This window comes from Gobio gobio (assembly GCF_949357685.1).
Source record: "Gobio gobio genome assembly, chromosome: 11".
In the NCBI taxonomy this organism is placed as follows: Eukaryota; Metazoa; Chordata; class Actinopteri; order Cypriniformes; family Gobionidae; genus Gobio; species Gobio gobio.
The window spans coordinates 55,106,028-55,166,975 of record NC_137104.1 but is presented as its reverse complement, the minus strand read 5'-3'; the positions used below and the strand labels follow the sequence as shown (position 1 = coordinate 55,166,975).

Here is a 60,948-nt window from a genome sequence, read left to right as displayed (position 1 = left end):
AGTTAAGGCATGACCATTGGACAGTGAAATGCTCGTTGGGTCAGCAGGGTCAGACAAAAACAGGTGGTGAAGAAAAGACACCTGTTAACTGCAAAAGAATGAAGAATTAAGGTGAAGAATTCAGGGTGAAACCATCAGGAACCCTTTAGTCTCCAGCGCCACCATTTTCCAGAGCTGAACCTACCTGGAGTCTCCAGAAGTGAAGGTGTCAGGATCTCAGAGACTTCAGTTAGGTAAAGAATCCTAAAAAATGACCCCACTAGATAAGAATCACAAGCTGAAGTGTTGTAAAATACATGAAGAAGGTTTTTTTATAGGCTTTATGGACAGATAGGTTGAGAATGACTCTTGAAGGACCAGCACCACATCCTCTAGTACCACTGTTTGAAGAATTCATCTTCCAGAATCTGGCAGGACGTTTTGGGAGTTCATTTTAGTCCATCTCTGCAAAACGGACTTCAGGATCTTTTGCAGTTAACAGGTGTCTTTTCTTCACCACCTGTTTTTGTCTGACCCTGCTGACCCAACGAGCATTTCACTGTCCAGTGGTCATGCCTTAACTGCAATGTCTAGTATTGCATTAGTATTGCATCCTTCTCATGGGCATTTAATACTTTTGGACTTTTCAATCTGAGTTAAATCTCTTTTTTGGCTCAATTTATCTGTAAAAGAAAACATGCCTAATAATTCTGCACACCTGAATATAAGGTGATTTTCATTTCCAGCCTTCATGAACAATTATATATCACTTATACATTATTAAATACTAAATCAATAGTAGTTATTAGGATTACTGTGGTTTGGAATTGGTCAAATGTGCCTGGAAAAAAAATATGATCAGAAAATCAACGTGCCTAATAATTCTGCACTCCCTGTATATATTATGTCTTTATATTTAGAGTACTGAGAGCACTTTTCTGTCCAGCCATATATCTAGCCTGACTTATCTTCTGATAGCATCATCTGTACTTCAGGATTCAGAAACAAAGTTAAATCATTCACTGGCTCACCTGCTGACTCGATGAGGTGCGAGTAATATATTTACCTGATTAAATGCATATCGCCCATTATTCACTGTTTTCCTGAGGCCACTGTGTGGAAGATTAAAGTTTCATTTACATTTAGTTTAATTGTTTAAAATCCCCACTCAGCAAACCTGCTATAGTCCCTGTGTCTCATCACAGCTCTTGTGTTTCCTCATCAGGTCGAATCGTCGTCTTCTTCTTCTTCCTCTTCTTCCTCATCTTCTTCTTCTTCTTCCTCTTCTGCTGCTGCTGTTGGTCAGTTATAACGGTCAGTATCATTTATGTTCATAGAAACAGTTTTTGATTTCCAGTGTCTAGAATTATTCTAGTCGACTGTGTTTCTGTTCTGACATTTCCCATCATATTCCATAAATAACACACACTCACATCACTGGTTTATTCATTTATCAGTTTATTGATGAATAAATGATGTTCAGGAGTTCAACATCTAATACAGATTTATACTACAGTCATCAACATGTCAAACATTAGTGATGTGACACTTCTAATATTGTTGGCTACTTCATTCATATTTAATCCAGTTCACTGACATAACTCTACAGAATATTATGATCACATTGAGTTAAGAAAATAGACAGAAATGCCACATTTATTTTACTGAACATTTACTGAACATTTACTGTCATTTACTGAACATTTACTGTGTGTATTTGCAGGATCCGCCTCTAGATCTGTGTCAGGAAATCTGGAAATTTTTTTTAATAGTCAGTCAGAAAACATTCATATTTGTCGGACTGAAGAGTGTAGGGGTCGAGTGTTTAAAGAAGGATCATGTGACATCATCATCAAGGGTCTGAGACTGAGGGATGCTGGGAAATACTTCTTGCATGTCTATTACCATAATGATCAGACGGAGCTGGAGCGACAAATCCTGGAGTACCAACTTCATATTCAGGGTAAAGTCAGAACGGATCAAAGCATCATCAGTGTGTGTGTTTCTGCATCTCCTTTAGTATTGCATTCAGAGACTCTGATTGGACACTGATATTCAGATTGGATTGGGTTTCTCCAATGGCGGATTTTATCTCAATGATAAATGTTTAAATCTGATCAGCCAATCCTAAATGTGTGTGTTGTGGTCTTGACTGATGGACACATTATAATAATGCTGAGTGTGTGTGTGTGTGGTCTTGACTGATGGACACATTATAATAATGCTGAATGTGTGTGTGTGGTCTTGACTGATGGACACATTATATTAATGCTGAATGTGTGTGTGTGGTCTTGACTGATGGACACATTATAATAATGCTGAGTGTGAGTGTGTGTTTCTCCTCAGATGAGATCTCTGTGAACACAGGTGAGGAGCTGAAGCTGGATGTTCTGTTGATCAATGCTGATAAAGTGGAGACAAACTCCAGTGGAGAGTGGACAGAGGTGTGGACGAGAGGTCACGGGGTCAGCAGTGATCGACTGACCGACAGTGATGGGAATCTGACCATTAATGCGTTCACATCCACTGACACTGGAACATACAGAGTTCTGGATTATAGAGGAGAAATCCTGATCTCAGTCACACTCACAGGTCAGAGAACATCAGAGGAGGAGTGGAAATATTATCTTTAATCAGCACATTAATATTAAACTGCATGACTAACCTTATAATATTCTGTACAGACTCGAAGGGAAATCTGAAGGACACAGATGAAGACAAAACTGATGCCACTGAACATCGGCGTGAGTAAAGCAGGAGCATTGAGAGCTTTACAGAATTCATCAACAGTGAATTTAAAAACTCTCTTCCCTCTTTTCTCTTCCTCCTGTAGGTTATTGGATTCTGACAGTGGGACTGACTGGGGTTCTGGTTCTGGTGGTTCTGGTTCTGACTGCTGTCGAGTTATACAAACGTTTTGCTAGAAGGGGAAACGAGCGACTGAGTTCAGGGGACACAGAAACATTGGAGGTCCATGACAGTGTCTGCCGAGGGCCTGTGGATCATGATTTAACTCTACATCTTTCCCTCTCGGAGCACATAGAGAAGCTACGGTGGCCCACACAGGACAAACATGTCGTCTGAGACAGCAGAGAGTGACTAGCGCTTGTAGTGAAGTTTGTCCCTTTAGGGCTACCGTAGAAACATGATGGCACAAAATGGCGGCTTCACTGTAAGGAACCCGCGGTGTGTGTAGATAGAAACGGCTCATTCTAAGGTAATAAACACATAACGGTTCATTATGTAAGGTCTGAAAACATAGTTATGGATATTATATTGCATTTCTGTCAATAGATCCTCATAAACACTACACACTGCACCTTTAAATGACTGAGGATCACACACTGCAGACAGTCGATCTGAACACACACACACACACACAGAAACATGAGCCAGCAGATCTGCAGAGATCGGTCAACATATTTCTGCAATATAGTTTTAATTTTCAGTGCATTTGATCATTTGGGCTGCAGAACTACCTCAGGATCTGTTTAACTGGATATGAGTTTAGTGTTTATGTAAAGCATATAGTATTTATATAAAATCTGGACTGGCCTTACCAGAGGAATTATTGTTTCTATTTAATCCATCATCTGATGACTGAGAATGTGTGACTGTGTAAGACAATCAGTGTGTGTGTGTGTGTGTACATATGTATATTTTGTACAGTCTTCTATGTTAATGTTTAAATAATGTATGTATATAGTTTTTGTCTATGAAGTGTTCATGGTTTACCAGTAGAGGGCAATAAAGTCCAGTCAGACTCCACCGTTATATCCCAGACTCTCCTGAGGGATGATGATTTCTGTCTTTGTTTTTGCTTCAATCTTGCAAAGTTTAGACACACAGAATGTAAGAGCCATGCAGAACTTGTACAATAAAAGCGTAAATGCTTTAAATATAACGCTTGTGTTTTTGTGTCATTACACCAATAGTTGTGTTTGTTTGTGAAAAGGAAATGAGTCAAATCATTATGATGCTGGTGTTTATTAATGTTATTATTAATTGTTCTGATCACTCACTGTAATGGACTGATTTCTACATTGATTAGAGGATTGTTTGGAGGTTATTGAATGTCTTCATCTTTCTGTTTGTGTGCACTGGACATTCGGTTTGACCGATCATGTCGAGTCCAATGATTACACTGAAATCTATAATAAGACAAATATTCATAATTTGATCTTTCTTATTGGACATTTTTATCATGTAAGATTAGGGCTGGGCGATATGGCTGAAAACTGTATCACGATATAAGTGTTTCATATCGATAATTATTGATATTTTTATGACCTATTTAAAATAAGGACCAGGAGAAAAATATTTTACGTTTAAACATTTTTATTGTAAACATAACCGTCCTCTAATTATAATCCCCTCCATTATAAAGGCAGAAATGTCAACACAAGAGTGAAAACACTCAAATAATTAAAATATAAACACAAGTCTAAAATCACAATGAACACTTCACACTGATCTCTCACATTAAGATGCAGAGCCTCTGTTATTTCTGTCTAACTATTAGCGTTTAGATGCTTAATCATAAGGCACTGATGCAGAGTAACATCACCTCTCCATGTCGTTTCAATCCGAAATTGCCCCCTATACCCTACATAGGGCACTATTTGAGGGCACAGCCATTTGTAGTGGTGTCCGAAACCATAGTGGACGTTATTGAGTGCACTCATTCTATCCCACAATGCACCACAATAACGAGTGAACAGCCGATGAACACACAGCTGCCGTCCGCCTTCACACACTCAGGAGGATTCAGACCCGGGTTCAGCTCCAGAGACACCTGAGGTCACCAGAGGTCACATTAGGATGATCACACACACCCTTTATATCATAACTGTAGAGATGACAGATTCATTTTAGAGTACGTGTTGAATATTGTTGCTGTACATTCATCAGATCTAAACATTTTGTTGACTTGTAGCAAGTATTTTTACTCTATATGCTAATATTTTCTTGCAAAATTGTGTTTATAAATGTACAGTTGTCATAGTTACACAGTTACAATATAATTGTACAACTAAAATCATGACAAATGTAAAATAAATACACATGAAATCCATATACTTCAGCTCTGTGGCCAGTTGCATAAACTAAGCCATTATGTTAAGACAGGGTCTTAAGATCTAGTATGAGCCATTAGCAGTTAGTCAAGAGGCATTCAGTCTTACTTTTTGTATCAAATTAGGCCAGTCTATGTTTTTATGTAACTGATTAAAAAAAATTAAAGAAAAAAGAAAAAAATGTATGTCTAACTTGTAAGACTAGTCTTAACGGTTTATGCAACCGGCCCCAGATCTAGTTAAATAATGTTTACCACTTGTCAATTAAACTTCAAATGAATGATTTTCATAATTATTAATAATTTACATGAATATAGTAAATGTAGAATTATATTCACGTCACACTAAATCACTTGTACAGCTAATCTTGAATCAGATTAATATTATTTCAATTCAAAATGATAAAAACCCATCCTAACAGCAGGTTATGGGTCTTCTGTATGAAATAGCACACATAAATCATAACTCATTTATATAATACACTGGTTCATGTAACTTGAAAAACTATCTAGTTCTGATACAACCTTTCAAAGAGGAACCAGATAACCACCTTTGTAAGAGATGAGCCGAAATATACAGGAATAAATGAATAATTATTAATAAAATGGACACTATATCAGCGATAATAAACATCACGACCAAAGACTGGATTAAAAAACCGAATTATGTATGTGTGTGCAGCTTTTAGAGGATGTTTGCTGCACCGGTGTGAAGTTTGTTTCATTGTTTAGTTTAATCTGAGTGATTTATTCTTACCTTCCGTCGGAATTTATCTCCAAACCCACGCGCAGAAGCAAAGAGCGCAGAACAGATGCGTGACGTCATGACGTAACGTTACTCATCGCCGTGAAGCGGAAGCAGCTCATTCATATTCTGTCGTCAATCTGAGCTCTCAGTTCGCTCTGTAGTGTTAGTTGTAGTTGTAGGACAGTGGCAATAGGTCTTCTGTACTCTATACTAGCGTCGGTTTGCGTTAACACACAACACCAGCAACTTCCCTGAATCAAACCCAGTGAATGAAGCTATAATCGGAGAAGCCGCTGCTAACATCATGCCATCACGCTTTAATCGGTGAGTTTGTTTTAAATACAGCCCAAAGCCCGGTTGTAGGTTAGTCTCTTATGTTGTCAGTAGGTTTTATATCTGTTTAGACATGTCAAACACAAATTAGTTCACCAACAAAACTTTTACGCAAGTCTCGAAAGTTATACTACGCCATGCGCAATGCAGTCTGGGTAATGTAGTTTTATTTTAATGCAAGAGCTTTATTGAACAGTTAACAAAAAAGAATCGGACAGGTACAATATCGACAATTTCTTAGCCAGAACACGGACAAGCATTATAAAACAAGACAAATAAATAAATAATAGGAAATGAAAGAACATCATAAACTAAACAAATAAATAGCCTACCGAAAAAATGGCAGCTAGGGGGTTTTCTCTTCTGCCATTTTAAGTTGTCAAGGCATTTTTCTATTCCATGAATTCATATTTGGGATACACTCAGGAGCACAGACAAACACAAATCACCTGAGGAAGTTTAAGTAACCGAGGTTCATTAAGTAGAAAACTAGAAAGCATAATTTTGTGTATCAGCTTTTTTACACTGTCATAATCTAATAACTGCACATAATGTAATAAGTATTAAATTTTTATTATAATATGTTCATAATGTAATAATTTTCTCAGAATGTAATAATCATTTTTACATTATGAGAAAATTATTACACTAAACTCACCAAAAAGCATGTCATATTTTCGTTATTGTAATAGCTTTTAAAATATGATAAATATTAGTATTCCCTTACATTACATTTAAAAAAAAATCTAAATCCAGTCTTAAACTACCTGTGAAATGCAATATTTAAATATTCATGGTATTATTATAATTATTATATGTTTATTAAAGATAAAGCATTGGTATTCCTTTACAGTACATTTAAAAAATCCAGATAAATAAATAAAATCTTTTGCACCTTTAAACTACTACTACTAGTTAGGGTTAGTAGTATCAATAATCTGGTGGGGTTTGTAGGCAGGTTAAGACTGGATTTAGATTTTGAAAATGTACTGTAAAGGAATACCAATGCTTTGTTTATTATTAATAATAATAATAGCATGAATATTTAAATCTGTTGCATTTCACAGGTAGTTTAAGACTGGATTCAGATTTTTAAAAATTTACTATAATATAATACATTTGTTTGTGATAAAATTAAATGTAAATAAAAATATGTAAAAGTACTATTTTAAAATAAAAAAGCTTTTATTACGTTTTGAGAAATATTACATTATGAACATTTTATTACAAAATAATAATGTAATACTTCTTACATTATCAGCAGTTATTACATTATGAATTGCTCCATGGGGAAAGAAGGACAATACTAAATAAATATGTTTTAATAGCACTTTTTAAGGCAAAACACTGTTTTTTTTAATGCATTGTTTTTTGGTTAATTTTAAGATTTTGGTCTATTTTGCTTCCATAACTTGACATTTTAACATTGTGTTAACATTCTTTCAGAGTAGAAGAAACAAAACATCCAAAATACAAATTTAAGTGCAGCGAGTCGATTCATGATTCGGATCGCGTGTCAAACTGCTGAAATTTGCCGATTCAAACCGCTGAATCGACTCACTGATTCATAACGCTTCGAAGTTCATAACTCTCTCCAAAGGCCAGATCGGCCCATTCCAGAGCTCATGCAGCCGCTGCTTAGCAACTGAGTAAACAGAGGCCCAGCCAAAGGGAGAGGTCCTAAAGTGATGGTTCATGGAGAAGCTCTGTCACTTTAAACAACCCGTTCTTGGTGGATTCCACATTACATTCACTCAAAAGGAGTTTGGGAATATCTGAGTAAACAGAGATTCCCCTAAACACTGGAGTTTCCAGTTGACCAGAGGTGTCAGGGGGAGTTATTACCAGAATAAGCCATAATTCTTGTGGGGCGATCTGGGGGCATCCTCCCTTCTCAGTTTCCATACTAACTGAATTTATGTAGAAAAAGGCAGGAAATGCCATTCATTTTTTAGAGCCAAACACAAGGATTAATTTAATAATAATCTATTTGTCATACAGGATATTTGGCCCCATTACAGGCAATATTATTGCAATTCATGCTATAATGCTTTTAAATAAAAGCTGAGTATGCTCATATAAACTTTTACTGATTGAATTACAACTTTTTTTGTCATTTTATTGTGAATTTTAAAACATCAAATGGCCTGTTTACACAGATATAGCATGGACAGTGACTACTCAATCATTGTAGAATCGTGAATCATAAAATTGCTTGTTGAATAAATGCTAGTTGAATAAATGCTACATGTTTAATTTCTTAAGTGCAAAAAAACTATTTAGCAGAGTGCAAATAGTCAATACTAAGTTGGCATGAACTGGTAATTGCCTACTGCCTTCCCTATTGTGACATTTATCGAAGTGAAACAGCTTCTCAAATCAGATTTTTTTTTGTATATTTCATTCTGTCCATCAGGAATTGGTTGGATCACTGTCATTTGTTAACTGCTGAAACCGTTTCATGTGAATGATTGTTGGAGGGGACTGATTGAAACTTGTCTTGCTATTGGACAATCTTTTTGCCACTCACTAGAAGCGTGTACAACAAAAAAAACCTATTGGTGACCTACTAGGTTTTGCTGGTGCTCGATTACATAAAAAACTATTTAGGAGTTCCAACTTGTGTCTTTCGGGGGAACACAAGAAAACAAGACTTTAACTAACTACATAAATGTCTTCGCTCCAGTTCTCGTGCTCTAAATATTTGCAACACAAGTGCATTTATGAAGAGCAAACATCAATATTTTGAGAATTGCCTTCCTGATAGGGAAGGAAGTTTGACCCTGAGGGAAAGTATAATGGAGGACAGTCACAAGGCTTGTGAACACATACACAAATAATAATTCTAAATTTTAATAACAAGTCTCAACCTAAGTTAAAAGTTCAGGCTATTTTTACAGAGAAGACACACTTCCTCAAATGCATGTGGCTCATCAATGCAATTTGCAGGTTCTGTATTACCAGCAACAGCATGTCCATGCAAACTGTACTAGACATAATTACTACACACAGCTAAAGAGACTATAATAATAAACCATACATCATTAAGTCAGCCATGAACTAATTTTCACCTTTATAAGTGGGTTGTCAAGGGAACACAAGCAGAAGCCAACGCCCTGGGTTGAGTATACAAAAAAAAAACCCTGTTTGCACAGACATGTTGCTTAATATTTCCTGCAACATGACGAAATTAGCATCTGCCCCCCTTAACACACTTCTCCCGATCTCTCACACACTGTTATCATCCAGTTTAAGGGTCTTAGAAATAGAGCCCCCTCTCAAACCTCTCCCGTCTGTTGCCAGCAGTCTTGTGCGGGTTCTATTTTTGACCCATGACCCAGTGTGAGGTGGTTGTAGAATGTTTGGCATGTCAAAGCATGAGGCACAGAAGTAGAAGGCCCGGACCTTCTGTCAAACCCCCGCACCCATTCTGAACTTCGAAGCTTCATGATGCAGTGTTTTGAAATCGTCATCACTATGTAAGTCGTTATTTAGGGGTTTTTTTGCGCACCAAAACTATTCTAGTCACTCCATAAAGTTATTGTAGAGCCGCTGTAGTGAGATGGACTTTGTAACTTTAGTCTTTAGTGTCTTTTAAGGGTCTTGAGAGTGTAAAGTTGAGCCAATGGAGGCCTTTCAGAGCATCAGATTTACGCTAAAATATCTTCATTTGTGTCTGACTTATATAGTGATGACGATTTCAAAACACGGCCTCATGAAGCTTCGAAGCGTTATGAATCAGTGAGTCGAATCATGATTCGGATCGCGTGTCAAACTGCTGAAATTTGGCGATCCAAACCGCTGAATCGACTCACTGATTCATAACGCTCTGAACCGCTGAATCGACTCACTGATTCATAACGCTCTGAACTGCTGAATCGACTCACTGATTCATAACGCTATGAACCGCTGAATCGACTCACTGATTCATAACGCTCCAAACCGCTGAATCGACTCACTGATTCATAACGCTCTGAACCGCTGAATCGACTCACTGATTCATAACGCTCTGAACCGCTGAATCGACTCACTGATTCATAACGCTCTGAACCGCTGAATCGACTCACTGATTCATAACGCTCTGAACCGCTGAATCGACTCACTGATTCATAACTTTTCGAAGCTTCATGAGGCCGTGTTTTGAAATCGTCATCACTATATAAGTCGTTATTTAGGGTTTTTTTTGCGCACAAAAACTATTCTCGTCTTCATAAAGTTATTGTAGAACCACTGTAGTGAGATGGACTTTGTAACTTTAGTCTTTAGTGTCTTTTAAGGGTCTTGAGAGTGTAAAGTTGAGCCAATGGAGGCCTTTCAGAGCATCAGATTTACACTAAAATATCTTCATTTGTGTCTGAAGATGAACGGAGGTCTGACGGGTGTCCAACCACATGAGGCTCAGTCATTAATGACACAATTTTAATTTTTGGGTGAACTAACACTTTAATGTTCATCCTCTCCTCCTGTACTGTAACACATCCTTCCCTCAAAGCCATAAAATTGTTATGATTTTTTTCCTCGCGAAAGCTTGCATATCATTTAATTTTGATAGTTTTTTTTTTTTATTTACCATTTTTATCACTAATTTAATAACAATGTAATTGTTGTAATGTAAAACTTAAATACCAAATGCACTCATGTACATTCACTCTATGACACTCATAATCACCATAAAGGCAGTTTATCTGTTTAAAATGGTCAAAGAAAAGCTGTTATAAAACTTTTTAAAAGGCAGTTTTAATAACAATTATCAGGGCCAAACACAACAGAAGCAAACAAGAAGCAGCATCAGACCAACTGCAAACATGAGTGAAGACATTTGGAGACCATTTTAAGCAAAAACCCATAAATACATTGAGTTATATAGAGCCAATTTCATGTTTTGTTTAATTATATCGCCATCAAGTGGCACAGTCACACTGCTTTTTGTGTTTGTCCTCAGAGTGCGCACATACATAAGTGTGTCAAATTTGGTGAAAATATCTCATTTCGTTTAGGAGTTACAGACATTTGTATTTATGAGCACATGAAAAATGACCCACACCAGACGTTGCATTTTTTTGCCACTTACTATCAAAATTTTGACATTTGGCCTCAAGCATTTAGTCTAACTGCTATGATTCAGATTATCCTACGGTGGTTTCGTCTCGATTGGACTAACGGTTTCAAAGATATTCGCAAAAGTTGTTTAAACGCTAAATCACAACGTTGCACAAACCATAAGGCGAAACCTAGCATGTTTGGTGTTGTTGGACTCAGCAAGGATTCAAGAATTAAAGGAGATGACTCCCATGAAAGTAAGTCAGACAAATCCAAAGTTATAAGCATGTAAACATTTGGTTTTACCAAGACTCCTTCAGGGCATCGTGCTGATGATCCTTACCGAGATTTGTACCGATATGCTAATGCGTTCATAAAATACCGCATTTTACAACAAAATACAAAATGGCTGACACCCAAAATGGCTGATATGGTAAAATTGGATAGTATTTGAGTCGGCATGCCAGTGTCATGAGAACTTGTGTCCTTCTGTGAAATAGTGTCCGCTTAGGACCCGATGTGGTAATGCCTGATCAAAATGGGAGCAATAACATGCTTAACATATTGTAAATTATTTCAATTGATAAACTAAGTAATGATACCAATACAAAATCATAACATAGTGTTTTTTATCCATTATAGGTACATTACTAATATACAGAACAGGTGCAACAAATAAGAACAGGTGCAATACAATTTAAAAATTGTATAAACATTAAAGCGGCTTTTAAAATGTAGGGTAAGTGCAACCGTGGTGTATAAACTAAGCTAATTGTGTAGCTGTATGCTATGCTAGACCGTATGCTAACTAAAAAAACATTAAGAAGGAGATATGCTTGATTTCACAACTTATAGCTTCGGTTATATACTAGTATATGAAACATGCTTTGAAAGACGATAAAGACTATTTTAACACAATTTAAACGACAAAAATCAAAACGTGATTTTATAAGAATTGTTACCCGGCTCGGTAACACTTTATAATAACTACACGCTATGAAGCATTAGTTAAGCATTAGTAAATAGTTAATTCATCATTTATAAAGCATTAATAGACATTAATAGGCAGTTTATAAATACAGCTATAAATGCGTTATACTTGATTTATAAGCATATCTATAATGTGTTTAATAATTGTATTTTCATACTTCATAAATTATCAATTTATAATTTCTAAATGAAGTATTAACAGTAATAAAATATTTTGCAGTGTCAAAACTTTAAAACATTAGAGAACAGCCATGCAGAAGAGAACTGAGCCTTTATATCTCTTTTGTAAAAGCTTTACGAGGCATTGATAGTCCTCACTTTAGATGAGCTCACAGAAATAGTTAACTAACAAATACTAAATGTTTTATAACTACCTGAATTAATCATGAATTACAGTAGGAATACATGTTAATAAAGCATTTATTAACACACTGAGTAACTATTACTATATGTCTAAATAATAAGATGTATAAATGTACATTTTAAATAGTTTATTAATCCTTTACTTTCTAAATTATCTGATGTACCACCGACAACTCCTAAATAACTGGTTTGTAAACAATGTAATACTTAATTTAGAAATGATAAATTGATTATTTATAAAGTATGAAAATACAGTTATTAAACACATTATAGATATGCTTATAAATCAAGAATAACGCATTTATGGCTGTATTTATAAACTGCCTATTAATGTCTATTAATGCTTTATAAATGATGAATTTACTATTTACTAATGCTTGACTAATGCTTCATAGCGTGTAGTTATTATAAAGTGTCACCTGATGTGGAAGTTTGGTCTGGATATGATAAAGCGCTGTGGAGATAGAGCCTCGTTTCCAATTTGATGTGCTCTTCATCAAATTTGTCATTATCAAAATGCTTTTAATAACTTTTTGCCAGCATGGTCTGATAATCAGATTCAGTTTTCATGAAAATCTGACAAACCGTCTAGGAGGAGTTAGAAAAAGTCGTCTTTTTATCAGGAAAATTGGCACTAATGTTTGTCATAACTTTCCCGCAAGCGGTCCAATGGGCTGCCATAGACTCCCATAGTGGAAGAGATTCTGCTTAAAAGAATAATAATAAGAAATCCAACGATTACATTGGTGTATTGGCCCCTAATAAGCTCAAAAACCTCACATTGGGCCCCTCCGACCACTCCGATGATCACTCAATTTAAAAAAATATATATTTTTAATTAATCTCGGGTCAACCTGAGGAGAGGATGAAGGTTTTAAAAAAAAAAAAAGAGTTCACCCAAAACTGATTTTTTTTCTCCGTGTTTTGTTTACTCCTCCTCATTATTGTGTTCTGTTTTGTTTCTCGTGTTAAACATGAAGGTGAATGCATCATTTGAGTGAATTATTCTTTGAGTTATATTAAAGTCATTCTAATAATCCGCTGAACTCTCTCAATGTTTCCACAGACTGTCCTCCAGAGGGCGTCTCAGACTCAGACAGGAGCAGTGAGTAAACATTACACCCCATCACTGATATCTAGGGTTGGGTACCGAAATCCGGTTCCAATATGGCACCGGTACTTATATAACCGGTATGTACCGGACCGAATCAGAACGCAGATTTCGGTTCCTCATTTCGGTGCCAAAATTCAAACGTGCTTTTGCGCTTTGGCTGAGCCAGAGACAGACGCTCAGCGCTCGTCACATCACAACTCATGACAACTATTCAGTGTTTTCAACCACATCTCATGACAACTATTCAGTGTTTTCAACCACATCTCATGACAACTATTCAGTGTTTTCAACCACATCTCATGACAACTATTCAGTGTTTTCAACCACATCTCATGACAACTATTCAGTGTTTTCAACCACATCTCATGACAACTATTCAGTGTTTTCAACCACATCTCATGACAACTATTCAGTGTTTTCAACCACATCTCATGACAACTATTCAGTGTTTTCAACCACATCATGTTTATTCCAGGTTTCAGACATTTAAATGCTCATCAGTAGGCTACTAGCAACAAAACACACACTGATGTCTATGAAAGCGGCAATGACAATCCTTTCAGACGGTTATAATTTGACTAACGTTACGTGTTTTATTCACATCAGATACATGCACATTATATAGTAATTATATAGTTTACTCTATTCTTCTTCCAGTTCACTGGTCACTTACTTTCATGTATTTTGTGAGACGAGAATGAACTCAAGTGTTGTAAATCCGACAGATCCGATTCTGAGGCGCAAACTAACATGGCGTCGCCCATTGCGCTTTATAGATCAACTAACACACATTCACTCACACATTTGAACATTAGATAGTTTGTGACACAGTTAAGAAGTTTGTGAATATTTTGAATAAAAAGAAAGCGAAATAAACCCGATACAGCAGAGCTGTCAGTGCTATTGCGGCCGCTGTTGTCATGTGAGAAACATGACGCGTCGCCATGGAAACATTAAGGCGATGCTTTCTAAAATATTTAGCCAGAGAATATGATCATATTTCAAAATAAAGCTGAAGCTGGAAGCTGGTTTGTAGCAGATCAAGAACACAGACGACTGCTGTTATTACTGTAACTGTTATTTAGAGCTATATTAGGCTTGTTGTAGTTGGGTTAGGTGGCTATTAGGTTTTACTGTGAATTTGTAAATAAGTCAATAATAATTTGTAAATAAGTAAATTGTGTTTTGTATTTATTTATATTCATACATTTAAGTATACATTAAACTTTTAATAAATGGTTCAATTTAAATAAAAAATAAATAAATAAAAAGCCATTTAATGTCATCCACCTTGTTTTGTGGCCTTTTTTAAAAAAATTTTAAGTATCGGTTCAGGCACCGCTTGGGCACCGGAACCGTTTGAAAAGTATCGGTTTGGCACCGGAATCGAAAAAAACTCAAACGATACCCAACCCTACTGATATCATTCAAATACGCTTTCTGAACTCGTAAAACTCAAGTTATTTCTTTATTTGTCGAATGAAAATGACTACATTTACATGCTTCCTCATAATGTGACTGATGAGATTTAAGCAGTGCTGTTATTAAAGTTTACTGTAGTAAAGCGTGGTGTTTGCCGGCTCATGATGACAACGTTACAGATACCAAAGTGAACAAATCAAAGTACACAGTGTACAATAACTGTATGAGTTCATCTTTTGCATTGTGGCTTGTGAATAATGGGGCTAAAAAACTAATCAAATCATGTAAAGAGGTTTGCTCTTGCTTACTCCGAGTATTGGAAATAATCATGTAATGTTAATGTTGAATGTGCAGGAAGTCATGCATTGATGTTTGTTTTCCAGATCCAGACGCTGCTGATACGAGCCGCTCTAACACACTCCTGATCCTGCTGACATTCTGCCTCTGGATCCTCTTCCACCTGAGGGACTGAGATCAGAAAACACACAAACTGTGTTCAGTTCAGGGGCTCAATCCTTCACAGGTCGAGCGAGCGCTGGACAAAAAACTCTTTAAATATGTTCACGTTTGGGCATTTGTGTACATGATAAAGAGCATAAACTATATAAAATCTGCCAGATTTACGAACAGCTGCTCCAGCGCAAACCCTCTCGTGGCATTAAACACTACAGTCAGGATTCACTAAAGACACGCAGTGATAAAATATATATATATAGATCAGCTCTTTCTTATTGCATATTTATTTGTGGGAGTTTCTCTTTCAGACGCAGTATTTATGGGAGGAGATTATTTAAATCAATCACACAAGGTGATTTACTAACGCCAAGTTTACACTGCACGATTTTGACTCAATGACAGAAACTGCGACAAATGCTAGCCTGGTTTCACCAGACTCTCTTCATTTCATTTGTTCATTTGCTCCATTGACAAGCGTTCACTTCCTTGAAGGCGGGAACTCTGTTGAAGTTTAAAACTATTGGATCTGCCATAACCAATCGCTGACGTTTGGTCTTGACTAGGGCTGCCACTAACAACTATTTTTATATTGATTAATCTATCGATTAATTTATCACAATTTGCAACAATTTTACTTAAAAACATTTAAAGTAACTTGCACCGTTGGCCTTCAGTAGTGTACTATAAAAAAGTATAAATGTAAACAAGCCCTTGACAAAATGTAAAACTAAAAGAGTAAAAATTTAAAAAGGTACAAATTTGTAAACCAACATAACAAAAAAAGAGAATATCAGCAAATACTTTTATATAGAATAGTGTTGTCACGACACCAAAATTATGATTTCAAAAAACTGTAAAAGTTATTGAATCATGGGCGTCGGAAGCAAAAAAAAATGTGGGTGGGTCCTCAGAAATGTTTTACTGGAGTAGATGCCAATTACATTAAGTATAAATATACCGCTTTACTTGCTAAACGTATAGTTCGGAAAGACAAAATTACGGAAATCGCCATATCATTGAGAGCGGCAGTAGTGTAGGGGTAAGATGCACCACATCTAGTTTTGACACAAATCGACCTGCGGCGGTTTCACCGAACTCAATCTTCTCAGTTTTCCCATCACATATCAGATCGGAAAGGCATTTATTTTCAATACAAATTAAGAAAATATTAGAAAAGTGGAAATAAAGCGTCTAATATGTGTTTAATAATAAGTGTTTATCGATTAGGGGTAAACAGACATGTGCTGAATGTTAGAGACGATTAAAGCGAGTGGGTCCAATATCATTGATCATAAAAAGTGGGTGGGTCTTGTCCCGCACACACACAATGGTTCCGACGCCCATGCATTGAATAATACGACAGAACTTACTATTCATTGTTGTATCATTGTTTTAGGGTTAAAAAACCCTAAAAACTCACTTGGCATGACATCATCGTCATGGTTCTCAGCCTCTGTTCGCTGATTGGACCGGTTTAAATTTGACCGGAGAAAACCAGAGAATCCCAGACGGAGAACTGAAGGAAAAGGAAGTACGCAGGAGGGCGGAGCCAGGCTAGACAAATGCCCGAAATCATAGGCGAATCAGTGCTTGTTCACGCGAGAGACAATCACACAGTGTGAATGACCAAAGACACGAGCGAATCAGACATATCAGTATTTGAATAGATTTATCTACAATTATATCAAACAGAAACAAAGGCCAAACATCAGCTCGACCAGCCGCAGCAGCAACATTAGGCTTGCGCTGGTCAATTTACTGGTGTTTGCGCCATTATTTACCGCAAGCCTCAACCCAGACACTAACGGCTCATTATGGACATGATGGGGTAGGAAACCAAACACAGGACACATTTCAAGAGAGAAGCCATTGGGCCTTTGAGGTGGCAACTGTCAGATATGATATAATAATAATATTTTCATACATACACAGACACGTGATACCAACTGTAAACAGCGGAGTCGAGTCATCTGAATTGCAGGCTTTACCGGTTGAAGGTACCTCCCATTTTCGTCTACAATCACGGCCACATGGGATGACAACTTTCACATTGGTCATCAAATAACCAATCAGAGGAGAGTCCTCCTAGCAAAAAAGGCGGTCCTTCCCCTATCACCCGGGCGGGGGTACTCAGGTCTCACGGGCTGATTGGTCTACGGGGCTCTAAAGAGCATCCAGTGAATCGTTTGCTGCTTTTCCTCACTAGTGCTGTGTGTCTGAAACCCATGGAAATAAGTGCTATAGCCGACCTGAACACACTGCAGAACTTTTACCATGTAAGTTTTCATATTTGTCAATATAACGCTAGTGTGTGTGTGTTTTGAGTTCTTACTATGCGATTCGATACGATGATGACAGTGATGATGATGATGATGACAGTGATGATGATGATGATGACAGTGATGATGATGATGACATTGATGATGATTATGTTTTTAGTGTGGTTATTAATGTAATTATTGATATGTTGCGGTAACAGGAAAAATAACTTCTAAAACCTGTTGCTTGTGTAATTGGGACTTTGTGTTTGACAGAACATTTTGAACACTGGAATCATTATAAAACCAAATTGTTTCCTAATGTATTGTAAATATTCACTTCATCCATATCTCTTTAAGCGGAGAGATTCTGGCGGAGCCGCCGTGCACATGTACTTTCGGTTTACATGTAACTTACTGCGTTCACACCATAGACCGTAAGGTTCACACCGCCTCCGGCGAGTCAAACTTCGCTCTGGCCGCCCTGCCACCGCCGCACCAGCAGTGATCAACCTCCTCTATTTTGCTTGGGAACTAATGTGGTCGGAACTGTAATGTATCACTATTACTGGCGTTGTTGGAGCTGAACATGCTCAAAACAGTGGAGATGATAGTGGACTTTAGGAGAAACCCCCCTGTACTCCCCCCACTCACCATCATGAACAGCACTGTGGCTGCAGTAGAGTCATTCAGGTTCCTGGGCACCACCATCTCTCAGGATCTGAAGTGGGACGCGCACATTGACTCTATTGTGAAAAAAGCCCAGCAGAGACTTTACTTCCTCCGACAGCTGAGGACGTTCAACCTGCCACAGGAGCTGCTCGTACAGTTCTACTCCGCTGTCATAGAATCCATCCTCTGCACTTCCATCACCGTCTGGTTTGGCTCAGCCTCCAAAACTGACCTCCGAAGACTACAGCGAATAGTCCGGACTGCTGAGCGAATCACTTGCACTACTCTTCCCACACTTCTAGAACTGTACTCATCCAGGGTGAGTAAAAGGGCACGCAAAATCACTCTGGACCCCTCACACCCAGGACACTCTATGTTTGAACTGTTACCGTCTGGTCGGCGCTACAGAGCACCGAGAACAAAAACTTCCAGACATAGAAAAAGCTTCTTTCCTCAGGCCATCTACCTCATGAACAGTTAAATGTTCACCTTGAGCAATAAATGTGTGCAATAAACAACTTCCGTCAGACTCTGCGTATATAGCACCTTAAAAATGTGTAAATTTGTATATTTAAAACACCTGTAGATCTTAGAGCACCCGTATATACATATTATACACCCTACTGTGCAATAAATGTGTGCAATACTTTACCTCAGACATTTCACATATAGCACCTTATAACTTATATATAGTACCTATATTTATAAAACATCTGTACATATTCTATTCCATCCGAAGCGCTTCTGTCACATTGCATTTCCACCATTGTGTGTTTAACTTACATATTTTTTAAAAAAAATTTTATGTTACTTGTCTCTTGTCTTGTCAATTTACATTGTGTACTGGAAGCTTCTGTAACCAAAACAAATTCCTCGTGCGTGTAAGCACACCTGGCAATAAAGCTCATTCTGATTCTGTTTCAAGCAGTTGTCACTAGAGGGAGCTGTGGCCTGAGGAGAAAACTCAGTGTAAAAACATTCAGTAAAAGAAGAGAGTGGAAGGAGGTGGAGAATCAAAAGAGTGGCTGCGTCCTACTTATACTACGTCCTAAAAGTATGTACTCTTTTTGTGAAGAAAAAGTACATACTTTTGAGTGTGTAGCAGAAGAGTATGCAAGCTTTGGGACGCACTACTTCGTCATCTTTAACGGACTCTGTTACGTGCGTCCCGTCACCGTTTAAACTGCCCTGTCAATCATCATCACAGTTCAAATCCTCCACTTTCAATTTAATTTCCTACCTTATCGGAGAGAAATGTAGTCGCTCGATGATCTGCCTTTCGTGGGTCTTTAATGCAGAGACTCCTCTCAAGTGTTAGCAAAGTTAATGGCCAAACGTATCATTACAAAAGTTCTCAATGCTGCTGAAGGAGAAATATAATGTGGATAATATTGAATATCTTTTCGTCAGGTTAAATACTGATAATTGCTCACTCAAACCACGTTATCTAATCCTCTCCACTTAACCGTCGGACTCGCGTAACCGTCATGTTTGTAGTTTTTTAAACACTTTTTATCCGCGTTTGTAGTTCTAATCGAATCCTCGTCCATCTCGCAATGGGTTGTGGGTAATATCAGCCGTTAGAGTGCGCATCGATCTGCACTTCGGATTCTGACCGGAAATAGTAAACCATCCGGGAATCTTTGGAATACTTTTTTCAACATACTAAGATTTGGGCCATACTAATTCTTTTTTCGAATACTATTTAGTACGGATAGTATGCGAATTGGGACGCAGCAAGTGTGTCCGTGTGTTTTATTTGATTAAGACAGAGATGCAACAGGAACCAAAGTTTACAGCACTCTACAATCATCTCAAGCGGAGCACTTCTACATTCCCATTGGTTGCCGCCGAAGCGCGTCGTAGCTCATTACCATAAAGTTGACCTGATCCCAACTCTCCTCGACGCCCAAATCGCCGGAGCTCGCCGCCGGGCTCATTGAGAATGAATGACTTCCGGCCACTTTGACGCTCTCGCCGGCGGCGGTGTGAACGCACAGTCAGTGGCGGAGCCAGAGGGCACAATGCGAATGCGCTTGGTGAAATTAATGATCCCTTTATAGTAGCCAAACAATCCTCTGACTTGCAACGCTCTGCTGGCTGAAATGCAGAAGTGCAACTCTCACCTCATTTGCTAAGCAGTTCGTGTTCATACCCCGGCAGCCAATAATTTCTGCTTTTTAAGATAAGATGACAATCCTGTGTGTTACTAGGAAGAGTCCAGTGTTAAAGGAAAAACTCCCTTTTATTATTTTGTTACAAGTCCGGCATCTCATTTCTTTTAAGATCATTCAGTTTGATAAGACTACCTGTTTGATTTTCTTTTAGATCCATTGCGCATTAAATTGTACATTTTTGGCTGATTTTTGAATTTCGTTTTTGATTAAATTTTCTGTGGTGGTTTGGCTTTTTTGTGACATGCTGGTTCGAAAATATGTGAAAGTATTAAGTAAGACTAACTTTTTTTTCATTGAATTCATTTTAATTAATTTAATTTAAGCCATTAGTCGACTAAGCTTACATTTATATTCATTTAATTACTTCAATATATACTGGAGAGTATTCTAAACCATCGCCTCTGCTATTGTCTGCTTGATTCTTATTTATTAAATTCAGGTAAAAAAAAAAATGGATTAAATTGAAGATTAATATTGTGCTTAGGACTTGTCCTATCTCATGCTGTTCACTCAATCAACATGGCATTAAAAAATAACATTATAATATTTAATCTTAAATATGAAACTAATTCCTTTTTTTAAATGGCTATAGCGTCTAACTGGTGTAACAAGTGAATGATTTTACTTCGTTTTTGCAAGTAAACATCTTCAAATGTATATATTATGTCTTTATATTTAGAGTACTGAGTGCACTTTTCTGTCCAGCCATAGTTAACTAGCCTGACTTATCTTCTGATAGCATCATCCATACTTCAGGATTCAGAAACTAAGTTAAATCATTCACTGGCTCACCTGCTGACTCGATGAGGTGCGAGTAATATATTTACCTGCATTTAAATGCATGTCGCCCATTATTCACTGTTTTCCTGAGGCCACTGTGTGGAAGATTAATGTTTCATTTACATTTAGTTTAACGTTTAAAATCCCCAGTCAGCAAACCTGCTATAGTCCCTGTGTCTCATCACAGCTCTTGTGTTTCCTCATCAGGTCGAATCTTCTTCTTCTTCTTCTTCCTCTTCTTCCTCATCTTCTTCCTCATCTTCTTCTTCTTCTTCCTCTGCTGCTGTTGGTCAGTTATAACGGTCAGTATCATTTATGTTCATAGAAACAGTTTTTGATTTCCAGAGTCTAGAGTTATTCTAGTCGACTGTGTTTCTGTTCTGACATTTCCCATCATATTCCATAAATAACACACACTCACATCACTGGTTTATTCATTTATCAGTTTATTGATGAATAAATGATGTTCAGGAGTTCAACATCTGACACAGATTTATACTACAGTCATCAACATGTCAAACATTAGTGATGTGACACTTCTAATATTGTTGGCTACTTCATTCATATTTAATCCAGTTCACTGACATAACTCTACAGAATATTATGATCACATTGAGTTAAGAAAATAGACAGAAATTCCACATTTATTTTACTGTCATTTACTGAACATTTACTGAACATTTACTGTGTGTATTTGCAGGATCCGCCTCTAGATCTGTGTCAGGAATAAAGGGAGGAAACGTCATCCTGTCATGTGACTTTGAGGCTGGAGAGATTTTGGAAATCAGTTTTAATAGTCGGTCAGAAGTTATTGATATTTGTCGGACTGAAGATTGTAGTGGTCGAGTGTTTAAAGAAGGATCATGTGACATCATCATCAAGGATCTGAGACTGAGGGATGCTGGGAAATACTTCTTGCATGTCTATTACCGTAATGATCAGACGGAGCTGAAGCGACAAATCCTAAAGTACCAGCTTCATATTCAGGGTAAAGTCAGAACAGATCAAAGCATCATCAGTGTGTGTGTTTCTGGATCTCCTTTAGTATTGCATTCAGAGACTCTGATAGACACTGATATTCAGATTGGATTGGGTTTCTCCAATGGCGGATTTTATCTCAATGATAAATGTTTAAATCTGATCAGCCAATCCTAAATGTGTGTGTGTGTGGTCTTGACTGATGGACACATTATAATAATGCTGAGTGTGTGTGTGTGGCTTTGACTGATGGACACATTATAATAATGCTGAGTGTGTGTGTGTTTCTCCTCAGATGAGATCTCTGTGAACACAGGTGAGGAGCTGAAGCTGGATGTTCTGTTGATCAATGCTGATAAAGTGGAGACAAACTCCAGTGGAGAGTGGACAGAGGTGTGGACGAGAGGTCACGGGGTCAGCAGTGATCGACTGACCGACAGTGATGGGAATCTGACCATTAATGCGTTCACATCCACTGACACTGGAACATACAGAGTTCTGGATTATAGAGGAGAAATCCTGATCACACTCACACTCACAGGTCAGAGAACATCAGAGGAGGAGTGGGAATATTATCTTTAATCAGCACATTAATATTAAACTGCATGACTGACCTTATAATATTCTGTACAGACTGGAAGGGAAATCTGAAGGACACAGATAAAGACAAAACTGATGCCACTGAACATCTGCGTGAGTAAAGCAGGAGCATTGAGAGCTTTACAGAATTCATCAACAGTGAATTTAAAAACTCTCTTCCCTCTTTTCTCTTCCTCCTGTAGGTTATTGGATTCTGACTGTGGTTCTGGTTCTGGTTCTGATGGTTCTGGTTCTGGTTCTGACTGCTGTCGTGTTATACAAACGTTTTGCTAGAAGGGGAAAAGGGCGACTGAGTTCAGGGGACACAGAAAAACTGGGGGTCCCTGACAGTGTCTGCCGAGGGCCTGTGGATCATGATTTAACTCTACAGGGCCCACAGCTCACCCCTCCCTTTCGGAGCACATAGAGAAGCTACGGTGGCCCACACAGGACAAAGATGTCGTCTGAGACAGCAGAGAGTGACTAGCGCTTGTAGTGAAGTTTGTCCCTTTAGGGCTACCGTAGTAACATGGCGGCACAAAATGGCGGCTTCACTGTAAGGAACCCGCGGTGTGTGTAGATAGAAACGGCTCATTCTAAGGTAATAAACACATAACGGTTCATTATGTAAGGTCTGAAAACATAGTTATGCATATTATATTGCATTTCTGTCAATAGATCCTCATGAATACTACACACTGCACCTTTAAATGACTGAGGATCACACACTGCAGACAGTCGATCTGAACACACACACACACAGAAACATGAGCCAGCAGATCTGCAGAGATCGGTCAACATATTTCTGCAATATAGTTTTAATTTTCAGTGCATTTGATCATTTGGGCTGCAGAACTACCTCAGGATCTGTTTAACTGGATATGAATTTAGTGTTTATGTAAAGCATATAGTATTTATATACAATCTGGACTGGCCTTACCAGAGGAATTATTGTTTCTATTTAATCCATCATCTGATGACTGAGAGTGTGTGTGTGTGTGTGTGTGTGTGTGTGTGTGTGTGTGTGTGTGTGTGTGTGTGTGTCAAACTGTGTAAGACAATCAGTGTGTGTGTGTGTGTGTGTGTGTGTACACAGGTATATTTTGTACAGTCTTCTATGTTAATGTTTAAATAATGTATGTATATAGTTTTTGTCTATGAAGTGTTCATGGTTTACCAGTAGAGGGCAATAAAGGCCAGTCAGACTCCACCGTTATATCCCAGACTCTCCTGAGGGATGATGATTTCTGTCTTTGTTTTTGCTTCAATCTTGCAAAGTTTAGACACACAGAATGTAAGAGCCATGCAGAACTTGTGCAATAAAAGCGTAAATGCTTTAAATATAACGCTAGTGTGTTTTTGTGTTATTACACCAATAGTTGTGTTTGTTTGTGGAAAAGGAAATGAGTCAAATCATTATGATGCTGGTGTTTATTAATGTTATTATTAATTGTTCTGATCACTCACTGTAATGGACTGATTTCTACATTGATTAGAGGATTGTTTGGAGGTTATTGAATGTCTTCATCTTTCTGTTTGTGTGCACTGGGCATTCGGTTTGACCGATCATGTCGAGTCCAATGATTACACTGAAATCTATCATAAGACAAATATTCATAATTTGATCTTTCTTACTGGACATTTTTATCATGTAAGATCCACTTGTGTTAAATCTTTAAATCAAATTGAAACTGAAGGTTTAGAGTCGGCTGTATTGTGGTCAGATCTGTAATATTTTTCCACTAAACAAATCATAAATGTTATTGTGATGTGTGACTGTATCTGTCAGGAGTTTGCTGTAAACTACATGTCTAATGTCTCTCTCTGCCTTCCCAGAATGCACTCTGACACTTTATATGCTGCTTTCTCATCTCGTGAAACACATACGACATCACATCTGACCTCAGATCAGCTCAACATAAACTAAACAGACTTTCTCAGACCAGAGGAGCTTTATAAAGTGGACTAAACTGTTTAATATTCAATTCCCAATGTTTGATGCCTTTCCTTGATTCTCGATTCAGACAGGTTGCACTTTTTACATGCAGTTTTCTTCTTATTATAATTTTTTTAAACTGTGAAGAATTAATGTGAAATGCTGTATGTCTGAGATATTTATATATTTAAATGTGTCCATTACTAATTTTCTTTACAATAAGCTGTAATTGCACAGCGACAATGCAATTATTTTTACAGTTCAATAGGATTATAATGATATTTCTCTATTGACAATTTTTTTTATAATTTAATGAAATAATTAAAATTGCCGTTAGATCAGATATTTGTTCGGCCTGTTTTTCCCCCTATGAAATACTGCACATAGACATTTATTACTAGAGAATTTTCTCAAGTTGGCAAGACTGTAAAATAAGGATATAAGTTATGACATGTTTTTACATTGCTTTAACTCATCAAAATAAGTTAAGCAATTTGTAACTTAAGTTATACAAGATTCATCTCATTTTTAAGACAGCTTAATGCAATTTAGTTTAATAATGACTTAATTTTAAGACAGCATCTTTTTCTTCTTCTGTTCTTCCAGTGTGTGTGAGCTTTATAGTGAGGAAAGGAAGTGAAACACTTTCTCTCTGCATTGCATTGAAACCTGTTTGATCCGCACAAACGGCCGACAGACACAATGGAGGTTTTTTGTGCAGGATAATTCAGATCACGTCGAGTGGGAAATCAATCTACTCCACGCTTTAACATAGCTGATCATTTTAATCTCAAAGAACAGATGTTTTTATCTTAATAATGTCAAAGGCTTCATGTTTTCCTCCAGATGTTTCAGAAGATGAAGATCTTCAGTCTGAAATGGCTCTGATACTGATGTCTGCAATGATTAGCACTGGAGAGGGAAGATGAGGACTATTGAAACTATTCACCTGAACGTTACTCTGATCACCACGGCCAAATCAAGCAAACCTGGAGGCTGCACTAGGACCGCCACAGTTTCAGGACTGCATTTCTATAGGACCCTAGTTATTTTTGTGACAGCGCCTTAAATATTTCAACAGGGTTAGGGTTACCAACGGGTAGGTTTAGGGCTAGGGGTTGGTAAGGATATATATACATTACATTTAATCAATTAAACAACTAAATAATGGCTAAGTTCCTAGAAATGCAGTCCTGTCCCGGTCGCCCCCAGGTGGATGGATGCAGTAGCTCATAAACCCAACTCTTTGTGAAATGTAATGGGACAAAGTCCGTTTCTCAGTATGTGTTCTTGTCTGTTCTTGTCTGTCCTCGTCATCAATCTCTGCCCAAGTCCTGTTCCAATTCAAAGTTCACATCTACACTCAAAAAAATGATACGTTGGATTTACTTAATTTTTCAGGTGCATATACAGGCCATATAGGTCTCCTGTATTGCTTCTTTATATCCACATATAAGCCCTATACATACAAGATATGTCTCCTATAGCTCATGGCAGGATCTGGTCATTTTGTGGCTCATATCTCACTTTGGCAACTGTCATACATGATGAGCTCATATTATCAATGCAATAACTAAGAACCAACAAATACAAAATTATGCTTTTCAAGTAACTAGTAAAGTAACTGTTAAGTCAAATATCCAAATGTCCGTTTAATATATGATATTTCCTGTCGTTGATTACGTTCCTCTCTAGTCGTCGTAGTTCTCAGTGTAATATAACCTGTAGCCTCAATGGCCTGAATCCACTTTTTTGTCCTTAAACGCTTGTTTTTTGGGTCAACAGCTTATAAAAACGAGAATCAAGAATTCATCTTCCAGAATCTGGCAGTACGTTTTGGGAGTTCATTTTAGTCCATCCTGAAGTCCGTTTTGCAGAGATGGACTAAAATGAACTCCCAAAACGTACTGCCAGATTCTGGAAGATGAATTCTTCAAACAGTGGAACTAGAGGATGTGGTGCTGGTCCTTCAAGAGTCATTCTCAACCTATCTGTCCATAAAGCCTATAAAAAAACCTTCTTCATGTATTTTACAACACTTCAGCTTGTGATTCTTATCTAGTGGGGGTCATTTTTTAGGATTCTTTACCTAACTGAAGTCTCTGAGATCCTGACACCTTCACTTCTGGAGACTCCAGGTAGGTTCAGCTCTGGAAAATGGTGGCGCTGGAGACTAAAGGCTTCCTGATGGTTTCACCCTTAATTCTTCACCTTAATTCTTCATTCTTTTGCAGTTTACAGGTGTCTTTTCTTCACCACCTGTTTTTGTCTGACCCTGCTGACCCAACGAGCATTTCACTGTCCAATGGTCACGCCTTAACTGCAATGTCTAGTATTGCATTAGTATTGCATCCTTCTCATGGGCATTTAATACTTTTTGACTTTTCAGTCTGAGTTAAATCTCTTTTTTGGCTCAATTTATCTGTAAAAGAAAACATGCCTAATAATTCTGCACACCTGAATATAAGGTGATTTTCATTTCCAATCTTCATGAACAATTATATATCACTTATACATTATTAAATGCTAAATCAATAGTAGTTGTTAGGATTACTGTGGTTTGGAATTGGTCAAATGTGCCTGGAAAAAATATATGATCAGAAAATCAACGTGCCTAATAATTCTGCACTCCCTTTACATGGAGAGGTAATGTTACTCTGCATCAGTGCCTTATGATAAAGCATCTAAACGCTAATAGTTAGACAGAAATAACAGAGGCTCTGCATCTTAATGTGAGAGATCAGTGTGAAGTGTTCATTGTGATTTTAGACGTGTTTATATTGTAATTATTTGAGTGTTTTCTATGCTTGTGTTGACATTTCTGCCTTTATAACGGAGGGGATTATAATCAGAGGAAGGTTATGTTTACAATAAAAATGTTTAAATGTAAAATATTTTTCTCCTGGTCCTTATTTTAAATAGGTCATAACAAATATCAATAATTATCGATATGAAACACTTATCGTGATACAGTTTTCAGCCATATCGCCCAGCCCTAATCTTACATGATAAAAATGTCCAATAAGAAAGATCAAATTATGAATATTTGTCTTATTATAGATTTCAGTGTAATCATTGGACTCGACATGATCGGTCAAACCGAATGCCCAGTGCACACAAACAGAAAGATGAAGACATTCAATAACCTCCAAACAATCCTCTAATCAATGTAGAAATCAGTCCATTACAGTGAGTGATCAGAACAATTAATAATAACATTAATAAACACCGTCATCATAATGATCTGACTCATTTCCTTTTCCACAAACAAACACAACTATTGGTGTAATAACACAAAAACACACAAGTGTTATATTTAAAGCATTTACGCTTTTATTGCACAAGTTCTGCATGGCTCTGACATTCTGTGTGTCTAAACTTTGGCAAGATTGAAGCAAAAACAAAGACAGAAAACATCATCCCTCAGGAGAGTCTGGGATATAACGGTGGAGTCTGACTGGACTTTATTGCCCTCTACTGGTCCTTCTAATGCAGATTGAGCTGATGTAGATTCTCAGAGGATTCAGTAATGATGAGAGACACTACACATTGTGCTTCTCCTCTGTTTAGCTCCACATACGGATCCACATGATTTTTAGAGAGATGTAAACTATTTAAACATCCTCTTTACATTTCATTGTATATATTACAAACCCATTATTTTCTGAATATAGCAAAAATAGTAAAATATTTCATTAACACAAAAATACATGCCAACAAAAATCTTTCTTACAAAAGTAGTTTCATTTGTTCAGTTTTTCACAATATCTGCAGATTAACAAAGAACAGTGCAGATGAGCTATTAAACTGACAAACACAATATTAATACATTATTTAAACATTTACATAGAAGACTGTACAAAATATACATATGTACACACACACTCATCAGATGATGGATTAAAAACAATAATTCCTCTGGTAAAGCCAGATTTTATTAGCCTGGATGCCAGCCGAATTTAGCCCCGCCCACAACATTTTTACTCGGGCAGTTCGGTCTGGACTTGATCAGTAGAGAAGTAATTATGCCCGAACAGAAACTGTTCGGACCAATGAAATCATCAGGGCGGGCTTTAGACGATGATGGGCAGATGATAAACAGTAACGTAATCATCCACGTCATCAAAGGCGCTTGGGTTCAGTTTGTTCTAATCCTAAACGGAGAACTTGTTCGTATATGCGTTCACCTTCACTATTTCTCTCAGAAATGATGATGGTGTTGGTAAGTATTCTGTGTATCCTTAAATTCTTTTTTTACAACACCGGCAAATATCGTTTACACTCATCTTTTTCTTCTAACGTTAGGCTAATTATTCCAGCTCGCGTGCAGACAGGGTTGCCAAGTTTTTACAACAAAACCCGCCCAATTGCTAACGTTCCTCAAAACTAGCCAAAAACAAGCCCAATAGCTTTCCAGCGGGGTTCTCCGGGAAAAAAGGCATTTGGGGGGTAAAATATGTGTTATTTTGGCAGGGCTGGCAGCTAAAAATCGCATTCCTGGCTCTGTAGCCTATATCACATAATTGGGGTCGCTTCAACCCGTGGACTTGGCAACACAGGTCAGTTGAGTTCTGTTGATATTTGATAACTAACGTTATGCGTCGCTCTGATTGGTTGTAGGTCTATCCAATTGAGGTCTTTCCTGGTTCGGTTGAAAGACGCCCCATAATCACAGCCCAACGGAGCAGATCGGACTCATATTCTGACTAGAATTGAGTATGACGACGTCAGGCTAAGATTTTATATAAATACTATATGCTTTACATAAACACTAAATTCATATCCAGTTAAACAGATCCTGAGGTAGTTCTGCAGCCCAAATGATCAAATGACAACCTTAGAATGAGCCGTTTCTATCCACACACACCGCGGGTCCCTTACAGTGAAGCCGCCATTTTGTGCCATCATGTTTCTACAGTAGCCCTAAAGGGACAAACTTCTGTACAGAGCGCTAGTCACTCTCTGCTGTCTCAGACGACCACATGTTTGTCCTGTGTGGGCCACCGTAGCTTCTCTATGTGCTCTGAAAGGGAGGAGAGAACAGTGGGCGGATGCAGATGTAGAGTCTGAGGCCCTGTAGAGTTAAATCATGATCCACAGGCCCCAGGCAGACACTGTCATGGACCCCCAATGTTTCTGTGTCCCCTGAACTCAGTCGCCTGTTTCCCCTTCTAGCAAAACGTTTGTATAACACGACAGCAGCCAGAACCAGAACCACCAGAACCAGAACCACCAGAACCAGAACCAAAGTCAGTCCCACTGGCAGAATCCAATAACCTACAGGAGGAAGAGAAAAGAGGGAAGAGAGTTTTTAAATTCACTGTTGATGAATTCTGTAAAGCTCTCAATGCTCCAGCTTTACTCACGCAGATGTTCAGTGGCATCAGTTTTGTCTTCATCTGTGTCGTTCAGATTTCCCTTCCAGTCTGTACAGAATATTATAAGGTCAGTCATGCAGTTTAATATTAGTTTGCTGATTAAAGATAATATTCCCACTCCTCCTCTGATGTTCTCTGACCTGTGAGTGTGAGTGTGATCAGGATTTCTCCTCTATAATCCAGAACTCTGTATGTTCCAGTGTCAGTGGATGTGAACGCATTAATGGTCAGATTCCCATCACTGTCGGTCAGTCGATCACTGCTGACCCCGTGACCTCTCGTCCACACCTCTGTCCACTCTCCACTGGAGTTTGTCTCCACTTTATCAGCATTGGTCCACAGAACATCCAGCTTCAGCTCCTCACCTGTGTTCACAGAGATCTCATCTGAGGAGAAACACACACACACTCAGCATTATTATAATGTGTCCATCAGTCAAGACCACACACACACACTCAGCATTATTATAATGTGTCCATCAGTCAAGACCACACACACACACTCAGCATTATTATAATGTGTCCATCAGTCAAGACCACACACACAGATTTAGGATTGGCTGATCAGATTTAAACATTTATCATTGAGATAAAATCCGCCATTGGAGAAACCCAATCCAATCTGAATATCAGTGTCTATCAGAGTCTCTGAATGCAATACTAAAGGAGATGCAGAAACACACACACTGATGATGCTTTGATCTGTTCTGACTTTACCCTGAATATGAAGTTGGTACTCCAGGATTTGTCGCTTCAGCTCCGTCTGATCATTACGGTAATAGACATGCAAGAAGTATTTCCCAGCATCCCTCAGTCTCAGATCCTTGATGATGATGTCACATGATCCTTCTTTAAACACTCGACCCCTACACTCTTCAGTCCGACAAATATCAATGTTTTCTGACTGACTATTAAAACTAATATCATAAATCTCTCCGGCCTCAAAGTCACATGACAGGATGGCGTTTCCTCCCTTTATTCCTGACACAGATCTAGAGGCGGATCCTGCAAATACACACAGTAAATGTTCAGTAAATGACAGTAAATAAATGTGGAATTTCTGTCTATTTTCTCACCTCAATGTGATCATAATATTCTGTAGAGTTATGTCAGTGAACTGGATTAAATATGAATGAAGTAGCCAACAATATTAGAAGTGTCACATCACTAATGTTTGACATGTTGATGACTGTAGTATAAATCTGTGTCAGATGTTGATCTCCTGAACATCATTTATTAATCAATAAACTGATAAATGAATAAACCAGTGATGTGAGTGTGTGTTATTTATGGAATATGATGGGAAATGTCAGAACAGAAACACAGTCGACAAGAATAACTCTAGACACTGGAAATCAAAAACTGTTTCTATGAACATAAATGATACTGACCGCAATAACTGACCAACAGCAGAAGAAGAGGAAGAAGAGGAAGAGGACGATTCGACCTGATGAGGAAACACAAGAGCTGTGATGAGACACAGGGACTATAGCAGGTTTGCTGAGTGGGGATTTTAAACGTTAAACTAAATGTAAATTAAACATTAATCTTCCACACAGTGGCCTCAGGAAAACAGTGAATAATGGGCGACATGCATTTAATCAGGTAAATATAGGAGAAAAATCACTGAAGTCGCTTCGATGTGCCACTTCCTGTTGCCCACAGCTTTGACTGTAACTATTGTGTAGATGTTCAGGTCAGGTTTCTCCTCGCCGCTGCTCCATCATATGGGGAAATGTGTCCAAATGTGTTCAACAAGCTGACAGAGATCTATCTGTTTCTTTGCTGGAGAAGTGTAAATGTAACTGAAGCACTCAGAATTGTAGAAGGTCACACTCAGCGGACAGACACACACACACACACACACATCACTTTTTTCAACAAATGACAACCAAAATCAAATCCAGAAGCTTGTGAACAGTTTTGAAGTGGCTGTGGGCAAGTTTTGGTAATCATAAGAATAATCTGAGATTACACTCACAAATGTAATGTTAATTATTAAACCAAACAAAATACTGCAAGAAATCACCAATATAAACATGTCAAGTAATCCTTCATGAAGTCTCTTCATTCTCCCAGCGTTCAACTGGTGTAGCAACTCCACCCAGTGTCCAGAGGACATTTACTCGCACCTCATCGAGTCAGCAGGGGAGCCAGTGAATGATTTAACTTTGTTTCTGAATCCTGAAGTACGGATGATGCTATCAGAAGATAAGTCAGGCTAGTTAACTATGGCTGGACAGAAAAGTGCTCTCAGTACTCTAAATATAAAGACATAATATATAGGCTACTTTTAAAAATGTTTACTTACAAAAATGAAGTAAAATCCTTCACTTGTTACACCAGTTTGACGCTGGGAGAATGAAGGGACATGTTTTTAAATTGACCAAATGAAGTGTGTGGATGTTTCTTTCACGCTCTATGGCCGGCAGGCTGGACATATAATCACTTGACATGTTTAATCTGAGTGATTTCTTCAGTTCTTCACGCCTGCCGGCTGTGTACGGACGTTGTTTTGTGCTGCTATTTTGTATGGAAGTCTATGGGAAGTCTAGTTTATTTTCCCCTAAAAAGGGGCTTTGATGAAATTGATAATTAAGTTCCCGGATGTGCTGGTAGTCCTGTGTTCAAAATCGCCCCCTATACCCTTAAATAGGCCGGGCGCTATTTGAGTGAACATCCATTTGTAGTGGTGGCCAAAACAATAGTGGACGTTTTTGAGTGCATTCATTCAATCCCACAATGCACCGCAATAACGAGTGTACAGTAGATGTACCATAGACAGTAAAAGAAATGGACAGAGCGACTCCATAGACTTCAACGGGGAGAATTGAAGTCAGGTAGAAGTGTTACAGAAGCATCACTTCCTGATGGCTGATGAACTGCAGCCTCAGACTGAGCTTGAGGACGTAGATGTGACGTGATCAGCCTGTCCGACAGTTGTAAGTCTTCTAGTAGTTGTGCAACATAAAATCTGAATCACCGAATCTTGCAGAGAGAGAGAGAGGCTGCGTTCGAAACCGCATACTTCCCTACTATATAGTATGTAAAAAGCAGTAGGCGAGCGAATAGTATGTCCGAATCCTCAGTATTCATAAAAGAGTAGGTGAGAATTTCCGGGCGGATGAACTAATTCTCGCGAGATTCGGACACGCGTGTACTTAAATTGCGTCCGAATATGCCTACATACCTAATATATAGTAGGAGAAAACAGTACGTGAATGGAGTAGTATGTCCGAAACCTCAGTATTTATAAAACAGTATAGGCGAGAAATCCCCGGATGGCCTACTGCGTCCGCCCAGATTCTGAAGTGTGCATCCGATGGACACTTTAATATCCCATGAGGCCACGGGGAATCATCATTTTCCAACATGTCGGAGGACGGAGACGCAGCTGTTTTCAAGTGTAAGTACAACAAACTGAACCGCTGTTAATTGTATTTAAATTTCACATATTTAACAACTGACGAGGAAACTGTTGGTTTTAAGACATTAATATATATTAAATATTGATATATTAAAGGTATTAAATAGCTGTAAAACATTTCATTTTCATATAGTTAACGCACCAGTCATGCTTCATTAAGCACACATACTTCTGAAGATTTGTTAATCATCGTTTTCTTGAAAGCATTACTTTAACTGTGTACAAGAACCCGATAAACGTTTGTTTAAAGAAAAGGTGTGAATGCACTCTTAACCATATGCAATATAGACGTTTCCTAAATGTGCGTTTAACATTTGACGGGACATTTTCGATAAGTATTGCAGATGACATCACAGCATGAAATAGACATCTGATCAGAGTGATGTGTGTGTGCTATAATGTAGAGTTCACTGTTGTCAACACTGCTTACTTTACATGAACGTCAGTAATGTTAATAGATCTACATAAAGTAACTAAACATAAGTTATCTTTTTTATTTGTCCATTAGTACTGTTGATGAATTGAGGAACATTAACACATCAGCAACTACCTCAAAATTTAAATGTAGTATTGAGCACATAAACTTTTATGCTTTTATCAAGGTGTTGTTTAAGATCCAGGTAAGATGAATGTTGTCTGATGTTACAGGGGCAGAAGAGCACGTGTGTTTATCTGGTGGAGACTGGAGAGAGGCTGATGAAAGGCTGTCATCAAAGGCTTTGAGTATACTACAGAAACGAATAAAACAGCAATTTAAATCTTAAGTTGTATTTTATTTTAATTTCAAACAGAGTTATTTCAGCACTTTTCTGATTCTTGATGTCTGTGCATTTGCTGCAGAGCTCCTGTGGTTGAGCCTTGCTCAAGGAAACCTTCTGCTTATCAGTTCAGTGTTTAGCCCACTACACCACAAAAGTCATAAAGCTACAATACAAATAGCATGTAATTGTAAAAATATTACATTAAATATGGCAAGAAATGGGATGCTGACAGCATGAATTGTAAAGCGTTTTCAGTAGTCATGCTGATGGAGAGCAGGCACACGGATGTTTGGAGCAGACATCAGCAGTCAGAGATTGTCCCGCACATGTTCTCACTCTTGCTTCAGGGTTGTGGGGTTCAGGAGGGACATGATGGAGGGACATGATGGAGGGACATGATGGACGGCTGGACAGGAGAAGGTGTTCACGGTGGTCCACTGCTTCATCAATATAAAGCCACAGAAGCACAGCTGTGTTGAGATGGCAGCAGATGGAAGCAGGATCTGCAACATCTCTATCTGCGTTTATGCCTCCACGTCCCCATTGCCTTATAGACAGTAAAAGATTGCCAGAGCTTCTCCTCGGGTCTATACGGTAATTTGCTCAACAGACTGTGCTGTGTACTCTCAACCCACTGTGAAAGTCGCGTTCTGAATGAATTACCTTACCGCTGTCCGATTCGCACCATGAACCCCCATTCTCCATCTCCATTACTCCACTACTCCAAAAACGAGCCAACAAGCTTAAAGTTAACCCTATAGCTCTTTACTTGTGTGGCACTGAACTTACTTGGATAATAATGAATAATAAAGTAACTCATAAGCATTTAATTTAAAAAATAAAGACTTAATATTTTATATTATCAAATATATATAGTATAGTATATATTTTATACTATAGTAGGCTACTATTCATACTATTGCATGGGCGTCAGAAGCAAAAAAAATGTGGGTGGTTCCTTTCACAGAAAAATGGAGTAGATGCCAATATATTTGTACTTAATGTAAATTGCTTGTTTACTAAACGTATGGTTGAAGCAGACAAAACTACGGAAAACTTTAAATCTTCCTAGCAAAAATAGTGTAGGGGTAAGACGCATGACAGCAAGATATGAGGCAAATTAACCAGACGTTCGAATCGGCCTTTTACCGAACTCGCTCTGATCCTCCATCACATATCAGATCGGAAAGGCATTTGTTTTCAATGAAAATTAAGAAAATATTAGAAAAGTGAAAATAAAGCTTCTAACGCGTTTAATCAGTGTTTATCAGGGTATGTAAACGAGTGAGTGGGTCCATAAAAAAAAACCCCAAAATAAAAAGTAAAAAAATAAAAATAAAAGAAATACACAGGTTTGCACATACACATTAGGTATTTACAAAATGAGTCTACAAAAGCAGAAATACGCCCTTTTAAATAAAGATCCATGTTTAAAAAAATAAATAAAAATCACGAAACGAAATGAAAATGTTACGTCAAATTAGGAAATATTTAAGAGATCGTTAATTTAGTACATGTGTGCATATATTTTGTTCTCATGTCACAAGTAATATTAAGGTTTACTGAGTTTTACACAATTATTTTGTAGCGTGTTTTTTTGGTGAAGCGTGCTAAAATATCATCACCTGAGAACATTAGCCCACTTCTTCTCGACGCTTTTTCCCGATGGTTTATAAAACAATTACTCCGAGTCGCCTTCTGTCGTTTCAAAGAATAACGTTAGCACAACGGCGAGCGCGTTGTTCGTTTGAGGAGCCAGGTGAAAGCATATCAAACCGAAAGTAAAGTATAACAAGGCGACATTTTAACAGCGAAATTAAAAGGCTGCAGGAAGATGGTACCCGCAGCACAACGCAGAGCTGATTGTAATATTGTAAGGGTAAATAAAGAACTGTTTCTTAAAATAAGAACAGCGTTTTCTGTACTCAAGAAATACTATGTCTATGAAGGGTAATATTTTATGTAGGCTATTTGAGGTCTGATAAATGGGAACGGTGAAGAGCGAGAGGGAAAACCAGAGTGCAATTTACTCTCGCGGTCGACTGGTGCCTTTTTTAATACATTAGGAAACAAAACTTTGGTTTTACAATGATTTCAGTGTTCAAAATGTTCTGTCAAACACAAAATCACAACTACACAAGCAACAGGTTTTAGAAGTTATTTTTCCTGTTACCAACATATCAACAATTATATTAATAACCACACTAAAACATAAGCTAATCATCATCATCATCATCATCATCATCATCATCATCATCATCATCATCATCATCATCATCGTATCCACGGATTAATTCAGCATAAACTCCGACTCTCCTTAACATCACTAGCCGGTTTAGTTTTACACAAACAGACACAACTATTGATAGAAGAACTCAAAACACACAGACTGACGTTATATTTACAAATATGAAAACTTACATGGTAAAAGTTCTACAGTCTAATGTTCAGGTCGGTTAGCTCTTATTTCCACGGATTTAAGAACGGAGACACAGTAGTGAGGGTGATAGAAGCACTTCTAGGATATTTGAACCAACCGAGGCGTCGAGAGATTCTGTCTCGCGTCATTTTTCCCCCAAACACGCCCTTAGCCAAAACCACGCCCCGTAGCATTTACTCCCGTCTATGACTCGATTTCATTGGTCAACTCTGTCACAGCGCTGCTTTTTTTTTTTTTTGTCACAGCGCTGATTGCTCGCGTTTGTGTACTAAAATTAAAGTATCCCTTTTATTTTCTATTTATCCACTTATTTGTGTGAAATGTTTTCAAAATCGTATTTATTTTGGACACTCGTTAACACTAGCAACTGCACAGAAAATGCACTTCTTTATTTGCAATATTTTCATTCATCTTACGCACCTTTTTAATGTTTTTATAGGTTACACAGAATTTACAACTTATAAAAAACATTAAAAAGGTGCGTAAGATGAATGAAAATATTGCACAAAAAAAGAAGTGCCTTTTCTGTGCAGTTGCTAGTGTTAACGAGTGTCCAAAATAAATACGATTTTAGTCAAACCTAAACTACACACACATACACACAAAATGAGCTTAACAGTGAGGAAACTACACATGTACTATGGAACAAACATCTTCAAACAAAAGAAAAAGTTTTTTTTAAAAGAAAGAAAAAAAAACATTCCTTTTCAAATTTTTAATCGATTCTTCATTCTTTAATATAGCTTTAGCTGTTTGGTCACACAAAGCTAAAAAAAATATAGTAAATTAAGTATAGTAATTTTAAAAACAGATGAAATAGAAACATGCCATGGCTACATAAAAGGCAATTACATACTTTTCACAATTTCTATTTAAAAAAACCTTTAACATTAAATGGATGAAAGGAGTTTGTATGTGCAGTTACTGTTAACAAGAATTCTTAGCACAAAATTGATAAATAATACTTTGCATTAACTTATCTACTAATTAACATTTTTAAACACTCACCTCCTATCCCCAAACACATACCCACATCATACAAACTTCAAAAATACCATAAAAAAAAAAAAATTATAAACAGTCAATGGCCATTTAGGCCGCTTTAAGCTATTTAAATCAAGTATCAGCTGCTTAGTATATTTAGTTTGTGATTTAGATGACAGTAAGTGATATTAATATTGAGATGCAATTCTTTGAAAATAAATAGCAACACTGTAAGATGCGAGTATCACTGGCATGATATGCTTATCAGCAATGCTGAAATGTGGTAACTTTCACTGTTACTCACCACCAGCCCTTGACACAATAGCAGCTGCGTATTAAGTGTGCACTGCACACACACACACACACACACATATATTATATATATATATATATATATATATATATATATATATATATATATCAATTTACCACAAAGCTGAGAATTTGAGTTATCTTCGAATTTATCTAAAATCAAACATATGTAGATGTGTTACTTTACTTTTTCCATTAAATTATGTCCTTCACTTCCAAATATGGAATCCCAAAGCTAACAAAATTAAAATTAAATAAATATACAAAGAAATGTAAAAGAGCAAAAATAAATAAATATACATATAAGCAAAAAACAAAACAAAAATAAATAATTATTTATACATGCATTTCCTTATCTATGTATATTGATTCTTCCATATTTATTTATATATTTATTGTTATTTATTAATACATTTATTATTTTCTATTTTTTGTGCACATTTATTCATTTCTACATTTATTTATTTAAACATTTATGTATTTTTACTTTATATATATATTTTTATACATTTCTTTGTCCATAGTGTCACGGTCTTACCGTGTTTTGTTTTCTGATTGTTGTTCATCACTGTCTGTCTGTGATTTGTGAGATTGTGAACACCTGGGCTGGATGGGCTGTGGGTATTTAATATGCCTGTTCACTAACCAGAGGGTTGGGGTGGGGGTTGTTCGTGATTTTGATCTTGTCTTGCATCTCGCAGGTATGGGCTCGTGGCAGGTGCCTTGGGATTCGAACACCTCTACCACAATAAGATCCTCGTTTGTCCCGTCTACCTCGTAGCCATGTTTGGACCAGTCGGCGTTTGAATGTCTTTCTTATTTAATTTCATTACGTTTCCCCTAGAACTATGTAATAAATATATATCTTTGCAACCTTATTTATGTTGTGATCGCCCTTTTTGTTTCAGTTACGAGCCGAACTGTAACAATAGGGTAATGGAAGAGTGTGGTTTACCTCAGACATAGCAGTCAGGCCCAGAGTAGGTGAGGCCCGATTGGCTAGAGGATTTGGGGCCCCCTGAAAAAATATTGATGTGGGCCCCCCACCCAAATCATATACTGTACAATATATGAGAATGGAGGCCCACATGTAACCTAATAGGGGTTTATTACAAAATAACAAAACAGATAAATGTAAATAAAGATTTTTACTTAACACCAGTAAAAGCAAAATACACATTATAAAACAAAGAGAGCAAACACTAAAGCAAATCTCAATCAGCAATAAACATTGCAATAACTATGACAATTAAATGAATCATTATTATATGTATATCAGTTTGGTTAATCTATAACCTTTGATGACCTTACTCATTTCTCCCTGCACTTGCTGAGTTTCGGCTGTCTGTTACTGTGTTCTGACTGGTGCTACTTTCAGCTTCTTCACTTTGACCTTCACTAACTGATGTTGGCCTACTTTCATATATTTGCTGGGTTGAGGAGCCTGGCTCTGTAGACAACAAATACCATGACTCAAATAGTTGTATCAAGAATAAACCAATACTTTCCAATTCAGTTCAGTTAAAACATATGTGACTACTAAATACTAAATACAAAAAAATAAAGTGATTCCTGACAAGTTATATACCCAATGAGGATGTTCCACACTGACCCTCCATGTCATCTTTGGAATGGGGCTGTGAGTCAGAGGATGCCACATCTGTTGCTGCAGAACATTATAATAAGTATAAATAAATCACAGTCTATATGTAACAAAAGAAGGTGGTGGTGTTGTAAACTCTTTATTTTAAAAGGTAAATGTTTATATACATTTTTACAACTAATAAAAACTTAACAAAAACCAAGACATTTTTAAATATTAATACATTCAAAAAGTACACAAATAAATTGTCAAGAATGCAGTCAAATGTAAAGACTTTTGTCTTTTTTATAAGAATTACTTGTCTTATTTATATAAAGACACTATGTAACTGTGTAATATATTATTAAATAAAGCTAATGAATGTATCCATCCAAGAGCAGTGTGTTGAATTCGTGTTTTCTTGTAGCCTAATAAAATAAATCAACAGCCAGTAGGTGCATAATGCTTGTGACATGCGTTGTGATATTTTTTTCTGTGTGTTATATACAAACAAACTCTATTTACAATAGCGTAAAAAGACGGGGATTTTGACCACGTAATCATTTAATCAATTTGACGGCGGTGCGTGCCGCGGTGCCGGTAATGACAGTAGGCGGCAGGCGGTAGTTTTCCTACGAAAGTAAATCTGACAGCGAAATAACAATTCACTAAGTTACTAACCTGTCTTAAAGAACGTCTTGATCGGCTGGGATACAGCAACTCGCCTGGCCTCCCTCTCGTTCTTTTCAAGACGTTTCTGGTACCCTGATTTATATTTTCTTTTCCCTGACATTTTCAGCCTGTCAGTCTGTCTCCTGTTCTTTCAACAAGTTCATCGTTAACTTCAGCTGCCGCCTCAACTCCGATTGGTTCTGTTCACGAGCTGGGGTGGGACTTACAATTTTATTGGGTCAAATTATCAAATGTTCGTCACTGACTGATTTAATTAATAAATACTAAACCGGACTGAACCATTTGTATGGAGAGGAGAGGAGCAGATATTTGAAAAACTTCTTTAACCTATTTGCATGGTTTTGTGGTTTTCATTAAAATCTCAGGCATACATCTAGTAAAAATATTAGAATTATTCACAGAACAGGGGCCTATAGTATAACTTCTGGATTTTGTGGGGCCCCTTGGGCAGTGGGGGCCCCTATAATCGTCACCAGCTTTCACCCCACCAGCGACGGCCCTGGGTGAGGGTGACAACAAGGTGTCACTGTGGCCTCAACAATTTGCCCTCGCCTACTCTGGGCTCGATTGTTATGTTTGAGGTAAACCACGCCCTTCTCATTAACCTATGCACAAAAGAACTGTATAAATAAATAAATGTAGAAATGGATAAATAAATAAATGTCTAAATAAATAAATGTATAAATGTGGAAATAAAAAATAGACATGAATAAATGTATAAATAAATAAAAGAATAAATAAATAAACGTGGGAAAAATAAATATATACATAAATAAGGAAATAAATGTATAAATAATAATTTTTTTTTTTTTTTGCTTTTCTATGTATATGTAATTATATATTTATTTATTTTTGCTTTTTTACATTTCTTTGTATATTTATGTATTTATTTAATTTTCACTTTGGCAGCTTTGGGATTCCATAAAAAGACCTATTGAAGGGATACTCCCTTTCCGGAACGAATCTGTTGAGTGAATGATTCGTGTGATTTTTTTTCTTTTTTCCCTCCAAACCAGTTTGAGCGCAAACCACGCCCCTTACACCAAAACCACGCCCGGCAGCGTTGACTCACTCCCTACCCCCAAACACATACACACATCATACAAACGTCTGCCATTTTAAAGTTAATGTGAATAATTAATTGCCACAGATTCTGACAATGTGTCGTACCCTGAAAACCCTTTTACCCCCTTTCCCCTTTTACTTTAGTCATGCTCTAAACCAGAGCTACTTTTTCTGGGACGTCCAGCTGTCAGACGCCGCCTGGACCCAGTCTTAGTTGATCTTCGGGCCACTGCTGTTGGCTGACAGCCAATAATGGGACCTGATCGTCTAGCAGCTCGCCTTAACGCTGCTGCACGTTTTGACACCAACATCCCTTTACCAAAACAGTAAAATGCAGAGATCAGTTGGGTCGGGTTGTGCTGAATCTTTTCAAGCTGCGTTGACATCATAGTCATGGCATCACTGTAGTTGGAGTTCTCAGCTAGTTCACAGAGTAGTCCAAGCATCCTCCTCACAGGAGATTGAGGTAGAGATTCTGATTAACAAGACAACAATAAAAACAATTAAATTGCAACAACCAATAAAAATGAAATAGCTACAAACACTTGACCAGGAAACAAAACTAATCTGCTTCTATTCAATGCTTCTGCTCTGATCATTTGAGAAATGGGATATAATGTGTTTTCTAATAGCATTATTTTTTATACAGAAATAAATTGTCCCTAATAAACATTTAGACCCTAAGTGTAACCGGATATTTGTCTTACACAAACACATCGCTTTTCTTCAGAAGGCCTTTAATAACCCACTGGAGTCGTTTTGATTACTTTTATGATGGATACATGTGCTTTTTGGAGCTTCATAAACTCAAGCACTTTTCAATGCCATTACAAAGCTGGGAAGAGCCAGGATGTTATTTATAACTCTGATTGTGTTTGGCTGAAAGAAGAACAGCAGATACACCTTGGATGACTTGAGGGTAAATTTGTAAATTATTAAATAAAAAATTCATTTTTGTGTGAACTATAACTTTAAATCTTCTAAGCTTCATGAACTCACCACCCTCTGAGTTACTCTGCATACGGGGTTGGTTGAGGCCTCTGGAGCAGGTGAGCTGGGATAACACCGGTCCAGCTGATGCATGTCCACTGTTCATAACATACACATATACAAAATTAATATACATTTTGCAAGATAATTTCTGTTCATTATGCCATTCTGCCGATTGCCGATCACAGAATGGCAGGGGAATGGCAATCTTTTATCTATAATCTTGCAGAGTTTGCACCAATTGTACAAATGAAACTAACTCTAAATTAACTGAGTCAAGATCTTGAAGAACCACTAAGTGTTTATTTTAGAAAATGAGATAACTTAAGGCTACTGTAGGCCGTCTTTCCCAAATAAATGTATAATAAATGTATATAATTATCTCACCTAAATATTTGATCATGCAGTGCATTTTTGTTTTAAAAAAAAAAAAATTTCAGGTAGGTCTAACATTAGTATTGAGGTGAGAAATACTAAAGACATTTAATAAGAAATCAAATGTAAATTAATATTGGTCTTCCCTGAATAAATTAAATTAGATTAATCCTTACACTTAAGGTTGCAAAAGTTAGTCATTCTAGAGCAGTGAGTGTCATAAAGGTTCATCAAACAACACAAGACAAAGAGAAACTCAGAGACAGCAGCAGTTTATTGGACAGCTGTCACTTTAAGAGCGAACACGGATACGGTTACAGTTACACAAACGCTCACTCGCGAGTCACGACGGGGTTTACGTGCACACTCGTCAAGACAGTAATTTAGTACATACATTTGTTAAAAATATGTTCATTATGTCCTCAGTTGTATATTAATGTAATGCTGAACTGTTCTGTATTATGCATTATGTGTATGCCACAAGGGGGCAATAAAAGTGTAAACTACAGAAGACGCGTTTTGCGTTATTATGTTTGTCCCTTTTGATTTACGGTTCTCTCTTAAAGCTGTCTGACCGTGAGACTGATGTGTCGGCAGCTAGAAAAATAAATATGCCAAGGATGGCTAAAGATGATCCATCTCTATCGTCTATTTTCCTCCGAATGCAACGCTAGCTGCAACAGTAGTGAAGCATAATTCAACAGGTTATGGGCCCAGGAGTTGTCCGGAGGATAAGTTTGTTGTTTTCCACCATTTAGAAAGTCGCGACGGACCGCGTGCTAACATGGCGGAACAACGGAGGACGTACAATTTGCCTCGACTGACGTTCGACGGAGATGAGACTAAGTATGAGCTTTGGGAGACCAAAATGTTGGGACATTTTCATTTATCAGGGCTAAAGGACACGGTGCTTAAAGAACCGCAGTCGGAAGCCGAGGTAGCAGCGGATGCAAAGAAAAATGCTGACGCATATGCAGAGTTGATTTTACTGTTAGATGACAAAAGCCTCTCGTTAGTTATAAGGGATGCGCAACAACGGAAGAAAAGCTCTGGAAATATTGAGAGGGTATTATGCAGGGAGGGGAAAGCCCCGCATAATCAGCTTGTACACCATGTTGACATCGCTTCAAAAGGCAAACGATGAAAGCGTAATGGACTATATCATCAGAGCAGAGACCGTCAATCACAGCGCTGCGTAACGCTGGTGAAACGTTAGGAGACGGACTGCTAGTGGCTATGGTCTTAAAGGGATTGCCTGAGAGTTTTAAGCCATTCGCAATACATGTGGCACATACAGATGATCAAATCACGTTTGCGGAGTTCAAGACTAAACTACGTAGTTTTGAAGAAACAGAAAAGATCAAAGCAGCTGAGTCGAGTGACAGTGTGATGAAGGCTCAAGGGAAAGCCGGACGGCAGACCGCTAAAACGAGCGCACGTGGCTGGATCAAAGACAACACAGAGATAGTGTGCTTCAAGTGTGGTACCAAAGGCCATCGAGCGAGAGTGTGTCGACAGAAAGCATGGTGTAGTATCTACAGAACTGACACACACAAAGACGCAACATGTAGGCGTAAGGACAAGGACACTAAAAACAAAAAGGATGGTGCGAGTAAGGCCTCAGAAGATGTCGATGACTACGTGTTCAAGATGAGAGACTACGTGTTCCAGCGGCAGCCGACATGCAACATCCAAGAGAAGGGTCTGATGGTGGACACGGGGGCTACCTCTCATATCATCACGGACATTACTATGTTCAAGAGTTTTGACAGCGCGTTCAGGCCAGAAACGCACAGTGTTGAGCTGGCAGACGGCACTCGGTGCAACGGGGTCGCTCAGCGGAGGGGAAATGCTGAGGTTTCCCTCATCGACAGCAGAGGACAGCAACACAAGGCGGTGCTGAAAGACGCTTTGTTTGTACCGTCGTACCCCCAGAGCATTTTTTCAGTGAAGGCAGCGACCACAAGTGGGGCTACGGTTGTCTTTAAAGAAGATAAAGACACCCTGATAACCAGAGATGGTACCAGATTTAACATGCACGTATATGGCAAGTTGTATTATTTGCATACCGGATGTTGGAGAGGTTTTGGACTGTAAGGTTCTGATTGGCTAATGGATGTGTAAACCCCCCTGGGTGCCGGTCAGAGCACCAATAATGAGGAGACAGGTGATCAGCTTAACATTTGAGATCAGTAACTAACATCCTGATGTGACATCAGCAGAAATCGCCATGAACGAACAGGAATGAACCTCTTCAACAGCTGACAGTTCACACCGATCACACACACACACAGCAGACAGCGGCAACTCAACTAACGATGCTGTTCACTGGTGGAATATTACTGCAACTTCAGTGTCATAATAAAAGTCCCAACTGAATGAGCCTTTAATACAGCCGCCCCCAAAGATGTGGAGCATCTTTGCTTCTATGAAAGGCGACAGAACTAATCAGGGCTGGGAGCATTAGGTCCATCTTTTGGTAAGGCCGGCAGGATGACCAGGCGGGCTACCGGTCTAGTGTAAACTTGGCCCTTTATCTCCACATCAGCGGACCGGATATGACCATCCAGGCTAAGGTGGGTCTTGATGACTTGTCCCACAGGCCATAAGCTCCGAGGAAGTTGGGGATCTACGATCAGGACAAATGTTTTCTCCTTCAAGTCAGGTGGAGAGGCTTGCCATTTCTGCCGAGTTTGAAGGCTAGGAAGATAGTCCCTTATGAACCTGGCCCAGAATCGGTCCGCTAAGACCTGGGAATGTCTCCAGGGCCGACGACTCAACATCTCTGATTCGGGGTAAATTACTTGAGGCAGAGATCCATCTGGCCGCCCCATGAGGAGACTATTTGGCGTCACCGGGTCAGGGTCTGCCACGTCTGTCGACACATATCCCAAGGGCTTCGAGTTCAAGATTGCCTCTACTTCTAGCAAGACTGTCATTAAGACTTCCTCTGGAACTGACTGTGAACTCAAAACAGTGTACAGGGCTGATTTGACGGATCTCACCTCTCTCTCCCAAACTCCACCGAAGTGGGGGGCCGATGGGGGATTAGATTAGATTAGATTAGATTCAACTTTATTGTCATTACACAAGTACAAGTACAAGGCAACGAAATGCAGTTTAGGTCTAACCAGAAGTGCAATAGCAGCAAGTGCAGGATATACAACGTTTGCATAAGTGCAGGACATGGATATGTACTGAGTATATATAAATATGTCTATAAATAGAGAGATGGTTATTACTATAAACAGAATTTACAGGTGAATATGTACAGTGAATAATATACAGATGGTTAATACTATGAACAGAATTTACAGGTGGATATGTACTATGAATATAATATAATATACAGATGGCTATTACTATAAACAGAATTTTACAGATAGAGGTATACAATGATATGTTAGGCTAAAATGAGGAATATGGCAGTGGATTAAGGTAGTGCAATAAATTATGGACAGAAGCTATCCGAAAAAAAGTGTAAAAGTGCAGTGGAAGTGATTGCATATTACAGTTAGAAGTACGGTGCAAAATACAAATGTAAACAGTAGGTACTGTAAATAACAGTCGGCAGTGCAAATGAACATAATCCAGTTACGGTGTGGTAGTGCAAAATGAATAAGTAAACAGTTGTTACTGTAATAAAGAGTCGGTAGTGCAAATAACAAAGTGAAGGTGGATGTGAGGTAGGAGAGTTATCAGTATATGAGGGGAGTGGATCAGCGGGGGTTTGAGTTCAGTAAGGAGACAGCTCTGGGGAAAAAACTGTTCTTAAGTCTGCTGGTCCTGGTCCGGTGGATCCTGAAACGCCTGCCGGAGGGCAGGAGAGAAAACAGTCTGTGGGCTGGGTGCGAGGAGTCCTTGAGGATGCTGCGAGCTCGATGCAGACAGCGTTTCCTCTGGATGTGTTCGATGGCAGGCAGTGGAGTCCCTGTGATGCGCTGGGCAGTTTTCACCACCCGCTGCAGTGCCTTGCGCTCCGCAACAGAGCAGCTCCCATACCACACTGCCACACAGTTGGTCAGGATGCTTTCTATTGCGCAGCGGTAGAAGTTCACCAGGATAGCCGAGGAGAGCTGATTCTTCCTCAGTGTCCTCAGGAAGAAGAGGCGCTGGTGAGCCTTCTTGACCAGGCTGGAGGTGTTGGTCGTCCACGACATGTCCGCCGAGATGTGGATCCCCAGGAACTTGAAACTGGAGACACGTTCAACAGCCATTCCATTGATGTGGATGGTGTCGTGTGTGCCTCTTGACTCCTTCCTGAAGTCCACGATGAGCTCCTTCGTTTTGGTGGTGTTGAGGAGCAGGTTATTATCAGCGCACCATGTGGCCAGGTGCTGGATCTCCTCCCTATAGGCAGTCTCATCGTTGTTGCTGATGAGACCAATCACCGTTGTGTCGTCCGCAAACTTGACGATAGAATTAGATCCATACACAGGCTTGCAGTCGGCGGTGAAGAGGGAGTAGAGAAACGGACTTAGCACACAGCCCTGTGGTACACCAGTGTTGAGTGTGATGGATGTGGAGCAGGTGGATCCTGAACGAACATTCTGGGGTCTGTCAGTTAGGAAGTCCAAAATCCAGTTGCACATTGAGGTATTGATGCCCAGGTCTCCAAGTTTGGCTATTAACTTGGTTGGGATGACAGTGTTGAATGCTGAGCTGAAGTCAACAAACAGCATGCGTGCGTAAGTGTTCTTATTGTCCAGGTGAGTGAGCACAGAGTACAGTGCCATGGAAACGGCATCCTCTGTGCTCCTATTGCTGCGGTAGGCAAACTGGTGTGAGTCCAATGTGGATGGTAGAGATTAAAGTGGAAGTGGATCCTCTGGCGGGCAAGCTGACGCTGTATGTCAGGAACCAAGGCGGCATAAGCTTCCCGTAACTCCCTTTCACCACCGCGGAAGTTTGTACCTCGATCCGACCATAACTCTGCTGGTGTTCCTCTCCTCGCGACAAAACTTCTAAGAGCCATGAGGAAGGAAGAAGTCTGTACTCATTCTGGGGAGTAAGTCTAAATGGACGGCTCTCGTGGTCAAACATTTAAAGAGGATACCCCAACGCTTCTCTGTGCGCCTTCCAATTTTTACTAGTAGGGGTCCAAAACAGTCCACTCCACAGGAATGGAAGGGAGGTTTGTAGAGTCGAAGGCGAGCAGAGGGTAGATCCGCCATCTTAGGGATTGTTGGCTGGGCCCTCCACCGTTGACATTCTGGGCAGCTATGTTGGAATCGGCGAACAGCTTCTCGGCCACGTAGAACCCAGTAGTATCTCCGTATTTCCGCGAACAGTCGTTCCGATCCAGAATGATGTAACTTATGGTCATAATGGTGAATGATTAAACGGGTGACTGGATGATTAGGATCTAGGACCAGAGGATGTAAAACTGAGTCCTCAATGCCTGCCACTCTCCTCAAACGACGTCCTACCCTGATCAGACCACTGGACAGGTCCATTTCAGGGGCTAGGGTAATCAGTCGACTTCCAGACCTGACTGACTTTCCAGCCATTAACTGTTTGTAATCCTCAGGGAAGGATTCCTGCTGCACCCGTTTGAGGATATGGAGCTCAGCCTGGCGGTAGTCCTCAGCCTGTGGAGAAGCACCTGGAGCAAGGGTAAGTTCTTGGGCCGTCACATCCAATAATTCCTGCCAGGTGTTGTAGTTCCATCCAATAGTGTTGCCAGAAGAGGTAGGTAAGGTATTGACCCCACAGAAGGCAGATTTCCGCAGTTCGACCTTGTCTGCCATGGTTTCACTCTTCGGTATAACAGGCCACTCCTTGGGATCCTGGAGGAGAAAGAGGGTCCTTGAGACCATCGATTCGGGGCCGTAAGGTATTGGAGAGGTTTCCCCTTTGTGAGATCGTCAGCAGGGTTGTCTGCAGAGCTTACATAATGCCAAGAACACTTATCTGTCAGCTCCTGGATCTCGGCGATTCTGTTTCCCACGAAGACTTTGTATCGACAGGACTCCGAATTCAACCACTGAAGGACAGTGGTAGAATCGGTCCACAAGGAAACAGACTTGATACTCAGGGTCAACTCGTTTTCCAGTAACTTAGCCAACTGTGCAGCGACTAGACTTCCGCAGAGTTCCAGTCTAGGAATAGAGTGAACTCGTTTAGGAGTGACACGGGAGCGTGCTATAATGAAGGACAGGTATGTCCGTCCATCCTGGTCAGTAGTCCGGAGGTAAGCAACCGCTCCATATGCCTGCTCAGAGGCATCTGAGAAGATATGTACCTCATGAGTAGTTCCTTCCATCCCCATCACTTCTGGAGGTACATAAGGCCGGGGAAAGGTGATACAAGGAAGGTATCGTAGTTCCTCCTCCCATGCATTCCAAGACTGGAGGAGCTCAGGTGGAAGGTTGGGGTCATCCCACCCTCTCTGTTTGTGCCACAGTTGATTAATGATGACCTTCGCTCGTGTTGTATAAGGTAGAAGCCATCCCAGCGGGTCATATTGGGTAGCTAGGACCTTATAGATGTTCCTCAAAGTAGGAGCGTTATATACCACAGGTCGATGTTTGTATGACAACGTGTCTGACTGCCAGTTCCAGCTCAGACCCAGCGTTGACTCAGGGATGTCTGACTTCTCTTGCATCAACCACAGTTCCACACTCGCAGATCGGGCATTGGTTGGTAGGTGACTCACCACATTAGGATCATTACAGGCCCACTGGCGAATATCAAATCCAGCACCAGAAAGGATATTCCGTTGTCGATCAATCAAGCTTCGTGCTGCGGCAGCAGTGGGCAGGCTCTGCAGGCAGTTATCGACATAAAAACATCTCTCCACTGAAAACCGAATCGCCTCATCTGTCTGGGGGTGTTGTCGTACCTGGCTTTGCAGTGCGTAGGTAGCACAGCATGGACTAGAGGTCGTGCCGAAAGGTAATACCTGCCACTCGAGTGTCTTGGGTGCCTCATCCATCTTCAGGTCCCGCCAAAGGAAACGGAGTAGAGGACGGTCTTCAGGGAGACGACGTACCTGGTGGAACATCGCTCTGATATCCCCACTCACTGCCACAGGATGCTCTCTAAAGTGGATAAGGACGCCCAACAGCGAAGCCCCAAGGGTGGGCCCAGGCAACAGGTACTGATTGAGGCTTTGTCCTTGGTACTGATGAGAACAGTTAAAGACAACACCGGAACTTTCCATTGTGGCTAACAATGTGGTGAGGAATGTACCAGCATTCAGCCGAATCAGGTAAAGGGTCAGACACTTCCCGAACTGCTCCTGTCTCAACGAGTTTCCTCATTTCCTCTTTATAGACCTCAGCCTTTTCAGGGTCTTTCAGTAAGCGCCTCTCAACACTGCGAAGGGTGGGTAGGACTGACTCTTTAGGCGCATTCAACAATGGCATGTCCTTTCGCCGTAGTAGGGGAGTAGCCAGCCGGTGGATTCCCTCCGTTTCTAAGGTGAGAGTCTTAATTTCAAGCATCCGAAGAGCCTCCTGATCCTGCTTGGAGCGAGTTACCTCTTTGCCCTCCCACTGAGGAACCGTATCCAACTGCCACAGTCGTTGAACATTCTGCAAGAGTTCATCCTGGATTGGAGCCATGGAGGTTAACAGACATTGCCGTGCGGCAGGAGGCCGCCCCATGTTAGGTATGGGGCCCTGAAGCGTCCATCCTAGGCGCGTATGAATTGCAGCTGGCGCACCCAGGCCACCCCATCAAACAGGCTCTGTTGGAGTTATGAGATGGGGCTGATCGGAACCGATGAGAAGTAAAGGCTGGACTTCCGCAAGTGTCGGGATAGGGAGACCCCGCAGATGTCTATACTTCTGTTGTAGCTGTTCGAGAGGGTAAGACTGACGTGACAGGTTAAGACGGTCTGAGGTAAAGGCATGTTGGATCTTATAACTGGTTTGTGGTTTACAGAGGGGAGAGATCCAGAAGGATATGGAGGAACCATGAAGGACCTGAGTATCATCTTTTACTGTCCGCAATGGAAGATCTTCAGGGACACCCCGGATGCCCAAAGCCTTAACTGCAGTAGAGAGCAGAATAGTCCTCTCTGAGCCGTCATCAAGAAGAGCGAATGTGTCCAAGGTGCGATCTTCATAATGCAGATTTACAGGAACCACTTTGAGCATAACTCGACCTCCGACAGAGGGTTTATCCAGGAAGAACCGATCTGGAGATGAATTAGTCAGGCAGCTCTTCTCCACATTAGCTGAATCCTCCCTCTGGGATGGACTAACATTCACCTCATGAAGAGGTCGGAGATGGGTACCTTGGCAGAGGTTGCAGGGCTTCTTCAGATCACATTGAGCGGCATGGTGTGCCCTGGCGCAGCGCCAACAACGGTTGTTACTCCGAATCCAGGTCCTGACTTGGTCAGAGGTAAGCTTAGCAAAGGATGCACACTGGCTCAGGTAATGCTCAGTCTGGTCACAGAAAGGACAAAAGCGTTTCCCTTTAGGAGGCTTGGTTTGTGGAACGGCACCTTTCCAAGAGACGGTATTCCCACCCTGGGATTCTCCAACACCATGCAGGATGGTCACAGTTCTCTTCCCAGAGTCTGACTTGATATGCGAGACTTTAGACATTGGTTCAGCATCGTAGCTGTGGCACCAGGTTTCGTAGCGGAGCCAGTTCGAAAGGTCAACCAGATTAGGGGTTGTGCCAGGTTGGTGGAACATATGGCGTCTGAACTCAGCCCGCTGCTCAGGGGGAAGCTTACACAGAAGGCGTGCAACATGGGACCCACAACTCAACTCTAGTTCACCGTCATGTCCCAGGGTTCTCAGTAGGCCCACTAGTGACTGCACCTGGAGAGCGAACCTCTGAAAGGCGGAGATGTCACCTCGCTTGATGTCAGGACTCTCAAGGACCATGGCAATCCTCCTTAAGGCTAGCTGATGCGGTTGGCCAAATTTTTCATGAAGTGCAGCCATTGTATCACTGAATGGGGTAGGAGAGTTCAAATAAGCATCCGCTATCATTCTAGCCTCCTCAAGCTTAAGATGATCAACTAAGATCTGGTACTTGAAAAGTTCAGTCCCGTCTGGAGGAAGCAGGTTCTCCAAAGCTATCCGGAGTCGAGCAAACTCTCCTGGATCAGGCCGGCTGAACTTAGGGATCGTAGGAGCAGGTCCTCTGTACACATATTCAGACCCAGAATAAGGTGCTACAGGTCGTAGATTGGGTTCTGCCTTAGGGGCTAAAGCTGGAGGACTCGGATAATCGGGCACCAAGCTGAATCGTGGAGAGATAGGCACTGTTGTGCGGTTGGCAGGTAAGGGCATGGCCGCAGGTATTAGTAACTCTTGAAGCTCTTTAGGAGTAGGAGGAGGAGGAAGGCCAAAAGCATCAGGAGCATAAGGCTGAGGAGGGCGTGATTGAGTAGTTGCGAAAACAAAAGGATGCTTCCTAGTCCCTGGCATCACAGGTCGGTAAGTCATGACACCCATGTCAGATAGTGCAAGGGCGCCCACCCGTGTCCTCAGGTCAACGTCAGGTTCAGGCCACGGCGGTGGGGGAAGCTCAGCTAAGTTTTCATTTTCAGCTAAAGTTATGGATTCATACTGCCTTATGGGGGGACTGGATAACTGCGAAGCTGACGGCTGGTTTTGTGCTCTAGCTTGACTGAGGTCAGCTCGAAGGGACTGAGCCACTTGAACTAATTCTCTGACTTCTGCACGAACTTCTCTCAACTCCTTTAAGTCCGCCTGGAAAGCCTGATGGGTCTGCATTAGTTGTGCATGCTCACGGCGCAGATACTGTAGCTCACTGTCGTGTGCAGAGGTAGTGAAATCAGCTGCTTGAGGTGAAGAGAACGATGGCTGGGTGAATGCAGCATGCTGTGGAGGCTTATAACTCGAGGACATGAGATGTGAGTCATCAGAACATACCAGGTCACCACCAGGAGGGGTAGTGAAAGGCTGGAAGGATGCAGGAGGAGTCTGGTGGACAGGTACCTCCCAGGTGCGTGGAGCAACATGCTCAGCGACAGGTCTCCTTTGAATATATTGCACCTCATACTGCTGCAGGTAAGCTGGAGGACGAACATGGCGCTTCGGACGAGCTCCTCCAATAAACTCCTCATCAGAGTCCATAATGTCAGAAGGGAATACTCAATCCGGCTCGAAGGACCAATTTGTTGGAGAGGTTTTGGACTGTAAGGTTCTGATTGGCTAATGGATGTGTAAACCCCCCTGGGTGCCGGTCAGAGCACCAATAATGAGGAGACAGGTGATCAGCTTAACATTTGAGATCAGTAACTAACATCCTGATGTGAAATCAGCAGAAATCGCCATGAACGAACAGGAATGAACCTCTTCAACAGCTGACAGCTCACACCGATCACTCACACACACACACAGCAGACAGCGGCAACTCAACTAACGATGCGGTTCACTGGTGGAATATTACTGCAACTTCAGTGTCATAATAAAAGTCCCAACTGAATGAGCCTTTAATACACCGGAGCTGAATCTAATGATAAGTGTAATGCATGTCACGACATACAAACATGGCACGAGATTTTAGGCCACTGTAACTATGAAGATGTTCTTAAGTTGCAGGATGTCGTTGAGGGTATGCAGATTAAGGGTAAAACAGGCAGACCCGAACAAGAGTGTGAGGTGTGTATTCAGGGAAAGTTTGCCCAAACCAGAAATAGGGACCCTGATACCAGAGCAAAGGCACCCTTACAGATGGTACACACAGACCTTGCCGGTCCAGTAGCCACAGAGTCGATAGATGGTTACAAATATGTGCAGTCATTCACTGACGATTACTCGAGCGCAGTATTTGTATATTTCCTAAAGAGGAAAAGTGACACCGTACAGGCTACTGAAAAGTTCCTAGCAGATGTATCCCCTTACGGGAAAGTGAGGTGCATCAGATCCGACAATGGAACCGAGTTTACGTGCAGTGATTTTCAAGCACTGTTGAGAAAAAGTAAAATCAGACATGAAACGTCAGCTCCGTATTCTCCACACCAGAATGGAACCGCAGAGAGGGGTTGGCGTACTCTTTTTGAGATGGGTAGATGCATGATAGTTGAAAGTACACTACCAAAGCAGCTATGGCACTACGCAGTACAAACAGCAGCAATGGTACGCAACAGGTGTTTTAACAGGCGTACAGGGCAAACTCCTTATGAGTCGCTGACAGACAAGAAGCCTAATGTGTCTAAAATGCAAAAGTTTGGATTCTGTATGCTACACGTACAAACAGGACAAGGGAAAATTTGATTCCAGATGTGACCAGGGTCGTTTTGTAGGTTACGACAAGAACAGCCCGGCGTATTTGGTGTATCATCCAGATACAAACAAAGTACAAAAACACAGGCTAGTGAAGTTTGTGAGCAAGGTAGCTGTGGAAAAACACACACAGACAGGTGAACCAGATCCAAGCGATGGCTACAGCAGTGTGAAACCCAGGACTAGTGAGGCTACACAGAGTAGGAGTACAGAAAATGCTCCAGAGCCAAGTGTACAGAGTAGAAGTACACATTGCGATAGTCCAGGTGAAGTAACGAGGTCTAGTGACCATAATCAAACACAACAGCGTGGTGAACCCGAGAATAGGCGGTAACCGACTAGAGAAAGAAAAACACAGAGTTACTTAGATGACTTTGTAACTGAAGACAGTGATAGTGACGGGATTAATATCACGGTAGACTATTGCTGCAGAGCGGTGTGTGGCATTCCACAGACTTTTGAGGGAGCAATGAGGTCAACTAACTCAAAACAATGGGTAAAAGCCATGGATGAGGAAATCCAGTCTCTAAACGAGAACAAAACGTTTACCGCAACGACACTGCCAATAGGCATGAAAACAGTGGGGGGTAGATGGGTTTACTCTATCAAGACTGATGTAGACGGAAAAGATAGATACAAAGCACGGTTTGTGGCCAAGGGTTACAACCAAAGAATGGGAATAGACTATGGGGAGACATTTTCACCCACAGCAGACTTGACGAGTGTAAGGGTGGTGCTACAGAAAGCAGCACAGGAAAATGTACTCCTGCATCAAATGGACGTTAAAACCGCATACTTGCACGCTCCCATAGACTATGAGATCTACATCAATCCACCAGAGGGTTATCAAGAGAAAGAGGGTATAGTTTACAAACTCGAGAAATCCCTTTACGGCTTGAAACAATCCGGGCGAAATTGGAATAAGGTTTTGCACGATTGTCTAACTGATAATGGATTCACACAAAACCCAGCCGACCACTGTGTTTATGCCAAAGAGTCAAAAGAAGGGAAAGTGATCATAATTACATGGGTCGATGACTTTATTATTGCTGCAAGCAATCAAGAGAGACTGAAAGAAGTGAAAGAGATGCTTGCAGAAAAGTTTAAAATGAAAGATCTGGGCGAACTCAAACATTTTCTGGGTATCCATTTCAGTCAGTCAGATGGGTGTGTAAAAATGACACAGGAAAAGTATACTAACAAGATACTACAGCGTTTTAATATGCAGGACTGTAGGACCAGAGAAACACCCTGCGAGCAAAAATTAGAGTATACTGAGAATGCAGTAAAGATGGAAGATGTCAGAATGTACAGAGAAGCTGTGGGAAGTCTTATATACCTGACTGTTTGCACCAGACCAGATTTGAGTTTCGTAGTGAGCAGGTTATCACAGTATTTTGCAGAACCTACAGAGGAACAGTGGGTCACTGTGAAGCATGTACTTAGGTATCTCAAAGGCACAGCAGAGAAAGGGTTAAGTTTTAGGAGAAACAACTGTGACAAACTAGGTATACAAGCCTACAGTGATGCTGACTGGGCAGCTGATACCAGTGACAGACGTAGTACTACGGGATACTGTGTGAGTCTCAGTCAGAACAGCTCTCTAGTCTTGTGGAAGACTAGAAAACATCCAACTGTTGTGCTGTCCACATGCGAAGCGGAATATATGGCACTGGCTTCAACCATACAAGAGTGTTTATACCTAGAGCAGTTACTGGAAGGTATAGATAGCTACAAGTACACACAAACTGTAGTACATGAGGACAATCAGGGAACAATCGCTCTCGCTAAAAACCCTGTAAACAGACGGAGATGTAAACACATAGACATAAAGTATCACTTTATCAGGTCTACTGTGAATGAGGGAAGGGTGACCTTGATGTATTGTTCTACTGATGACATGATTGCTGATGTAATGACCAAACCTGTAAATAAGTTGAAACTGAATAGGTTTGCGGGTGCTCTTTTTGGAGATTGACATGTGTATGACAGGGGTCCACATTCATTCTACCTTCTGTTTTTTTTGTTGTTGTTGTTTGTATAACAACCTGAGTACAAGTGGGGGTGTTAAAAATATGTTCATTATGTCCTCAGTTGTATATTAATGTAATGCTGAACTGTTCTGTATTATGCATTATGTGTATGCCACAAGGGGGCACTAAAAGTGTAAACTACAGAAGACGCGTTTTGCGTTATTATGTTTGTCCCTTTTGATTTACGGTTCTCTCTTAAAGCTGTCTGACCGTGAGACTGATGTGTCGGCAGCTGGAAAAATAAATATGCTAAGGATGGCTAAAGATGATCCATCTCTATCGTCTATTTTCCTCCGAATGCAACGCTAGCTGCAACAGTAGTGAAGCATAATTCAACAACATTTGTGTGTATCTGACCATTTCAGCGCAATTTGTACTCGCAAGCTTTTTGTGAGATGGCCTGTGTGTGTGTGTGTGTCTCTCCAGACCGTGCGCGCGAGTGCTGAGCGGTTTGAACACTGGCAAGACTTAAAAATAAATGCAAATGATAAACTTACAAACCAAGACATGGCTATGTGCCTAAAGTGCTTTCAACACCGTTCAAAGCACAGGTAATCACTCTTTCTGCTCTTCCACCCTCCGAGGATGAGAGACAGTTACACCTGCTCTGCCCTGTTAGGGCGCTCAGAGCATATATTGAGCGGTCCTCCCACTTTAGGCAGTCGGAGCAGCTCTTTGTAAGCTTTGGTGGCCGCACTAAGGGACTGCCGGTCACCAAGCAAAGTCTAGCCAGATGGCTAGTTGACGCAATAGCGCTAGCATACGATACTATGGGCCTTCAATGTCCCATAGGTGTCAAAGCTCACTCCACTAGAGGCATGGCCTCCTCCTGGGCGTGGTCTAGTGGAGTGTCTATTGGTGACATCTGTAGATCGGCAGGCTGGTCCTCACCATCTACTTTTACCAGATTCTACAGCCTAGAAGTCCCTGCACTGCAGGCACAGATCCTTGCTGTATAATAATAAGTATTAACGGGTAACCCGTCCTTATTAGTTAAGCATCTGGGTCTTCATATGCTCAATGCATAACTTAAATTTTCCCCTTAAATTGCTGGCCTCTATGAGCCCAGTATGAAAAGGGAGATATATCTATATATAAATATATATCATGACATGTCAATAACTCTAGTCTTGGGCCCCCTTATAGTGCTCAAACTGAGGGAGTACATACCATTGCGCTTCATAGCACGGCGGGATTAAATAGGCCACCATAGCGTCTTAAAGACGCAGTACGAACTGACCGTTCGAAAGGGAACGTACTCGGTTACTTAACGTAACCTCGGTTCCCTGAGATAAGGGAAGGAGTACTGCGTAGACTGCCGTGCAATGGCGCTAAAACAACGGGTGACCTTCGCTTCAGTCGAATTAACCTGACGTTTTTGGGGCATTACAGCGTATTTTAAGGGCGCCCTTCGCGGGCTTTTACGCTCAGTTCGCGGGCTTCTGTGTTCAGCGTCTCGGGCTTAGCGCCCATAGGCTCGCTCAGATACGCTGTTCTGCCATTGGTTCATGCAGTTGCCACTGGCCAGCCAATAGCGCGCGAGTAGTCTCGACTCCGTTTTGACTGTGCAGTAGCACTGCGTGATTTTATAAATGCTTCAGTATTCGAGAATAGGAGAACCTATCCCCAATGTAATTTTTGTAATGCCCCAAAAACGTCAGGTTAATTCGACTGAAGCGAAGGTCACCCGTTGTTTTAGCGCCATTGCACGGCAGTCTACGCAGTACTCCTTCCCTTATCTCAGGGAACCGAGGTTACGTTAAGTAACCGAGTACGTTCCCTTTCGAACGGTCAGTTCGTACTGCGTCTTTAAGACGCTATGGGGATAGGTTCTCCTATTCTCGAATACTGAAGCATTTATAAAATCACGCAGTGCTACTGCACAGTCAAAACGGAGTCGAGACTACTCGCGCGCTATTGGCTGGCCAGTGGCAACTGCATGAACCAATGGCAGAAACAGCGTATCTGAGCGAGCCTATGGGCGCTAAGCCCGAGACGCTGAACACAGAAGCCCGCGAACTGAGCGTAAAAGCCCGCGAAGGGCGCCCTTAAAATACGCTGACTACGAAGACTATTAAGAAGACTGCGCGTGCTTCCGTTCTGCCTTTTGATCAGCTTAAAAGATGGACAAACCAAGAGAGAGAGAGAGAGACAGACACGCGCGCATTCACTGTCTTTAAAACAACACGAGCGTCTTGCGCTCAAATTGCTCTCTATTTGTTTCCATAGTTAATGTGCACTGTGAAGTAACATATACAAACAATGAACAGCTGTATTTTTATTAACTAAGATTAACAAAGATTAATAAATACAGTAACAAATGTATTGATCATGGTTAGTTCATGTTAGTTATTAGTCTAATACATTAACTAATGTAATGTTAACAAATCAAACCATATTGTAAAGTGTTACAAACAAATAATTTACTCAGAACACCTCTTGAAATGAGAATATAAGTGTGCTTATCCCATTTTTTTTTTTAGTAAGAGTGGTTAGTAAGATTTAATCTTAATGAACTACAGTATTTTCAGGTTATTTATATGGCAATGTGCAGAAATATTACCTACCAACATTGTGATTGACCTTTAGCTTAATCATTTGAAATAATTAAAACAATATGATGTTCAAACTTTTGACTACTTTCTTTAATAACTACATAACACAATACTTGTACTTTTACTTTCAGTACTTGAGTAGTACATTTTAAAATAAACTACTTGCAATACTTAAGTACAAAAAATGTTGAATACTTTAGTACTTCTACTTAAGTGTGGTGCTTAAAGAGCACTTCAACTTCTACTCAAGTCACTTTTTCGATAAGGAACTTATTGTCTCTAGTACTTTATACATCTCTGCCTCTGCTTTCCCGCTAGTGGGCGTGGTTTCAGCGCAGACAGCGTTTAAGAGATTTTTACAAGATTTTGCTTGGCTTTTACATTTTTTTTTTATATATAATTTTAATTTGGCACACATTTAATAACACATTTTTCTGTGGTGTGACAAACTCAGAACAAATATTTAATTTTGACTTTAAATATAAATTAATGTTAAAACAATACATTTTAATTTAATCTTTATTTGAGTAAAGTTTTTTTTTACATTTAAGTACATTACAGTTTTAATTTAACTTTTAAATACAACACGTTTTAATTTAATCATTATTTAATGATTTTATTTACCTGTATACAGGTAATGTATGTAAGCACAGTGCAGTGTTAATGTACAAACTGTATATTTGCAATGTTAAATTGGCCGACAACAGTAAATATTCTTATTAGGAATAAACTGCCTCGTTTTTGAGCTGTAGCTGAATAGTTAGACCTACTACGGCTACGCTACTGTATTTTAAAGTTGGTCATTATGGTGGTACTTGGAGAGCCAAATATTTTCTGAGGAGGTACTTTGGTATAAAAATCTATGGCATCTGTGAGAGGATATGAATTAAACATGTCTTCATCAGTTCAGTATGATAACACCTAAAATATCTGTCAGAAGAGATATGCTATTTACATTTAAGGTTGGTATTTTTGTTTTATTACTATTCTGTTTATTAAACGTGTAACTCAATAAATAACTTTGGTTGCTTTGGAAGTTTTGATCATCTTTCTTTGTAACTGTTCACTTACTCAGTTTCCTGCACTAACCACGCACTTCCTCCTGCAGTTTTCTCAAGGTTTGACATGTAAGCCATGAAGCGTTCTACACCAAACGCTGCAGAGGTAGAGCTACCAAAATCATCAGAGACATAAATCACCCTGCAAACTCTCACTTCACCCTGCTGCCATCCGGTAAGCGCTTCCGTAGCCTGATGGCAAAGACTGAAAGACTCAGGAGGAGTTTCTTCCCCCAGGCCATCAGACTCCTGAACTCAGTCACGTGACTTCACTTCACCCCCGCACACACATAAACATCCAGTTTATACATTAACATTCACATACTGCCATTGCACTGCACTTTACGTTCCTATTGTTACTGTGTAACAACCTGTAATAAACCTGTTTGCACATTATACTCCTGTTTGCACATTATACTCCGATTTGCAATTATACCTATTGCATGCACATCATACTTCTCTATATATAAATATATATATATATTTTATGTTAACCACTTATTTTTAAGTCTACAGTTTATCTCACTTATCATATCCACTTACTTTATATTTTATATTTTTATTTTATTTTTTTATTTTTATCTTATTTCCTATTTTTATCTTACTTGATTTATTTATAACTCTACTTATGTTAATACTTTTTATTCTAATTTTATTCTATTTCTATTTTAATTTCCCTTGTGTTCTTGTAACTGTTATTTGCACTGTCCATGGAGCGGACCTGTTTACATTTCACTGCCAGTTGTATATTGTGTATATAACTGTGTATGTGACAAATAAAACTCTTGAATCTTGAAAATCTTGAATCTTGAATCTTGAAGAGAGATCATTCGTTCTGGATCTTTTTTTGTAAAGAACTGCTTTATGTAATATTTTAAAGAGGATCAATTCATCAAAAGTGTCTCAGAAGCTGTTCATAGAGCTTAACTTGTATGAAATGTGGAATAATTGTGGTCATGGACTCATAAATCTACACACACTTAAAGGCAAGATTTGTTAAGAGTCTATGCACACTAAAGTAAACCACATTCAGTTCAAACTGCATTGAGAAATCCGAGGTTTGATGTGAGGATGCAACACTTGATCTGATTGAGACTATTATTCAATGCTTTGTTTCTCTGTGTGGTTTAGTGACTCTGCTTTGAGCTGAGACGTGCAGTTTGGTCGTCATGGAC

At 39.7% G+C, this 60,948-nt stretch overlaps 3 protein-coding genes and 2 long non-coding RNA genes across 5 annotated transcripts; 4 read left to right on the top strand and 1 right to left on the bottom strand.

The window, feature by feature from the left end:
- Positions 1–1,503: 1,503 nt before the first annotated feature.
- On the top strand, positions 1,504–3,881 carry LOC307133524 (uncharacterized protein; the record flags this gene model as incomplete). The annotated part of the gene is made up of 5 exons (XM_079828604.1): positions 1,504–1,516; positions 1,703–1,942; positions 2,326–2,571; positions 2,664–2,723; positions 2,813–3,881. 5 exons carry the CDS (start codon positions 1,504–1,506, stop codon positions 3,061–3,063), a joined length of 810 nt encoding a protein of 269 aa, XP_079684730.1. The 3' UTR covers positions 3,064–3,881.
- A 1,977-nt stretch (positions 3,882–5,858) lies between these two features.
- LOC307134116 lies at positions 5,859–16,292 on the top strand. Its single transcript, XR_013817520.1, has 3 exons — positions 5,859–6,125; positions 13,594–13,632; positions 15,447–16,292. It is a non-coding gene; the product is annotated as an uncharacterized lncRNA (long non-coding RNA).
- Positions 16,293–18,384: 2,092 nt separating this feature from the next.
- Positions 18,385–24,308, top strand: LOC307133523 (uncharacterized protein; the record flags this gene model as incomplete). The annotated part of the gene is made up of 8 exons (XM_079828603.1): positions 18,385–18,414; positions 18,496–18,600; positions 18,752–18,768; positions 21,614–21,708; positions 22,107–22,394; positions 22,680–22,925; positions 23,018–23,077; positions 23,167–24,308. The coding sequence occupies 8 exons, from the start codon at positions 18,385–18,387 to the stop codon at positions 23,388–23,390; spliced, it is 1,065 nt and encodes a 354-aa protein (XP_079684729.1). The 3' UTR covers positions 23,391–24,308.
- Positions 24,309–28,217: 3,909 nt separating this feature from the next.
- LOC307133804 (uncharacterized protein) lies at positions 28,218–37,050 on the bottom strand. Its single transcript, XM_079829091.1, has 6 exons — positions 36,886–37,050; positions 31,668–31,723; positions 30,994–31,281; positions 30,418–30,663; positions 30,266–30,325; positions 28,218–30,176 (listed from the first exon to the last, which is right to left on the bottom strand). Coding segments are annotated over exons 1-6 (915 nt in total). The 5' UTR covers positions 36,888–37,050; the 3' UTR covers positions 28,218–29,913.
- On the top strand, positions 33,226–39,077 carry LOC307133805. Its single transcript, XR_013817493.1, has 3 exons — positions 33,226–33,682; positions 34,352–35,058; positions 38,902–39,077. It is a non-coding gene; the product is annotated as an uncharacterized lncRNA (long non-coding RNA).
- Positions 39,078–60,948: the final 21,871 nt, after the last annotated feature.

Coding starts and splice junctions, on each gene's coding strand:
- LOC307133804 (XM_079829091.1), bottom strand. Junction 31,282..31,667: donor GCTGTTGGTCAGTTATTGCG/GTCAGTATCATT, acceptor GTGTATTTGCAG/GATCCGCCTCTAGATCTGTG. Junction 30,326..30,417: donor GATCACACTCACACTCACAG/GTCAGAGAACAT, acceptor TATTCTGTACAG/ACTGGAAGGGAAATCTGAAC.